The sequence below is a fragment of the Sorex araneus genome, chromosome 3 (genome assembly GCF_027595985.1).
Source record: "Sorex araneus isolate mSorAra2 chromosome 3, mSorAra2.pri, whole genome shotgun sequence".
Taxonomy (NCBI): domain Eukaryota; kingdom Metazoa; phylum Chordata; class Mammalia; order Eulipotyphla; family Soricidae; genus Sorex; species Sorex araneus.
In genome coordinates this window covers 218,814,998-218,883,006 of record NC_073304.1, presented here as the reverse complement: position 1 = coordinate 218,883,006, position 68,009 = coordinate 218,814,998, and the positions used below count along the sequence as shown (strand labels likewise).

General features: G+C 54.9%; 3 protein-coding genes across 4 annotated transcripts; all 3 read left to right on the top strand.

Moving 5' to 3' along the window:
• The first annotated feature begins 12,553 nt into the window (after nt 1-12,553).
• KRT19 (keratin 19) lies at nt 12,554-42,576 on the top strand. Its single transcript, XM_055131910.1, has 7 exons — nt 12,554-12,645; nt 38,186-38,618; nt 41,022-41,104; nt 41,291-41,447; nt 41,717-41,878; nt 42,005-42,130; nt 42,232-42,576. The coding sequence occupies exons 1-7, from the start codon at nt 12,572-12,574 to the stop codon at nt 42,487-42,489; spliced, it is 1,293 nt and encodes a 430-aa protein (XP_054987885.1). The 5' UTR covers nt 12,554-12,571; the 3' UTR covers nt 42,490-42,576.
• Nucleotides 42,577-48,610: 6,034 nt separating this feature from the next.
• Nucleotides 48,611-53,208, top strand: LOC101547956 (keratin, type I cytoskeletal 15). Of its 2 annotated transcripts, XM_055131911.1 has the most exons (9): nt 48,611-48,653; nt 48,693-49,108; nt 50,051-50,133; nt 50,318-50,474; nt 50,886-51,047; nt 51,138-51,263; nt 51,404-51,624; nt 52,355-52,380; nt 52,919-53,208. In XM_055131911.1, the coding sequence occupies exons 1-9, from the start codon at nt 48,611-48,613 to the stop codon at nt 53,008-53,010; spliced, it is 1,326 nt and encodes a 441-aa protein (XP_054987886.1). In that variant the 3' UTR covers nt 53,011-53,208. The 2 variants fall into 2 exon arrangements, with proteins under 2 accessions (XP_054987886.1, XP_004608822.1); XM_004608765.3 differs by having other exon boundaries at nt 48,611-49,108.
• An 8,141-nt stretch (nt 53,209-61,349) lies between these two features.
• On the top strand, nt 61,350-65,438 carry LOC101547683 (keratin, type I cytoskeletal 13). The gene is made up of 8 exons (XM_004608764.3): nt 61,350-61,869; nt 62,964-63,046; nt 63,206-63,362; nt 63,488-63,649; nt 63,740-63,865; nt 63,989-64,209; nt 64,828-64,856; nt 65,129-65,438. The coding sequence occupies exons 1-8, from the start codon at nt 61,396-61,398 to the stop codon at nt 65,188-65,190; spliced, it is 1,314 nt and encodes a 437-aa protein (XP_004608821.2). The 5' UTR covers nt 61,350-61,395; the 3' UTR covers nt 65,191-65,438.
• Nucleotides 65,439-68,009: the final 2,571 nt, after the last annotated feature.

Genomic DNA, 68,009 nt, shown 5'->3' with positions numbered 1-68,009 from the left:
AGAGATAGCACAGCAAGTAGAGTATTTGCCTTGCACGTGGCCGTCCTGGGTTCAATTCCCAGCATCCCATATGGTCCCCTGAGCACCGTCAGGGGTAATTCCTGAGTGCAGAGCCAGGAGTGACCCCTGTGCATCACCAGGTGTGACCCAAAAAAGAAAAAAAAAGAGTGGGGGTGGGGCTGGAGTGGTAGCACAGCGGGTAGGGCGTTTGCCTTGCACGCAGCAAACCCGGGTTTGATTCCCAGCATCCCATATGGTCCCCCAGCACCAACAGGAGTAATTCCTGAGTGCAGAGCCCGGAGTAACCCCTGTGCATTGCCGGGTATGATTCGAAAAGCAAAAACAACAGCAACAGCAACAACAACAACAAAGCAAAAGAGTGGGGGTGAAGAGAGAGTCAATGGAACATTTTTAAAAAGAGTCGGTTAGTGTTCCTATGCGTTTGCTAGCAGTTGTGGCTTGAAATAATGACCTTGCATAAGGTCCTGGAGGTGCCATTGGGCAATTCAGATGAGCACCTTTAGACAGTCCTGTTTTTTTGTGTGTCAATGTGGTCAGCTCCAAGTTGCTTGGGGATATGGCTGTGTGCTGGTGGAGGGGACCCTCCTACAGCAAGCTAGCTCAAGCAGAGGTCCAAGATGCTGAGCAGAGGCATGCAAGGCAGGGCTCAGAGCAGACTCTTGGTCTGCACTGTGCTGTCAAAGCAAGTCACAGCCCTAGTGAGACTCAGAAGCAAGGGGAGGAGATATTTTTTCTTGGGAGGACCTACAAAGTCAGAAGGCAGGCCTAAGGATATAGGCCCACCTTCTCCAAAGCTTACAGACTCGGGGCCTGAGCAATAGCACAGCAAATAGGGCATTTGCCTTGCATGCAGCCATCCAGGGTTCGATCCCCGGCATCCCATTTGGTCCCCTGAGCATTGCCAGGAGTAATTCCTGAGTGCAGAGCCAGGAGTAACCCCTGAGCATTGCTGGGTTTGGCCCAAAAAGCAGTAGCACTGTATCACTGTCATTCCGTTACTCATCGATTTGCTCTTGCTCAAGCAGGCACCAGTAACGTCTCTATTGTGAGACTTGTTGTTACAAGTTTTTGGCATATTGAATACACTATGGGTAGCTTGCCAGGTTCTGCCGTGTAGGCAGGATACTCTTGGTAGCTTGCCAGGGTCTCTGAGAGGGATGGAAGAATTGGACCCGGATTGGTCGTGTGCAAGGCAACACCGTACCCACTGTGCTATAAAGCTTACTGACTAGACACATCCACCACATTGATTTAGTTTTTGATCTTGCCTTTGTTTAATTTTTTATACCCAGTGGTGTTCAGGGTTTACTCCCGGCTCTGGGCTCAGGTATCACTCCTTGCAGTGTTAGGGGACCATATGGAAAGTTGGGGATTAAACCCAGGTGGACATGTGCAAGGTAATTGCCCTCCCTCTGTCCTACTGCTTCCCTCCCCAGTGACCTTACCATCTTGACACACTGTGGTGGGGACATTGACAGCACTGTGGCGGGGGACTGCAATCATCTAGCATCACGCTGCCCAATCCATCTCTGGACCTGGTGGGAGGTACCTGGGAGCCGACTCTGCATGGGCTCTGGGGGTCTCTCTCTCTCCCTGTGGCCCTCTACCAGGGCAGATTTGGGCAGCCACACTGCTCCCAGCTGCCTCAGGACTCCTGAGACCAGGTTCTTAAGTAGGAAGGATGCGGGAGATGCAGTTCTGTTTGGCTCTTCAGAACTGGGAGTTCTGCATGTCAGGTCTTTCTTTTCTTGGTTTTAGGGCCACACCCAGCTGTATTCAGGGCTCTTCTTTTTAAATTTAATTTTATTTTTATAAGGTTGTTCACAATAATTTCACTGTATCACTGTCATCCCATTGCTCATCGATTTGCTCAAGCAGGCACCAGTAACGTCTCCACTGTAAGATTTGTTGTTACTGTTTTTGGCATATTGAATACGCCATGGGTAGCTTGCCAGGCTCTGCCATGGGGGCGAGATACTCTCGGTAGCTTGCCAGGCTCTCCAAGAGGGGCGGAGGAATCGAACTCGGGTGGGCCAATAATTGATTACATTTATTATTCGAACACCAATCCCATCACTATTGCACCTTCCCACCACCATATTTCGAGTGTTTTCATCCCAAATTCCAAATCGTGCCCCCCAAAGCAGAACCGAAACACTTAATTTTGTATTGCTTGTTATGAATATCCCACTAAAAATGGTCCAATAAAATTTTCTTGGAGGAAAGTGTGTGAAGATTGTTGCATTTCATGTGGATCCATTAAGAAGGGCTCTTACTCTGGACTCTGCTCAGGGATCACACCTGCTGGTGCTCAGGGAACCTTATATGGTGCCAGGAATTGAACCTGAGCCAGCTGTGTGCAAGGCCAGTGCCTTACCTGCTACATTTCCTCTCTGGCCTTAGCCCCTCTACTATCTCTCTGGCCTCCCCATGTATCATTTCTGCTGGGAGGAATCTCTTCCTTCTTTGCAATACCTGGAATCAAACCCGGGGCAAAGTATATGCTCCAGCTCATTGAGAAAACTCTTCTGACCCTGGTTATAACTCGACTCAGAGCTATGACAGCTGCATGGAGAATCCAGCCACACCTGCAGAGCTGGGATGCAGTTCCTCTGATGCAGCGTCATTGCAGAGACTTGTTGAAGGGTTTTGAGCCCAGGATAGATCCCACCTCAATGGGGAAGAGGGGTCAGGGTCACACACATGGAAGAGCAACATATGTAGTATCTTGATTGATCCTTGGAAAACAGTTGGCCACAGATTGATCAAATATCATGACTGATTTAAAAAAATTATTAGTGATTCACCGTGAGGTACAGTTACAGACTTACAAACTTTCATGCTTGCATTTCAGTCATACAATGGTCGAATGCCTATCCCTCCACCAGTGCCCATTTTCCATCACCAATGGTCCCAGCATCCCTCCCACCACCCCCACCCTACCCTGCCTCTGTGGCAGGGCATTACCTTTTGCTCTCTCTCTCCTTTTGTTGTGGTTTGCAGTAGAGGTATTAAGTAGCCATCATGTTCGGTCCATAGTCTACTATAGCCCGCATCTCCCATCCCGAATGGCCCCTCCTAGCCACCTTTACTTCATGGTCCCTTATCTATCTGAGCTGCCTTTTTCCCCAGCATGTGAGGCCAGCTTCTAAGCTGTGGAGTAATCCTCCTGGTACTTATCTCTACTGCTCCTGGGTGTTAGTCTCCCATTCTGTTACATTATATTCCACAGAGGAGTGCAATCTTTCTACGTCTATCCCTTTCTTTCTGACTCATTTCACTTAACATGATACTTTCCATGTTGATCCACCTATATCCAGATTTCATGACTTCATCATTTCTAACAAATGCATAGTATTCCACTGTGTAGATGTACCAAAGTTTCTTTAACCAGTCATCTTAATTTTTTTATAGGGGATGTTTGGGCCATACCCGGAAGTGCTCAGGGCTTATTCTTGGCTCTGCACTCAGGAATTAATCCTGGTGGTTCTTGGGGGACCATATGGGAGGCTGGGGATCAAAACTGTATCAGCCGAATGCAAGGCAAAGACCTGACCCTCTGTACTATCGCTTCAGCCCTCGTGACTGATCTTTGGAAAACAATTGGCCATAGATTGACCAAACATTGGGAGAGTAACTATATCAGGGTCAGCATAGGACTCAGAACGACAGAGAAGCCAGGAAAATGTGTGCTTGAACATGTGGATACAGAATCTGGATGGACTCTAATTCCAGGATGACTCTAGTAAGACCCGGAGCATTGAGACTTGAGCTGTGTCTCCCCCACAAGCCATGCCTGGCTCCCTGTTCTTTGCTCCTTTCCCTGCTCCGGTTGTTCCTCAGTCCTGCCACTTTGTGTCTCATTTCTATTGGGGAATTCTCCACCTTGAGTCTGTAGCTTCCCAGAAGAGACCCCAGAACCTCGCTTTCCCAGTTTCCCTGGCAGCCAGGGCGTGGACACGTGGCGTGGCTGCTCGTCACTTGAGACCTGGACTTGGAGGAAAGGAAGTGCTGAGTGGACTCTCTGATGGCAGGAACTGGGCCGGCGCAGTCACATTTTATGCAGGTGACAGTAGAGGTGGTTCTGGAAGGGTATTGAATAGGATCATTGATCTCATGGTTGGCCTTCAGTGCTTGAATTCACTTGCCAGCCAATCTCCCCTGTCCCTACCAGGCTGAGGCTGGGGCTGGGAGGGTGGTTCTGAAAATTCAACCATTCTCATCACTGAGTTGGATCCTACAGTGACCAGCCTCCATCCTTGGATTGCCAAGGGATTTTCCAAATGTCACCGTGTAAGCAACAAAGAATACCTTCATGATTCACATGATTCTCTTCACTGACTCAGGAAATGCCAAAGGTTTTCATTCTATGCCAGAAAAGGGATGAAGGTCAAGTACTTTTTCCTTATAAATCACATGATCCTTTATTATAAATCCTTCATTATAAGTCATTTGATTCTCTCTTTGGATCAGATTCTCAGTTGCGACCAAGAGCAGTTACTCTGACCATTTTATTTATTTATATTTGCCTTTTGGGCCACACCCAGTGATAGGAGGGGGGAAGAGGGGGGGTCATGGGCTGTACTTAGGGAGTTGCTCTTGGTGGTGTTTGAGGTGGACCCGGTGGTGTTGGGATAAAGTCTAGGCCTCCCGCATCTCTCTCTCTCTCTCTCTCTCTCTCTCTCTCTCTCTCTCTCTCTCTTTCTCTCTCTCTCCTTTCTCTCTTCTCTCTCCCTTTTTCTGGCCCACCTCTGGTTATTTCAGCAAGTAAGGGATTTTCAAGAACTTCAGATCACTTAAAGCTAGAGGGAAAAAGAACTAGACTGAACTTGGAACCACCCTCCCTCCTCCTGGAAGATACAGCAGAATGGAGACCTGCGATTTCTGCCAAGACCAGGAAATGAACTGCCAAGTCAGGATGTGGCCTCTGAGTCATTAGCTTGGGTTTCAGAAACGTGCTGTCTTTCACCCAGGCCAGCCAGCTAAAGGCACCATCTCCCTCCTTTCTCAAGGTCTCAGGAGGGACATCTGCATGGGAGAACCTCAAACATGTGGTGCATCCAAATGGCAAATTAGTCTGTTCAATGCAATTTGAGGCTCGATCTGGGAAAGAATATCAACCAAAATGGCAGAGATGAAATACATTCCCATAAGCTTTTAGTATAACTGGGGCTCCCAGCATGGTTTGGCATTTCCAAAGATGCAGTGAGCAGAGAACTGGTATCCAGTGATCCCTGGAAGTCTGGGCAGTTCCCTTCTCCCAGCTCTTAGGTCCTCCCGCAAAAGCCAACAGAGTCCTCTGGGGTGGGCGTGGGGGTTGGTGGTAGTGAGTAGGAGACAGCGCAGCTAGTGACACTGCGTGGGGCCTTCCTCAGACTCCTGCCAGTCTCTTCCTGCATTGCGTTCTGGGTCAGCAATTCTCTTCTGGGCATCCTTACCTAGTAACTTCTGTCATGGGGCTGAGGACGGGGCTGGTCCTGACCTACTATGGGTGTGCGGTGAGGGACCTGAGGCAATGAGTGTGGAAGACGGGCTTGTTCAGAGTTCCAGACCCTCCTGGTGAGTCCCCACGGGCTATCTCAAGCACACGGGAACTTTCCGGACACTTTCCCAGACACTCCAGAGCTTTCCTAGCCACCGTGCTAGCACCTAATCAGGGGCCCTTTCCCACCGGAAGGTCTTCTGGAAGACAATGAATTGGAAAGAGATCTGGAGGCGAGAGGGCTGGCTTGGTAAAGGACGGTCCTGGCTCACTGACTGAAACGCAATCATGAAAGCTTTGTAACTGAATCTCATGGTGATTCAGTTAAAAAAAAATGGTCCTGGGGCTGCCACAGCAGGCCCTGGCTGCCTGTGGTTCCAGCTTTCTAAGCGAGGCCAACTAGGAGTGCCCGGGGGAGGCGGGGGCAGGTTCTCGGGTATTGATATGAGGATCAGGCAGTCTTTTTTTTCCAGCCCTCGATCACTTTTGTGAGTAGCCAATGCTCAGCATTGAAGTTTTCTGTTAAAAAAAAAAGTGATCACTATTTCTGGGAGTGAAAATGGTAACCCCGCTGATCAGGCTCTTGGAGCACTGACTGTCTAGGGCTCTTGGTCTGGGAGAACCCTGTGGGCCCATCAGAACCTTTCTGGGGAGTCCCCTGCCATGTACCCCTTTCTGTGAGGATGTGCTCCCTTTGACTGTGACCTCCCTGTCAGCCTCGCGGGGGCTACGCAGGGCCTGTGTGGACCTTCCTGAGAGTCTCTGGCTTTATTTATCACAACCGTCCAAATGCATAGAGTCGGGAAAGTGAGGCCCGGACAGAGGAGCTGCTCACTCTCACCTTCTCAGACCACCAGAACCTGTCAGGGCATCCATGGAGTGTAGAGAAGAGCCTGTCCCAGCAGCAGAGCCTAGAAACCTCTTCTTGGGGTTACTTTTTGTTATTTCTTCTTGGAATTGGGCCTTAGTTTCCTCATGGGAGGTCCTTAGTACGTATGTGTATGTGTGTGAGCGTGAGTGTGTGTGTGAGTCTGTGAAGGGGTGTGTGTGTGTGTTAATGTGAGTGTGTATGTGTGTGTGAGTGTGTGTGCATGTGTGAGTGTGAGTGTGTGTGTGAGCATGTGTGAGTGTGTGTGTGTGTGTGTGTGCAGGTGTGTGCTGTGTGAATGGAGAGATGGTAGGGGAATGAGTATATGAGGAGACAAAGATTTTCTTAGCTTTGGAAATCAGGGTTATCATCTCTCCGAGTTTTCTCTGCCCTTGGGCCTTGCATCCATCTCTGCTGTCCTTAGCCTCCTTAGCCCCAGGGACAAATGTTCTTCCATCTTGCCCAAACATGAACAAAACCAAATCTTGTCTCTACTTTTACTCCCAGTGGGGCGGACATGATGGGACTTTCCAAGGGAGCGTCTGCCAGGCTTGGTGGAAACCTCCAGAAAGGAGAATTAAAATGAAAAATTCACAGCAGCTAGTTACCTTTGAGGAGCAAAGTGTGTGTGTTTGTGGTGTGTATATGTGTGTATGTATATATGTGTGTTTGTGGTGTGTATATGTGTGTATGTATATATGTGTGTTTATGTGGGGTATTTGTGATGTATATGTATTGTGACGTATATGTATGTATGTATGTGTGTGATATATGTATGTGTAGGTGTATGTATGTGTGCTTACACATGTGTATGTGTGTGGTGTCCATGGTGTGGGGTGTGTGATATATGAGTGATGTGTATGGAATGTGTATGTATATGTATGGGTGTATGTATGTATGTGTGTATGTGTTTGTGTCTATATGCATGTGTGTGTGTGTGTGTGTGTGTTGATGGAGAGCTGCTTCAAGAATCCTCTTCAGGGGGCTGGAGCAATAGCACAGCGGGTAGGGTGTTTGCCTTGCATGCGGCAGACCCGGGTTTGATTCCCAGCATCCCATATGGTCCCCTGAGCACCGCCAGGAGTAATTCCTGAGTGCATGAGCCAGGAGTAACCCCTGTGTATTGCCGGGTGTGACCCAAAAAGCCAAAGAAAAAAAAAAGAATCCTCATCACAGTTCTAACTGGAAAATATACTGAACTGGGATTTCTGGATTATCTATACCTTGTTCCTTGGGTTGTTAATAAATATTAAAATGTTCTACTCAAAAAAGACCCCTAAAACTTGTGATTGAGTCCAGTGGGGACGTGGACCTAAAGAGACAGATTTCTGTATTTCAGGACTTTGATAGCTTATGTTTTCTTGGGGTAGTTGGTGAGTTTTCGAGGTGAGGCTCCAGAACCCAAACGTTGGGACAACTTTGCTGATTGAATGGTGGGAGATGATGGTGGAGCCTCAACAATGCAGGGCTGCAGGGATGTCAGGACCCTCCCAGCCCCACCCCACTCACTCAGCGGGATGGAACCTGGGAACTCTTGAGGAGGAGAGGCACCGCCTGCAGATGGACATGGTTACCTCAGATTTCCCCCCCCCCCGCCCCCTCAACCCCCACTACAAAGGCCAACAGAAAAGGAACGCTCAGAGATTCTCTTTGGTTCTGCAGAAACTGAGGCTGGGGAGGGGAGAGGGGAGAGGAATGGAGATAAAAGGAGGGAAGAAAAGAGGAGGGATGTCCCCTGCCTCCATGGTTCGGCCCAGCCCCCAGTTTCTCTTCCCTGCCAGCAACTCCCCAGGCCAGCCTCACATGGTCCCAGCCAACGCCTGCACCGTCCGTGCACCCCAGGTCTTCCTGGTTCCTTGCACAGCTGCGCCCAAGCTGAGGCTGCCTTCCTTCCTTGCATGTAACATACCACGGCTGGATTTCAGATGTGGAACTGAGAGATTCCCACAGGGATCGCCTCTTGGCCCTGGCAGTCCTAGATTCGCCACCACTCTAACTCCTGACCGCGCTGCGTGTGAGCAAGGCCTTCACAGCGCCAACCCCCTGACGGTCCACTGACTCGCCCAGGTCATGGAGTCAGTGAGTGGCAGGCCCTGTGTCAAGACTGAGGCTGGCCAGGCCCCCATCCCTTTGTAGGTGCCAGCCGGCTGGACGGGCGAGAACTTGCTCCTCTGACTTCTCGCTCGTGAACCGACATGTTCAGAGCTGACCCGGAGGACCCACCGGCTCTTCTGATGTAGGATTCTGGCATCCAGCCCTCTCAGAGGACACGCGTTGCCCCAAAGCTCTCTCTGCCTCTCTACCAGCCCTCACTCCTTCCACCCACAGGGCAGAGCTTCGGGAGTTTTCCTCCACCCCCTTTCCCTCCCCTCCTTGCCTCTCCCCGCCTTCTCTGCTGGGTCACGGCTCAGCTGGGATTCTCAGAAGAAGAGTTTGGAGAGCCAGGAAGGACAGTGGAAACGCACAAGGGTCATCCAGACCCCAGGAGACAGAGTGGTCCTGGTGGGCCTGAGGAGGAAGGAAAATGAGGTCAGCGGTCTGGAAACTGCTCCTGCCCACGCGGGTGACCAACGGGCCTCAGCCCCCTTCCTAGGGATCTATGTGGCCAAGGAGTGTCCCGGGAGCACATGACCTCTGTTCCCACTGACCTCACTTGGGACACACATGGGGACCAGTTTAGGGGTGGCTGAGGGCTGTGTCAGGGAGGAGAGCAGGGGAGGAGGGGTCTCAGAACAGGTATGGGGGTGGGGACCTGGCGTGGGCCAAGGAGAGGGTGAAGGAGATACAGGTGGGACTGGGAAAGGTGGTGGTAATGTGAGGGGTGGAATGGCACCCACAGACCCCCACCCCAGAGGTCAGAGCCAGTCTGGCCTGTTTAAGGAACCATAAGTTTAGGGGTTGGGGAGATAGCATGGCAGGGGTGGGGGGGAGGGTTCATGCTTCACATGTGCAGGACTCTGGCTCCATTCGTGGTACTTCAGGGGGTCCCAAGAGCACCACTGGATATAGCCACTCAAGTATCACTGGGGTGACCCTGGTGGTCCCGAGCACCTCAGGGCCCGAAGAGCACAGCATTCTCGAATGTGGCCCTGAACTGTTCTGATTAGTTGAGTACCACTGGGAGTGGCCTTGGGGCTCCCTGAATACCTTGGAATCCCCCCAGCCCCGAATCTAACCAACTTGGAAATTTTGAGGAGAGAGAGTCCTGAGGGTTGAAGCTGGAGGGAAGCCGGGTCTGGGTCTGGAGGGGTTCTGAAAGCCACACACACTGGTCTCGTATCCACTAGAGGGGGAAAGCTTGGCCCCACCTTTCCAGCCCCCCGCCCCCGGGGGCTGCCCTGAGGATGCTGAGCTTCTGGGAGACCCACACTTCCTGTTTGTGCAGTCAGAGGAGCTGAGTGGAGCCCCCAGTCCAAGACTCTCCCAGAGAGGACTCTCCCACTGGTCCTTCTGGAAGGAAACGGAAGTTCAGAGAGGTTCAGGGACCCACTGACAGGTCTCAACTCGTGGGGGATCACTGTCCCAGAGTTGAGCCCACGGACAAGGGTTTGCACAGCTGGTGGGACCATTCTCAGCCCTTTGTAAGGAATGTGGGATGTGAAGCCTTTTAGGACTTCCTGACTGTAAGCTCCTGGCTAACACCCTTCTCTTCCCAACCTTCATCCCATTACAACTGTGATCTGGGAGACCGTCCTGTTCGGAGAAGGTGTTCAATGAAAAGGTCATCCTGGGATGCCCCTGGTCCAGTACCTGGAGGAGGCTCTTCCAACCTGCTCCAACGTCTTCATCCTTCACAGCGTGGCAGTAGCACCCCCTGCTGGCCACTGTACACACAAGGCAGTGGAGAGTTCCCTAGACTAGGGCTGCTGCCTTTTTTTTAAATAACCAATTCATTTTAATTTTTCATTTAATTTTACTTTTTCAATTCTAATGGAGGCACAGTGGTTCAAATACTTTTAATGAATGTTCCAGATATACAACTTTCCTATTCTATGCCCACAAGTGTCTGCATCCTCCTCACCCCCTTGGCAAACTTAAAAATTTTTTCAGTTATTATAGTTTGGGGCACATGCTTTCAATAACATGTGTTTTTTATGTATGCCAATTATTTTATTAAAATACCATTATATTACACAAAATTTAATCATTTTATTTTGGGTCACATGCTTTCAATAATGTTGATACAGATAGTTTTGTTGATCTCACCACTATCAAAATATCCAAGACTCTTTGATGTCCCTGTGTTTTCTTTTTTTTGGGGGGTGCTTTATACTTGGTGATGCTCAGAGGTTATACCTGGCCCTGCACTCAGGAATCACTCCTAGCGGAGGAGCTCAGAAGACCATATGAGATGCCAGAGATGAATCCAGGTCTATAGTCTACAAGGCAAATACCCTACCCGCTGGACAATTGTTCCAGCCCCAACGTTCCTATGTTAAACCCATTCCACCTCATCATTCTCCCCGATGTCCTCTTACTTAGCGTTCTCAGTTCTGAACTCCACACCCGAGGGTTTGCCCTTGTGTGGTAGTGGCACTTTCCACCTTGTCTGATCTCTGTTTATCATAGATGAGTGAGATTATCTGGCATTTGGTAGGCCAGGTTTCTTGGCCTTTCTCTGCTCACAGCCCCTTTTTGCCGGAAACAGGCTTTACACCACACTGTCAGCACTGTCATTCCGTTGTTCATCGATTTGCTCGAGTGGGCACCAGTAACATCTCCATTGTGAGACTTGTTGTTACTGTTTTTATTTGCGTATTGAATACGCCACGGGTAGCTTGCCAGGTTCTGCCGTGTGGGCGGCATACTCTCGGTAGCTTGCCGGGCTCTCCAAGAGGGGTTGAGGAATCAACCCGGGTTAGTCTCATGCAAGGCAAATGCCCTACCGCTGTGCTATTGCTCCAACCTGGGTTTTACAACCTCAGGTGAATTAGATCTATAAAATCAGCATATTAAACAAACATTTACTGATAAAAATCATAAAACAATCTATTCTAAAACATATTTTAAAAGATTTCCCACCCAAGCCCTACATTCAGGGCTGCAAAACCCCAGTTTAAGAAGCTCAGAGACAGATGGCAACTTAGGGCTGGGAAAGGAGGTTTCTTTCCTCAGACAGAAAGTTTCTATAGCTTTGTTGGCCAGAGAGGGAAAGACACAAGCCCATGACCACACAGCTGGAATCCAGATCTTGGACACCGAGCCCTCCTGAGGCTCTGTCTCTCAATCAATACTATTGTGATCAACACAGGAAGAGAACTTCAGAATGGAGGAGCTGTGGGTGTGAGGACAGTCCCTTTAAATCTCTCCTCTCCGAGAGCCTTGGTCAGGCCTGTGAGTCCCTGTGTGGCCTCCAGGAGGCGCCGTGGCACTGAGTTGGAGACTGAGGACAAAGGGCGCAGCAGCTCAGAACTCTCTGTTCCGGAACTCTGTGTGTGTGTGTGTGTGTGTGTGTGTGTGTGTGTGTGTGTGTGTGTGTGTGTGTGTGTGTGTGTTGCAAGGGCAGGTCCTGTGGCCGGCTCTCTGTCCTGCTGGAGGCTGTGGCTGACTCTCAAGTGGACACCACCACCACCTGCTCCTTGCCAGTCCTCTGACTTGCAGTCTTGCACTCTGCACGCACTCCCCCCCCCCCCCCCCTTCTATATTCTCCTCTGGGTGTCCCTGGAGGGTGTGGAGACACAGTTTCAGAGAGTCCCGAAGATTTCACCCCAGCTCTGCTGCTGCCTGCAGACAGAGCCCATTCTGGCGCTGGGTAAATGGAAGGTACATTGTGCTTCAAGGCAGGGCACTTCTGTGATTTATTTTTTAAATGACTTTTTTTTTTTTGGCTTTTTGGGTCACACCCAGTGACTTTGGGTCACTCAGGGGTTACTTCTGGCTCTGCACTCAGAAATGACTCCTGGCGGTGCTCAGGGGACCATATGGGATGCCGGGGATCAGAACCCAGGTTGGCTGCATGCAAGGCAAACACCCTCTCCGCTGTGCTATGGCTCTGGCCCCAAGGCAGGGGACTTCTGCGTCAGTTCCCTGGTCTGCCCCCCGTGGCCTCAGTCTCTTCATCTTTACGTGGGTGGTTCCCCCTCCCACGCAAGGTTGTTCTAAGAAATGCAAGTTGACTCAGCAGTGAATCCCGGAAGACAGCAGCTCCCTGGAGATTTCTCCGGACCCAGTGCCGAGCGGATTTCACCGAGGCACCTCAGATGGAATGGGATGTCCCCTCTCTGCCCACTCCAGATGAACCCCTGGTGGCCACGAACTTCCAGAAGAAATGCAAGTAAGGAGGGCCTGGGAGCAAGCTCAAGCAGTAGAGCATGTGCTTGGCATGTGGAAGGCCCTGCGTTTGACCCCAGTCCTGTGTGTTCTGCTCCTCCTGCCCAAGACCCCTGGGGATGGCCCTGGTGGCCCCCACGCACCACTGCACTGGGAATTGCTGGGTGTGTCCCCGGCCCTCTGAGCACTGTTGGGTGTGACCCTGTTGAAAATAAGAACAATAAAGAAACCTAATGGGGCTGGGGAGATCGTACAGGGGGCAGGGTGGTTTGCTTTGCACACAGCTCACCTGGGCTGGATCCCCGGCATCCCATAGAGTCCCCCAAACCCATCAGGAGTAATTCCTGAGTACAGAGCCATGAGTGAGTCCAGAACACTGCCAGGCATGGCCCCAGAACCAGAAAGAAAAAGAAAGACAAACAAGGAAGGAAGAAAGATAAAGAAGGAAGAGGGACTGGAGCGATAAGATAGTGCAGAGGGCAGGGCACTTGCCTTGCATGCGCATGACTGGGTTGAATCCTTAGCACCCCATGTGGCTCCCCGAGTCTGCCAGGAGTGATCCCTGCATGCAGAGCCAGGAGTAAGTCCTGAGCAAAACCGGTTGTGGTCCAAACCTCTCCCCCCACTAAAAACAAAAAAGATAAAGAAAGAAAGAAGAAATTAAAATATAATGAAAGAAAGAAAGAAAAGAAACCCTAAGGAGCGAGAGAAGACGATGGGGGACAGCAGTCATGCAGGTAGCAAGTATGAAAGCCTGGGCCCTGACTGTGTGTGTGTGTGTGTGTGTGTGTGTGCACACGCGTGCGCTGCTGAGGAAGGAGGTCCTGACTCTGTGTGTGTGTGCTGGTGAGGAGGCCCTGACTCTGTGTGTGTGTGTGTGTGTGTGTGTGTGTGTGCCAGATCCGGCGGGGTCACAGGCAGGCCGCATGAGTCACTGGGCAGCACCAGGCACTGGCAGGAGGGGCGGTTAGGGAGGTGAGGGCAGGGCTTCACGCCAGCCTGTGCTGCACCCCATCCCCTCCCCACTCCCCACCCCAGCCCCGTCCCGCCTGGTGCACCAGGAGGAGCCTGAGGTGGAGGAGAGCGGTGTCCGGGAACGTCTCACTGTGTGGCCTGTGTGGGTTCAGCCCTGGGGAGAGCTGAGCTGAGGACCTGGGGGTCCTGCCAGCACCTGGCAAGCGGCAGCAGAAAGGTGTGGCTTGGGGGGAACAGGCCCGGGAAGTGAGAGGGGAGCACCACGCACTCAGACTCTGGGGGAGTCTCAGCTCAGCCTACGTTCTGGGGCTTTACATGGGCACAGATGGTGCGTGCGTTCGTGTGTGTGTGTGTGTGTGTGCGCGCGCGTGTGTGCGTGTGTGTGCATGTGTGTGCATGTATGTGCGTGTGTGTGTGTGTGTGTGTGTGTGTGTGTAGGGAGGCGCGATCAAAGCCCCCAGGCATCCCTTGCCCCATTACACATATTCCCTGATGGCAGTACAGACCTAGACCTCCCCCGCTACTGAAGCTCAGACCTGGGTCCCCAGGTCCCCACTCCAGCCCTCCCTGGCCCCTGGCCTTCGTCCTTGCCAGCACCGCCCGCTGGAACCCCGATGCTCAGACGGTTTCCTCCTGGACCCCCGTCGCAGGGCAGGGGGTGCAGCACAGACGGGCCCGTTGGAGAGAAGACCACCTGCCACTGATAGCCCCTGTGGGTCGGCCCTACTCGGACACAGCCGCACAAACCCACTGAGATCTGTGTTGGCGACCCCATTTCAGAGATAAGTCCCCAGGATTCTGCAGGGCCCCGGAGAACAGGGGGTGCCCTGGGGTGGTGCAGCGGCGGAGCACCTGTCTTACAGGCTCTGAGCTCTGTCCCTCGGCGCCTCCACAAAAGCGCACAACCTCAGGCACGCTGCAGCTACGTGCCGCTGCCACCACCACCAGCAGCAGCAGCAGCAGCAGCAGCGTGACAGAGGGAGGGAAAGGGAAGCACACAAACTCCTAAACTCAGGACAAAGGGTTGGGCAGGGAGCTCAGATGGGCGGGCACATGCTGGGAATGTGCCAGGTACAATCCCTGGCCCTGTGTGTCCCCCCCACCCCCCACCACCCAAGTACTGCTGCTGGGTGTGGGCCCTATAAAAAAAAAAAAAAGCACCTGTGAACCCAGCCCGCACTGCAGCTGCCTGGAGGAAGCAGAAAGCCAGGGCCGGTAAATAACCATCTTATGAGGTGCGGCTTGTTTCAGAGGCCAAGCCCACCAGGGCCTCAGTACACGGTCACTGTCAGCACCAATAGTGCTGGTGGCTGGTTTGGTGGTGGCTGGTCCTGGTGGTGGTTGGTCTGTCTGGGTGGAAGCTGGTTTGGTGGTGGCTGGTCTGGGTGGTGGCTGGCCTTCTGGCCCATCTTCCCTGCCCACAGCCTGTGGGGTGGGGGTGGGAGGCTCTCCCTCCCCTCCCCCCCCGCTGCAAGTGCACCTGGCACTTCTCAGGGCACAGCCCAGCAGATGGACGGGTGACCAGGGAACGGATGGCACTTCCTGGGCTGGCTCTGGGCAGAGCTGGGAACTGGGAACTGCTCCCGGGATTCGCTGCTGCCGTCTCTCTGGCTAAGTCCTCCAGCTGCAGACTTGGGCCCCCAGCCTGTCTAAGTTTCCTTGAGTTGCTGGGTGACCAAGTCTTTCCTCCTTTGAGTTTTTATTTTTACTTTTTTTTTTTTTTTTTGGTGATTGGGACTACTCCTGCCTCTGTGCTGGGGGACCCTGTGACACTGGGGTTCGAACTCGGGCCTCCCACTTTATAAAGCAGGAGCTCAACTCACAGAGCTCTCTCTCCTGCCCTCTTGCATTTTCATTTTATTTTACTCCTTTTTATTTTTGAATAGCTTTAGGTAGTGAAATAAGAGAGAGAGTGAGTGAGCGATAACCCTAAGACAGAGAATGTGCTCTGAACTAAAAGGAAGAACATATCTCAGTCTGAGACAGGGGCAAATCTCCAAGATGGAAACTGTGTGTGCCTACCTCTTATTTATTTATTTTTTTAAAAGTCACCTGAGATAAACAGTTACAAAGTTGTTCATGATTGGATTTCAGTCATATAATGTTCCAACACCTGTCCCTTCACTGGTCTACATTTCCCACCACAAATGTCCGAGTTTCTCTCTTTCCACTTCCTCCTCACCCCCACCCCCGTTTTCTGCCTCTACAGCAGGCATTTTTCTTTTTTTTTAAATTTTTTTTTATTGAGTCACCATGTGGAAAGTTACAAAGTTTTCAGGTTTAAGTCTCAGTTATACAATGCACCCATCCCTTCACCAGTGCACATATTCCACCACCAAGAATCACAGTATAGCTCCCCCCCACCCCCCCACCCCCCCACCCCCTAGCCCCCCCATACCCCTAAGCCCCCACCCCCGCCTGTGTAACTGATAAATTTCACTTTACTTTCACTTTACTTTGATTACATTCAATATTTCAACAAAACTCACTATTATTGTTTGGAGTTTCTCCCCCATAAAGTCGGACCTGCTGAAAAGGAAGCATTTGATAATTTGTTTTCCATTGTACAGCAGGCATTTTTCTTCTGCCTACATCTTATTTTATTTTTCATTTATTTCATTTTTATAAAATTGTTCACAATATTTGATTACATTGAATATTCAACACCAGTCCCACCACCGTTGCCTACCTCTTGTTTTTTTTTACCTCTTATTTTTTAAACAAATGTATTACCTTAGTTTTTAGAAGAGGAAATGCATGACGAATACAATATACAATGAGAAAGCATTCATTTTTACTATGTTTTAGAGGCATATAAAAGTAATTTTTTATACTGGCCTTTACTGTCACTTCCTTGTGTGTCTTTCCATCTGAACCAAATACAGGTGTGTCTGTGTGCTTCCTGGGAGCGAGCAGGTAAAGGTGGAATCTATATGTGTAACTCCCAACCATTCATTAAAAAAAATGTTCTGGAGATGTGATCTCGGGGGCCGCACGCATGTGTGGCCTCTCCACAGCTGCACAAGCGTGAATCCAGACCCAGCAAAACCTCTTTCGGCATGGGCAACTCCTCGCAGAATGTCTCCAGCCTGAGAACTAAGCCTCGGCCCTGTGCCCGCCCAGGAGGGGAAAGGTATTTCTCTCTCTCGCCTCTTTCTCTCCGGGGATGAAGGGCGCGGTGGCCGCCATATTAAGACGACCACAGATGGGATTTACGACAAAAACTGCAGCCAAAGGACACAAGGGTGCTCTTGGGAAGGTGGGAGGCACCGGCCCCTCCCACCGCCGAGATGTGATTCCGGGGGCCGCACGCATGTGCGGCCTCTCCATAGCTGCACAAGCGTGAATCCAGACCCAGCAAAACCTCTTTCGGCATGGGCAACTCCTCACAGAATGTCTCCAGCCTGAGAACAAAGCCTCGGCCCCGTGCCTGCCCAGGAGGGGAAAGGTATTTCTCTCTCTCGCCTCTTTCTCTCCGGGGATGAAGGGCGCGGTGTCCGCCATATTAAGATGACCACAGATTGGGTTTTCAAGCCTGCAATGATCGAATATCTGGAAGAAATCTCCCTGGACTTCTTGTTAAAGTACAGAAATTCAAAACCGCGCGGCCGCTACTGCGGCCACGCGACCTTATTTGTCTTCACAGTAGGTCTGAATCTAGTGGGGTACTCCTAACAACAATAGTGAGGTTTGTGTTGAAATATTGAATGTAACCAAAGTAAACAGAATGTAAAATGAAACTTATCAGTTACAAGGTAGGGGGTGGGGGGGCGGGATGGGAGGTGTATTGTGTGGGTTTTTTTTTTTGGTGGTGGTATATGGGCACTGGTGAAGGGATGGTTGTTTCAGCATTGTATAACTGAGACCTAAGCCTGAAAGCATTGTAATCTTCCACACAGTGATTTAATAAAATAAAATTAAAAAAAAATGTTCTGATTTTTCTGGTTCTGCTACCAGCCCAGAGCAGTCTGGTCCTTTCAGGGATCACTGTATTTTTTCCCCTCCCCACTCTTGCTTGGTCTTTTCCCTTCCTTCCTTCCTTCCTTCCTTCCTTCCTTCCTTCCTTCCTTCCTTCCTTCCTTCCTTCCTTCCTTCCTTCCTTCCTTCCTTCCTTCCTTCCTTCCTTCCTTCCTTCCTTCCTTCCTTCCTTCCTTCCTTCCTTCCTTCCTTTTCTTGAGACACATCTGGCGATGTTCAGGGCTTACTCCTGGCTCTGCACTTGGGGACATGTCTGGCAGTGCTCAGGAGATACCCAGGATCAAATTCTGTTGGCCGTGTGCAAGGCAACTACCCTACTCACTGTACTATCTCTGCAGCCCCTCACTTGGTATTTCTGTCGGACTTTCTCAGATTATGGATTATTTGGTGTTTCCAGTCTTTGGCTCTCATGAAGGGTACCAGGTTGAACATCCCAGTGTCTTATGCCATAAGTCTGTCTACAAGGTACACAACCTGTAGTAGAAGTAGAGGGCTCTGGGAGTCATATTGAGCTCTCTCTTCTCTGTCCTTGCTGGTGGTGGATGTTGTAGCGATGCCCCGTGGTCACACTGTGGGCTGTTGTGTTACAGAAATCACACACTTGTGGCATTGGGGATCACTAAAAGTTGTGTCTTTGGAGACAGTGCTGGGGTGTGTGTGGAATTATGGTCTCATTCATATCAAACAATCACCCTGTCACACTCCAGGCCCCTGTATTTAAATGGTTAGTGTTGTTTAGGGTGACTGTTGTGTGGTGCTTAGGGGACCTTTGATGTGGGAATAGAACTCGGGGCTCCTGCATGTAAAGTATATACTTGGTCCTTTTTTGTTTAAATATTTTTTTTTATTGGATCACTGTGAGATAGACCCTTACAAAGCTGTTCATGATTAGGTTCCAGTCATATAGTGTTTCACCCTTCCACCAGGGTGCATTTCTTAGCACCAGTGTCCCCAGGTTCCCTCCCATGACCCCTACTCCATCCTCAGCCTGACTCTTTGCAAGCTCTTTTCTTCTCTGTCTCTCTGTCTTTCTGTCTCTCTGCCTGTTCCTCTCTCTCTCTCCTCCCCCGCCTCCTCTTTTAGGCATTGTGATGTGCAATACAGATAATGAAAGCTTATCAGGAATATCCGTTTACCTACTTTTAGCACTCAGATCTCATCCAGTGTGATCATTCCTAGCTATTATTATCATACTGGTCTCTTCTGTATCTTACCTACCCTCCACCCCCCACACACTTGTGGTTGATTTCAACTACTTGGTCCTTTTGAGTTATGTCCCATATTTAAAATTTGGATAGAGTTGGGAATCACTATTCAGAAGGTTCATAAGGATATTTATTTTTCACTACTGCCAGGAACATATGGAGAGGCAGCCCCCATAACTCCTAACACACAGTAAATCCCATCCTTTGCTTTTGACCACTCTGACATGTTTTTAAAAATGGCTTGATGGAGCCTAGAGAGATAGCACAGGAGGTCAGGCACTTGTCTTGCATGAGGTTGACTGCATATGGTCCCCCAAACACTGCCAGGGGTCTGTGCCACTGAGCACAGAATAGGAATAGCCCCTGATAAGCATTGTGAGTGTGGACTCACCTCAAAAAAATCCCACTTGGGCTGGAAAGACATTACAGGACCAGGCCTTTCATGCAGTTGACCCCAGTTTGATCTCCAGCACCATATATGATCTCTTGAGCCCTGGGAACAATCTCTGAGCACTGCCAGGTGTAGCCCAACCCTTTCCCCATGATTAATAAAAATTAAAAATCTTTTTTTTTTTTGGTTATACTCAGTGATGGCTTAGAGTGCTGTCCCCCACGCCTGGCCGTCTTCCCTGAGGTCCCTTGGAGCAGGTGGGTTTCAGTTTCCCTCCCCTGCCCAAGCAGAGCTCCCAAGGCTGAAGACCTCCGGAGCCTAGCCACAGCCATGCTCAAGGCCCCTCTCCACACGTTCGGATGAGCCTCACGCATGAAGGAACCGGCAGAGGAACCCAGGTGTGTGGGACCCAGGGTTGAGACCTCCAAGCCTGCTCGGATTGGGACTGGGCCTCTCCTGCCCATATTCCCCATTTTCCAGTAGCTAGGCAGTCACACCCAGGGACTGCCCTCGGTGCCGTGTAATCCCACCAACGGCCAACATCCAGAGACTATAAAACCAAGCTCTCGGAAGCACGTGACATCTTATAGCCTAGTTCTTCCTCTGGGAGAACCTGGCAAGCTACCGAGAGTATCCTGCCCAACATGGGAGAGCCTCGCAAACTTCCCATGGCATATTCATATGCCAAAACCAGTAACAATGCTGGGTCTCATTACCCTGACCCTGAAAGAGCCTCCAATGTGGTACCATTGGAAAGGACAAGTAAAGAGAGGCTTCTAAAATCTCAGGGCTAGAATGAATGGAGATGTTACTAAGACCTTTTGAGAAATTCGATGATCAACAGGATGATGATGATGATGATGACTCAGTGATGCTCAGGGGTTACTTCTGGCTCTGCACTCAGGGATTACTCCTGGCAGTGCATGGGTGAACCATATGAGATGCTGGGGATCAAATCCGGGTCGGCCTTATGCAAGGCAAGCGCCCTACCCACTGTGCTATCACTCTGGCCCCAAATCACACCGGGCCCACACCCGGTGATGCACAGGGGTCACTCCTGGCTGTGCACTCAGCAATTACCCCTGGTGGTGCTCAGCAGTCTGAATCTGTTTTCTTCTTATTAGGAGTGAGGTTGAACATTTTCATAGGTCTAACCGTAATTTGTGTCTTCTTTTCCAGGAATGGCATGCTCTGAATCTTAGCTCTTTTTTTTTTTTTCCTTTTTCCTCCTCCGTTGTTGGTTATTTGAAGGAACTTCCTGGTTTGGAGGAAGCTTTCCTCTGTCCTAAGGAAATTGGCCTTTGCTTTCTGATATTGATTGAGAATAGTTTCCACCCTATTGTTCCCACAGGCCCTATTGTGAAAGGCTTGTCAATCTTCTCTGGTTCTAATTATTTGAAACTTGTCTTATCTTCTGGGTCTTATCCTTCTCACCTCCGCAGGGAATTTTACTCCTACAACCTGACTTAGAGATTGCGCCCTCCGCCCTCCACCCTCCACGCAGGAGGGAGACGGATGGTCCATTGCACTAGCCGTGGCACTAGCACAGTGCCAAGGTTCTGCATTTCTGCAGAGCTGTTGGCCAGAAGCCTGGCCAAGTTTTGATGGGGCCCGTCTCTGTGGGTGGGTTCCGGGGAAGCTGCCCTGGGAGACAGGGATTGATCCTCCCTCTTCATTAGAGACAGGTTTTGGTTTTGTTTGGTCTTGAGCCACACCTGATGGTGCTCGGGATTACTCCTGGGGCCTTGTGATGCTCAGGGACCATGAAGTATTGGGGATTGAACCCCAACCTTCTGCATGCAAACATGCAATCCACCCCTTTGAACTCTCTTTGGTTCTTTGTTTGATTTATTTTTTTAAATGTCTTTTTTTTTTTGCTTTTTTTTTTTGGGGGGGGCTGTCACACCTGGAGATGCACAGGGGTTATCCTGGCTCTGGACTCAGGAACCACTCCTGGTGGTGCTCAGGGGACCATAGGGGATGCTGGGAATCGAACCCGGGTCGGCCGCATGCAAGGCAAACGCCCTACCTGCTGTGCTATCGCTCCAGCCCCTCTTTTAAAAATTTCTTTTAGTTTTTTTTTTATCGGTATTTTTATGATGTGCCCTCCCTCCCCAAATAAGGATTTTACAGGTTCGTTGACAGCTTCATAGAAAAGATTTGGTGGGATTGGTACTAGAATATTATAGGTTTAAAACTCAACTATCAATAACTTTGTAAAACACGGTTCTTAAATAAAAATATTTTAAGAAAAGAAAAGATTCGGTTTTCCAAAGCTAGAGTTTTCTTAGCTGTGATTGATGCAAAACCCAGCAAGGCAGTGCAGTTCCCTGGGGGAAGATTTCCATCGTCCCCACGGTTTCTGGTGGAGGCAAGAAGAAGCAATCCATGGCACCCGAGCTGCTTGTTGTGCCCCAGGAGTGAGGGCTGAATCTCAGCTCCCGGAGTCTCCAGTCTTCTGTGGCTGCTCTCTTGAGACCTTGCAAACACTGTAGCTCCGACCCTCTAGTGCCTGCCAGTCAGGGTGCTGGGCACAGGGGGCGCTGGAGTTGACCAGAACAAGGTCACCCAGATGGGGAGCATTAAAGTAGTGAGGTCTAGGGCTGGAGTCATAGCACAGCGGGTTTGCCTTGCACTCGGCCGACCCGGGTTCAATTCCCAGCATCCCATATGGTCCCCCGAGCACCACAAGGGGTAATTCCTGAGTGCATGAGCAAAGAGTAACCCCTGTGCATCCTTGGGTGTGAGCCAAAAAGAAAAAAAAAAAAAGCAGTGAGGTCTAGAAGAAACTCCTGTTTGTCACCCTGTTTTTTCTCTTTTTAAATTTGGGTCACACCTGAGCGTACTCAGGACTTACTCCTAGCTCTGTGCTCAGGAATCACTCCTGGAGGGATCCAGGCAACCATCTGTGGTGCCAGAAATAGAACCCAGATCAGAGGAGTGCAAGGCAAGCTCCCTACCCACTGTACTATCTCTCTGGCCCCCTCTCACCCTATTTGGGTGGTACTGACATGGTCTTTCTGTAGCCCAGGCATGGAAAACATCCAGCCCAAGGAATCCTAGGGTCTGGCCTTGGTGTCTGACAGGATAGACTAGACATGTGTGCCGTGGCCTGGCTCCCTGTATGTATGGCCCCTGAGTGAAGTTAGAAATACCCAGATGACGCTTGTCAGAACATAGAACACCATGTTCTGACAAGAGATTCTCCCCTCCCCGGTCCCCGACCCAAGCATAAAAATCTGTGGTCAGGCTTCTTGTGGCTTATTAGTTTTGTGTCTCTCAGCCCCCTGCCTGGTTCTCCTGGGGGTAAAAGGGGTCTTGTTCATGGGCCAAGGGTCCTCAAACGTTAGCGAACCTCTGAATGCCCTTGGAGAATAAATAAACCTCTGAAGCTCAGCGAGAAAGCAGACCTAGTACAGAGAGCGGTGAGGGGAGGGATTCAGTGATGCTGCGGTGGAATCCAGGGGTCAGCATGGGCAAACCCGCTCCTCTGGCTCGACTGTCCTGAGCGTGGCTGTTATCTTCGAGGCCGCGGGCAGAGAGGCTGATCCAAGGCAGCTGGAGCGTTCGAGCCTGGCATTTGCGGGGAGGCTCAGGGAGGTGGCCCATTGTTTGGTGTTAAAGCGATAAGGCTAGGATTATGGGGGTGGCAGTCGGAAGGAATGAAGGGGGTGCTGGGACATCCAGCTGGAGTGACAGCCCTGTTCCCTGTTCCCAGCTTCTGGGCCATGCCTGACTCACATGGCATGTGTCACCGACTATCTCAAACATCCTGGAAAGCTGCTAGAGGAAAAACAATATATCAGAACCCGGAGGAACCACGCAGGGACTTCAAGCCCCTGCCTGGCTAGCCTGAGGTCATGAGTTCGAGCCCTAGTGTCCCACAGGTGCCGAGCAGCTCCACTTTCCAGAGATCAAGGAAAGTGATCTCTGGCTGCACAGCTTCCGGAGGTGTCATAAAAGTGCATAAGCAAAGTCCACGCGCCTCCCCCAAAGGGTGCAATCCCTGTTCAGCACCTAACTAAAAATGCTGCACGAGTGCCATGTCCAGGAAGTCTCCGCAGCCCCTGAGTGAGGCCAGCAATAACCCAGCCCCCTGAAAGCACCACCACACTTTGCACCTCCACCAAGGAGGCTTGCCCCGAGAGCACTCAGGCCAGCACCACAACTAGCAGAACACAAACTCCAGAAGCAGTGGACCAGGCGAGTACTGAGTACCGCAATCTGGTGTGAGACCCCCTGCCAGCACTTCAGCCAGGTGCATGTGGACACCTGATCATGCATCAACCTCAATGGCAATGAAGTGGGCAGGGGGCATCGAACAACAACCATATTAAAAATATATATATATCCGGGGCTGGAGCAGTAGCACAGCGGGTAGGGTGTTTGCCTTGCACGCGGCCGACCCAGGTTCGATTCCCAGCATCCCATATGGTCCCCTGAGCACCGCCGGGGTGATTCCTGAGTGCAGAGCCAGGGAGTAACCCCTGAACATTGCAGGTGTTACCCAAAAAGCAAATATAGATATATAATGCTGGCCTGACAGGCAAGACCCTTCCTCTCTGGGTGCTGCCAATTCTGAGGCTCCCACTGCCTGGTTTCTCCTGGGGTGCTGGGGTTAGACCGCAGAGCGTGGGGTGTGCACCCTGAGCAGATGGAGAGCAACAGACTCCCCCTGAGAAGAGAGCTCTGCAGACCTCAACAGGCCCGCGAGTGCTGCGTTCACAGGCATGTTGAAAGGGCCAAAGACCTCCGGCCTGATTTTACAGGATCCTTCATCACTGGTGCTTTTTGGGTTTTGTTTTGTTTTTTTTGGGGGGGGTCGCATCTGACATGGCTGGAGGTTGCTCCTGGCAGTGCTCAGGGGACATAGCGGTGCCAGGGATTGAACCTGCACCTCCTGCATGGAGCAGAGCCCTGTGCTCCAGCCTGCTGAGCGATCTTTGTTACTGGAACTTTCCACCCATCTGTCACCTCCATGTTCTTGCTCCTTCCATTCCTACTGGGGCTCAGTCAGGGCACGCTCATGACTGTCATCCTCCAGGAGGTGCTCTGGCCCTCCTGGCTTGAGGGACTCTCCCCGGCCCCCTTCCTCTGACCCTGACCTGTCCCTTGCTCTTGTTGGAACCTGGACTGTTTCCCTGTTTCTCTTCTCCCATGTTTGCCTCTCTCATCCCTGTGCTCAGGGCTTCCCTGGGGCAGGCAGCCTGGAATGAGGGCATCTGCCTGATGTGTGCCCACGGCAGGCCCAGGCTGGGCCCGTCTCCCTTTGCTAACTCCAAATGGGAGGGGTCAGGCGACAGGACCAGTTGGAGCTGTGTGTTTGTTTTTTCATATGAATAATCTTCTCTCTTTGTTAGTGAATAACATTATACCGTGAAATGAAGATTCAGGTGTACAGCATTAAACATCAAAGTCTATATATACGACACAGAGTCTCCGTCTCAAAGTCCTACCTGATCCTTCCCTGTATCACTGACTCCTCATCCCTGATCTGCCACCGTGCTGCCTCCACCCCTCTGGTCACTGCTAATTTGCCTCCTCTTCTAAGAGTTCATTTTGGCTTTGTTCAGTTCACTGGCTTGTTTGGTTTCCCTAGGCACCGCGTTGTTTGCCTTTCTCTGTCTGGCTTTTGGGGCATAATCCTCGGGACCCATCCATGCTGTTGCAAATGGTAGAGCCTCATCTTCCCAGCAGACAGGTAGCTGGGAAGCATGTTGTGTACACACAACACATCTGCTTGGTGCAGTGATCTGCCCAGAGTGAGGGTGCAAGCAGGCTGTTGCCAGGTAATTGTCAGTAACGATGCAATGAATGGGGCTTGAGTGTGTTTCTTCCGTCGTCTGCCTCTGAAGCAAATACTCAGAAATGGGATGACTGGATGATTTGGAATCTCTCACTTTTGTGTCTTTTTTTTAAAGTTATTTATTTTATTGAATCACCATGTGGAAAGTTACAAAGTTCTCAGGCTTATGTCTCAGTTATACAATACTCAAACACCCATCCCTTCACCAGTGCCCATATTCCACCACCAAAACCCCCAGTATACCTCCCCACCCCGACCCCCCAACCCCCGCCTGCGTAACTGATAAATTTCACTTCATTTTCTCGTTACCTTGATTACATTCCATATTCCAACACAAAATTCACTATTGTTGTTGGAGTTTCTCCCCCAAAAAGACAGCCCTACTGCCAAGGAAGCATTTGATAATTAGTTTTCCATTGCTGAGAATGAAAAGATATGAAGTCCAGCTGTTCCAAGTACATAACTCTTTTTTTATTTTCTCCTTCCCGCACCACCAAGTTCGTGCCTGCTTAATAGTCCTCATAATATGGTGGACGCCACGCCGCTTCTCCCCAAAAAGGGAAAAAAAAAACCGAGAAAGAAGGATATTTCCCCTCCTTGGCCGGCGTGGGGCTATGGCTTAGTTCACAGTCTAGAGACATGGCTGCAAGCAGGTTCTGGGACCAAAAGTGGTCTAGTTGGCCTCCGGATCCTGGTCAATCAGAAACAAAGCGGCCGCACAAAAGTGTGGCCACCCGGGTTGAATCTCGGCCGAGCGTGTGCCAGTATCGGCCCCGGCCCGAGACTACCGAAGCGTCCCACTGTTCCAAGTACATAATTTTTTTCTTTTTTCTTTTTTTCTCCTTCCCGCATTCATACCTGCTTAATAGACCTCATAATATGGCGGATGCTACGCCGCTTCTCCTTGAAAAGAGAAAAAAAACGAGAAAGAAGATATTTCCTCTCCTTGGCCGGCGTGGGGCTATGGCTTAGTTCACATTCTAGAGACATGGCTGCTACTTTGATTACCTTCAATATTTCAACAAAAAACTCATTATTATTGTTTGGAGTTTCCCCCCAAAGTTAGACCTGCTAAAAAGGAACCATTTCACATTGCTGACAATTAAGAGATATTAGGTTTTGGATTTCTGTATAAAGTCCAGGGAAAATTCTGCCAGAAATTGCATCCCTGCAAGCTTTTACTTCCCTTTTGTGGTGCTCATAAGATGGAGAAGCCTGGAGAGAGAAACCCTTCCCTGCTGGCGCCGCATGGGGCAGTGGCTCAGTTTACATTCTAGAGGCATTTCTGCGAGCTACTGGTGTCCAAAGTAGTTTAGTTGGCCTCTGGGATCATGCTCCTGCAGCAGCGGAAAGCTCACTTTTGTGTCTTGAAGGCCTTTGTACACTGATTTCCATCCCAGCCATGCCAGCCTATATTCCCCCACCTCAGGGAAGGGGCCCCTTCTCTCCATGCCCTCGCCAGCTCTTGCACTTTAAAAATTTTGTCTCATGGAGACTTGTCATCCTGACAGGTGGCAGGAAACAGCCCATCCAGGTTTTGGTGTGCATTTCCCTGGCCATCAGGGACGATGAGCACATTTTTGTGGGTCTGCTGACCATGTTTATCTTCTTTGCAGAAGCTTCTGTTCAGATTTTCTGTCCACTGTGGTGTGTGTGTGTGTGTGTGTGTGTGTGTGTGTGTGTGTTGGGTCACACCAGGTGATGCTCAGGGGTCACTCCTGGCTCTGCACTCAGGAATTACTCCTGACAGTGCTGAGGGGACCATATGGGATGCTGGGGATTGAACCTGATTGGCCATGTGCAAGGCAAATGCCCTACCTGCTGTACTATCTCTCTGGCCCCATATATGTTTTGTTTTGGGGCCATACCTGGCAGTACTCTGGGCTTTTTTTCCTAACTCAGTACTCAGGGATCATTCCTGGTGGGGCTCTAGGGACTATATGTGGTGGTAGGAATGGAACCCAGGTCGACCATGTTCAAAGCAAGTGCCCTACCTACTGTACTATTTTTCATGTTTAATTGGGCTGTTTTTTTTTTAGTTTTGAGAATTTTTCTATTATGGATAGAACCGCTTTGTTAGATGCAGGCTTTGCAAATATTTCCCCCATTCAGTAGGATGTCTTTTTATTTTGGCGATAGTTTCTCTCCCTGTGCAGAAGCATAGATTGATAGCACCCTATTTGTTGATTTTCGTTGTTTCTCATGCTGTTGGAGCTGAGCTCCCAAAGATGTCTCTGAGATCTATGTCGAGAAACATATTACGTTTGTTCTCTTCTACATATTGTATGGTCTTATAGGTAAGTCCTTGATCTATCTTATATTAATTTCAGTCTTTTGTATGAGGATCGCCAGTTTTCCTAACACCACTGATGAAAGAGACTCTTGGGACTGGAGAAATAGCTCAGCAGTCAGGAGTGCATGCACTGGAACTTGAACTTGGGCCCTTGTACCACATGCTCCTCCCCAGACCCCCACCAGCACCACAAGGTGGCCCTGGAGGCTCCCTGAACACCATTGGTGTAGCCCTGCTGGTGGCCAACACCACAGACCTGAACAACTTTGCATCTTGGCTCTTACCACTGAACCAACTGGCCCTATTGATTTAGTACCTTCAGAAGTAGCCCCTGCATCCCCCGAGCACTGTGTGTTATGTCCCCCAAATATAAAGATTCTCTGTGATCCATTATATGCTTGTTGTCATAAATTAGTTGTCTCTATTTTAATTTTGTTCCATTAATTTCTGTTTTGTTTCAGGGCCACACCTGGGGTGCTCAGGGCTTACCTGAGTGGCTCTGTGCTCAGGAATTACTTACTGTAGAATCAGTAATTCTACAATTACTCATTGTAGAATTCTACTTATTGTAGAAGCATATGGGGTGCCAGGGATCAAATCTGGTTTGGGTGTGTGCAAGGCAATTGCTCTACCTGCTGTACTATTGGTCTGGCCCAATTAATCTTTTTGTTTTTATCTCAGATACCATGCTGTTCTGATTAGCTTTGCTTTGTAGTATAGCTTAAAGGTTGGGTGCATGACACTTCTATTTTTTTTTCCCTCAAGATTATTTTTCCTAGTGAACTTTAAAAGAGGAAAGGGGCTGGAGAGGTCATACAGTGTGGGCAGGGAGTTGCCTTGCACATCCCTCACCCCGGTTCTATCTTGGGCACCACATATGGTCCCCCAGGCCCTGCCTGGAGTGATTCCTAAGCACAAAGCCAGGAGTAAGCCAGGAGCCTGAGCATAGCTGGATGTGGCACCCTTCCAGAAAAAGAAAAAAAAAGAACAAACAACAAATAAAAACAGGGAGATATATTTGCTTAAGCAAAATTTGACAGGAAGCTGGGTAAACCAGTGGGGAGAGAGGAGCTTGGCGTGAAGGAGTGTGTGTACCTGCGTGCCTGTGAGGATGTGAGTGTGACTTGAGTGTGACTGTGTGTGAGTGTGAGAGTGTGTGTGTGCGTGGTCTGTGGCGCATCTGCTCAGCTCAAGCCTCTCTGCAGAGGCCTTTGCAGGCCAGGCTGCAGGTTCCTATCAAGTTGCACCTGTGAGGGTCTGGGGGTCCTGCCTGCTGGGCTCCAGTAGATGCAAATGCTCTTAGTGGCCAAGCCCCGGAGCCGGCCCAGAAGGAGGGGCCTGGCTGGAATGGTAACTTTCAGGTTCCTGCAGCCTCTGTCCCCGAGTCAACCCTTTCCTTCCAGAACCAGGGCCCCCCTGCTCTCTCCTGCTGAAGCTGTTTGTCTGGGTCCCCAGTGCTTAGCTGCGTGTTTACAGGGTCACGACCCCTGTCTTAGGTAGAAGATCTGGGCTCTAATCTCAGAGCAGGCCCGAAGAGGTCAGACCTGCACCCATCCCCCTCACATTCCACCAGTGGGGGCTGCAGCTCTGGGGGAGGGGGCTGGGGAGACTCTTCCTTACTCCTCCATCCCACCGCTGACTCCACACCCACCCGGGGCCGGCTGCTGGTTTGGCTGGGCGGCCTTTCGGGAGGGTGCTTGGTCCCCTTGGTGAGGGTGGGGCTGGTACCCGGGGGGTCCTGTCTGCTGGGGCAGTGAGGCCCCAGAAGTTTGGTCCTCCATTCTGTGTGTTTGTGTGCATGCATGCATGTGTGTTTGTGTGTGTGCATGTGTGTCAAACTCTGTTTCCCCTCCCAATGGGCCATTGATCCAAATGCCCTTGAACACTGGCTCCCGGGAGAGCCTTCAGGTGCTCTTTGTCTGGGTACAGGGCATCTCCCCTGCCAGACTCCAGGCCTGGGGCACCACTGGCATCCCCCCCCTGTTATTTAGGCAGCTCACCTGGGTATGGGTCTCTTGTCACTGTTATTTAATGGATTCTGCTTCTGCTGGAGCCGGGGGTGGGGGTGTGGGGAAGCTGGGTTTAGTATTCTGTCTCCACCTCAGGCTGGCTGCTCCTCTCAACCCAGCGGCTCTGCCCCACTCCTCCTCTCCCAGGAAGAAGCTGTTCTTCCAGAAACTCAGCAAACCCGCCCCTCCCCCAAGGCTGCTGGGCTCTAGGTGCTAGCTTGATGCCAGCAGGGTCCAGGCAAATTGTCTTTGGGACATCTGAGCACCCCGATTCCATTTCGGAGATGACTTGGGTGGGGGGAGGAAGCCCATGATCTGGGTTGAAAGTTTGGCAACACAAAGCCAGCGGTTACTCCCCCGCGTTCCACTCCGGCGGCGGGTTTGGCGGGCTGGGAGGGAAATAGCACCTGCCCCTCCTTTGGCGGCCCTTGACTGGCAGACCTGGGCCCACTGGATGTTTGGTGGAACCTAATGCTGCTCGGATTCCTTCCAGAGCCAATGCAGGAAGCCCTGAGCGACCACTGTCCTTCTGGAGACAAACCTGAGCAGCCCTGAGCCCACTGCCAGGCCAGGCTCAGATCTCAAACCGGAGCAGGAAGCCTCAGTTTCTCCTTCCTGCCTGCTGCAGGCTACTGCTGTTTCCAGAGTGTCCTCTGCGTCCCTTCTCCTTCCCTAGAATGCCCAGTTCCAGCGTCCTCTTGGGCCGTGGTACCAATGGTCTCTTTTCAGGGGTACTGGTGGTCTTCCCTCCATGAAGCCAGCACCCAGGTTCAGGGAGGACGTAAGTGAGAAGGAAGGATGTTGCAGGCCCCTTCTGGAGGGCAGGAGTGTGGCCCCTGGGGCTCGGGGGAGGGGAGGTGGCCCTCTGGCACACACACACATCCAGTCCCTGCTCGGTGACCTGGGACAGGAGGAGTCTCTGAATAGCCGATGCCCAGGTTATGAGGAAGGGGGTTCTCTTTCGGGAAGGGAGAGGAATCAGGGTAGGGGTGGGAAGGGCTCTGTGGGGCTAGAAGAGGGCCTCGGAGGACAGGAACTTGCTAGAGAAAGATCTAGCTGAGCACCCCCTGCTGGTGGGAAGTGGGGCCAGCAGGGGAGGAGGCCAGCCTGGGCACCTCGGTGGGTGCAGAGGTGAGGATGGGACTGGGACATCTTCCATCTCTGTCTTGCCCAGCCCGGAGAGGCCAAGACCCAGAGAGGCTCATGACCAGGCTTGGCCAGAGAGCACAGGGCCAGCTACACACCCCCTTGGGAGGGGAGCAGTTCTCAGGGTCAGTTTAGGGGCTGGGCCTCCCCTCCCCCCACCCTGAGGCTCCCTCCCCAGGGACTGGCTCTGGCTCCCCTCAGGTACCTGTCAGGCTGGTTTTTCTTCCATCTGGGAACTCAGGAGCAGGGGCATCCCAACCCGCCAGCTGCCCGCCCCTTCTCTCCTGTGCTTCTGCCTTTGGGAAGAACCTGGAGGAACTGTTTGAGGCTGTGTGTGTGGGGGCAGTCCTTAACGCCGCCCCCCTCCCCACACACACCCCTGCTGGCTGTGCAAGGCCCCAAGCTGCCCGGGATTCTGTCCCCTGTGGGATGAGATTCAGAACTTCCTCTGCAGGCCCCGTCTGGGACTAGGGCCCAGACATGCCACCAAAGACACGGGTCGGGTTGTTCTGACTCTGTAAACACACAGCCAAGCCTCCCGCATGGGAACGCAGGCAAACAGCATCAGCGGGAGAGAGCTGGGCTGCGGTTCTGGAAGGAGGGGGTTGGCTCAGGGAGGGGAGGCTGCAGGAACCTGAAACTCCTTCCTGGCCTGTCCAGGTCTGAGCGAGGACGCTGGCAGCTCTTTGTTCCAACAGGGCTCTCTCAAGAGATCTCACTGGCCATGCCCACCTCCCTCACCCCAGCGATCTGCTCACACCGCAGAATCCACCCCCCCCCCCCCCCAGCCCCGTTCCTGAACCCTGATGAAAAGCTCTGGCTGAGCTCATAGCTGTCTTCCGGACCCCCTCGCTCTCCCCGGCGGGGTGTCCTGACCTGGCCCTGGGGGGCACCCTTTTCACTTTCTCGACACTTGGCTTGGCTGTGACAGGTGGCATACTCATGGAGAGCTTTTGTTTTCTGCTTTTCCTTCTCCCCTTCCATTTGTGGTCGTTGCTGGCACGACGGCAGGTCCCGGAGGCTGGGGAACTCAGCGAGGGGTGCGCCCACACTTTGTGGGAATGAGGGTCCCCAACTGCAGAGCCGCTGGGATGGCCCTGGGGGTGGCTTCTCTTGGCTCCATGTTTACCAGGCAGGGGCTCAATCCTGAGTTGCCCCCCAGGTGCCCCACTAATTTATTCTTTTTTAATAAAAAATATTTTTAGGGGCTGGAGCTAAAAAATATATATATATTTTTAGGGTAGGGTGTTTGCCTTGCATGTGGCCAAACCGGCTTCGATTCCCAGCATCCTGTATGGTTCCCTGAGCACCACCAGGAGTAATTCCTGAGTGCAAAGTCAGAAGTAAACCCTGTGCATCGCTGGGTGTGACCCAAAAAGCAAAAAAAAAAAAAAAAAAAAAAAAGTATATGTATATTTAAATTGAATCACTGTGAGATAGACCCTTACAAAGCTGCTCGTGAATAGGTTTCAGTCACACAGTGTTCCAACACCTATCCCTCCACCAGTGTACATTTCCCAGCACCAGTGTCCCCGGTTTCCCTCCCATCACCTCCCACCCTCCACCACCCCTCTTGCTTCTATGGCAGGTGCACAAATTTATTCTTGTGACAATTTGAACAGAACAGAGTGAGTGGGTGCCCCTGACAGCTCTCCTTCAGGAAAAGTTCAGCATGCTCAGGGGCCAGCCGGGGGCTTCCTGGAAGATTGATGTGCATGCTCATGCTCACGGGGTCCCGTGCTCCTGGATCCTCATGTGTGGGATTCACATCCATGTGCAGATTCGAGTATGCTCAGACACAGATCATGCCTTGCCAGGCTAGCCCTCACCCATCAGATTATGCTCTTGTAGCTTTTATTTTGCCCAACAACTGGTTCTTTAGGGTTTTCCACGTCACTGTACATATTATTACTCGTTGTTCCATTTCTTATGTCCCTGCCTGGTTTTTTTTTTTTTTTTTTTTTTTTTGCTTTTTGGGTCACACCCGGCAATGCACAGGGATCATTCCTGGCTCATGCACTCAGGAATTACCCCTGGCGGTGCTCAGGGGACCATATGGGATGCTGGGATTCGAACCCGGGTCGGCCGGGTGCAAGGCAAACGCCGTACCCGCTGTGCTATCACTCCAGCCCCTGTCCCTGCCTGGTTGAATCAGCTCTCTCCCTGCTCTGGTTGTTTCTGGCTATGGACGGCTGCGCACAATGCAGGGGTGAGCTCAGCCCTTACCTCCCTCCTGTAGATGTGGCCAGGGAAATCTGAAAGGGTAGGATTGGTGGCTCCCAGGATGTGGTTATGTTCTCACTTATTGTCTTTTGGGCCACCTGGTGATACTGGCTCTGCACTCAGGGATTACTCCCAGTGGTGCTCGGGGACCATATGGGATGCTGAGGATTGAACCTGCATGCAAGGCAAACACCCTACCCTCCTCTGTACTATCTCTCCAGCCAGTGGTGGGGTGTTTTTAAAGCAAGACACTGCAGGTGACCTGCCTGCAAACGGGCACCCACCATGCTCCTCTTGTCTTGGGGTTTGAGGGATTTTGTTGGCTCACAGGTGCCCAATCTCAAACACTGCTATTTATATTGGGGAAGAGAAATTTTTGCCTCTCCTGGCTACACTGAGAGAGCCCCAGTGTACAGCCCCTCTGGGGGCGGGGAGCCGGGTTGTTCACAGGACATGCAGCCTGCTCACACGTATCCACTTCTTGCAGGGGACCTGGCATCTGAGTGTCTGGGGGCTTGTGTTGAGAAATCATGGGCTTCTCCCCTCCCTCATCTTTCCTCTCTTCCCCTCCTGAGCCTTGCATCTCAGCTTCCTTTCCTCAGCCCTTAGCTGCCATTTCTCATACTCTGTTACCCATTTTCTCTCCTTTCCTCTTAAGATAGTTTTTTCCCTTTTTGAGTCACACCCAGCTGATGCTCAGGGTTTGCTCCTGGCTTTGAGCTCAGGTATTACTCTTGGCAGTGCTCAGGGAACCATATGAGATATCAGGGATCAAAACTGGGTCAGTCATATGCAAGGCAAACAGCTACCAGCCGTACTATTGCTCTGGCCCTCTGAAATATCTTTCTTTCTTTCTTTCTTTCTTTCTTTCTTTCTTTCTTTCTTTCTTTCTTTCTTTCTTTCTTTCTTTCTTTCTTTCTTTCTTTCTTTCTTTCTTTCTTTCTTTCTCTCTCTCTCTCTCTCTCTCTCTCTCTCTCTCTCTCTTTCTTTCTTTCTCTTTCTTTTTTTTTTTTTTTTTTGCTTTTTGGGTCACACCCGGCGATGCTCAGGGGTTACTCCTGGGTCTGAACTCAGGAATTACTCCTGGCGGTGCTCAGGGGACCATATGGGATGCTGGGAATTGAACCCGGGTTGACCGCATGCAAGGCAAACGCCCTACCCACTGTGCTATCAATCCAGCCCAAAATATTTCCTAACCGTCATCTTAACATCATTTTAGCAAGGAGCAAAGATTAATATGGCATTCCATCTGCCACGTTTCATCAAAAACTAATCTGTTTCATGTTCTTCTCCCCAAAGGATGTGTTTCTTCAGGCAGGAAAAGCTAAGAGCCACCTACATAGTAATTACCAGCCTTCTATTCCATGTGCGGTTACATTTCCTGCTTTATCCAGCACCTTTCCTGGAATAGGGGGCGGGGTGCCTGGGTGCTGATTGGAGGAGGTGGTGGAGGGCGGGGCCCGGAGCGGCTCTGCAGAGGCTCCCTGGGTCATCCATTTGCGAGACAGGCGTGTTCAAGAGCTTTATGGACATTTCCCTTTCTCTCCTGCACCTTCTGAATTCCATTTTGTTCTTAGACACCAGTTGGTCTTTCCTGCCCACCTCCACTCTGAGCCTTGCTCGAATGACCACCTCACTGTCCAGGGAAATAATTTTCATCCAGGCAGTGAGTTAGGATCTTAGCAGGTGATTCTTGATGATTCTGACTTGAGTCTCCAGCAGACAGGAGGAAGGCAAGGCAAGAGAGATAGTGTTTGTGATGTTAGGGAATTAAAGATGTGGGTTTGAATCCCAAGCCCATTGCTTCTGTATTTGACCTCGGTCCACAGATTAAACTTTTATTTATTTATTTTTAATTTAGGGGGAGTACATCTGGCAGTGCTCAGGGATCACTCCTAGCAGGACTCAGGGACCATCTGTGGTGTCAGGGATCAAACCTGGCCCGTTCCACTGTTCTGTCTGTCTGGTCCTAGAATTAACCTTTAGGAGCCTCAGCTTCCCTATCTGGAAAATGGGCACGAGTCACTGGTTGGTGTTGGCGGTCACACGGTCACCTTTGTTGTCCCAATCACTGTCTTCATGGGCCTCCTCAGACCATGCTGCTCTACCCAGCCTTTCCCTGGGGTCCCCAATCGCTCTGATATATACTCAGGGATAGTGACCCCTTTCCCAACTTCTCCCTTCTGGGAACTGTGGTCTGCATTCGTTCCAGCCGACGAGCAGGCAAGGTGGGTCTGAGGGGAGATGGGGAGCTCATATCCCCCCTGGGCCTCAAGGCTGGAAAGTCCCAGCTCAGTGTGTGTGATGGGAAGCTGCTTTCTCTCTGAGCATTCACTGGCAAGCATCCCGACCAGGAGAGTTGGGAGACGTTGGTTGAACAAAGCATTTTTCATCCTAATACAGTATGCACTAACACTAACACCATTTAATACCAACATAATATTTATTATGTTATTATTGTTGAACACCACATATTCTGAAACATAGAATGTAACCAAAGTAGAGAGAGAGAGTATGGGGGAAACGGTCTGCCACACAGGCAGGGTAAAGGTTGGAACGGGGGAGGGGGTAGGGGAATACTGGGGATTTTGGTGGCGGAAAATGTGCACCGTGAAGGGATGGGTGTTTGATGATTGTGTGACCGAAGCTGGAACATGAAAGCTTTGTAACTGTATCACACGGTGGATTAAAAAAAAAAAGGGGTGGGGGGGAAATAATAATAAAATAATAAAATAAAATTAACATTCTGAATAAAAAAAGAAAAAGTAATGTGGAGTTCATGCTCAATTCAATTAGTTTAATCAATGGTTGAATAAATAGCAGTGCTCCTGAAAAAAAAAAAAGATAGATAAAGGGGCTGGAGCAATAGTACAGCTGGTAGGGCGTTTGCCTTGCACGCGGCTGATCCGGGTTCGATTCCCAGCATCCCATATGGTCCTCTGAGCACCGCCAGAGGTGATTCCTGAGTGGCGAGGCAGGAGTAACCTCTGTGCATTGCCAGGTGTGACCATAAAGCAAAAAAAAAAAAAAAAGCAGTGCTCCTACATTATAAACAAAAAACCAAAAAACAAAACCACCACATATCCACTTAACAATATTCTGTAATAAAGGACTATTAACACGGTGTGCATTCTTCCCCAGGCACTGTTAATAAGCCCCCTTTCATTTAACCCTTGAAACAACCAATAACCTTGCTGTTATTCCCATCATCTCTCTTATCCATGAGGCATTAGGTTCCCAGGGCCTCTGGGACTCCCCTCGGGAACTTTCCAACCAGCAGGATGCCTGATCCTCTTGTCTTTAACCCCCCTACCTCCTTCCCCCACAGGCTGGGGGTGCTGGGCTGGGCAACATTCTCTCTAGATTGGTCCCTTCTTGCCACTGTCACTGCAGACTCTGTGTGTGCACTGCAAAACTGGCTCCCCACCTGGAGAGCAGGGCTTGGGGGTGTGTGGCCTGGCCCCCAGGTTCTGCCTGAGGGGAGATGTGGGAACCATAAGTTCCTTCTCCGGGCTCTGCAGTTTTTGGTCTTGGATGACTGTTTTCCGGAGTTCTTGATGTTCCGGAAACACAGGTGAATGCCGCACAGTGCATGGTGGGAGGTGACAGGTGCTGCTGGGGACAGAGGGCGGGAGCAGGGGTTCCAGGAACCCAGACCGCAGCCTCTTGACTGAGTTTTGAGGAGCCACGGCCCGGCTGCGGACTCCCGGCTGGCCCTTTGGGAAATGGGCTATGAAGACCCTTCCCACCAGTGGTGAAAAGGCTCTCTGTCCAGTTCTCAGGATTATGGCCCTGGGATGGCAGGGGTGGGGGGTGGGGGGTGGACTCTGAGCAGCTCTGGAGGGGAGGGGGTTCATAGCCACAGTTTTAGGGGTGGAGCTGCAGCTCTCACCTTTGTTTCCTAGTGTATATCCCTGCCAGGCCATCACCATGGCAACTATCATGACTGAGCGACTAAGCTCCCCTTTTCCCCAGGAGGAACGGATCTCCTCCTCAGGCCAAATAGAGTGACTCACCCCACCCGGCCCTGTGGCCACAACCTCTGCAAATGCCCAGCCACACCCTCGCCCTCTTCCAGGCCTTAGGTCTCAGCCTTGATCCCCTCCTGGGGCCCTGGGCCTACTGACTCACTAGTTTAAACAGCCACAGGCTTCAGGCTTCCCCAGGTGACTCAGGGCATCTTCAGGTGGGTTAGAGGTGTCCTGGGGGTAGGGGAGCGGTCCTTGCTGGGGGACTTGGTGGCTGGAAGACAGTTACTGCACTCAGATTTCAGGGGCGGGGGGGGGGGGGGGACAGGTGAATCAGGGCATACAGCTGAGGTTCCACAGGGGAAACCATGACTGGGCGCACCCCCACATCTACCCCCAGAGGTAGATATAGCTCTGAGCAGCTCTGGAGGGGAGGGGGTTCCCGAGGTTCCCGAGGACCCAGGATGGGATAGGAATTCGAGGACAGTGTGGGCAGTGCCCAGTGGTAACAAGAGCAGGTGAAATGACTGAGCAGAAGGCAGCGCAGGGGGCTGGGCCTGGAGAAGGAGAGCGCCCCTCCCCCCTCCACCTTTTCCACTGGCACCAGCCTCTGACCCTTAATGCCATGGACTGGTGTCAAGTGCTAAATGTCTCCAGGGCAAGTGACCAGTTCCTCAGCTCCTCCTCTTCTGCCTGGGGCAGTTACAGCACTGGGCTCAATCTCTGCTGGACAGAAGCATGCTTCAGGGGTTAGAGGCAGAGGGGGGCCTAGGTGGGGGAGTCCAGTGGAGAGGCATCCTCTGTAGGGGCGTCCGGCTTCTGTCTGGGGTTGTTGGGGGGACGGAAGCGATCCAGGCTGCTGCTGGCAGATGACTCCCAGCTGCAAGCTGGCCACTGGGGTGCTGGCTGACCCCTACAGGGTGGGCCAGCTACTCTCAGGAGATTAAGGATTGGCTCATCTTGGGACTGAGGGGGCTTCGGGGTGCAGGTGACAGCCTCGGGAGTGGATTCTGAGAGGTTCCTGTCCCACTGACATGTGGCTGACGTGTGGCAAACAGGTGCGGGTACTTAAGGTGGGGACTTACTTTCCGTCAGGAGAAAGAGGCTCAGAACTTAATACTCCAGGGGGACTCGGGGGTGCGTGGGGCCCAGGGACAGGAATTTTATTCCTGGAAAGTGGCAAAATGTGGGAGTGGGGGAGGCCAGATTGAGTACTGGTCAGAGGGGGCTGCCGAAGTGTGTGTGTGTGCTGGGGTCAAAGATAAGAGGAAGAGTGGAGGGGGGGTGGTGGTGAGGCTGTTTCCTGAGCCGGCTGGGGTGGGGCGTCTGGCGGGGCAGGCGGGCTGGAGCCTCTGGCCCGGGAAGGGGGGGAGTTGGGGGCAGAGCCTGGGAAACCGGCCAATGGGGACCTGGCCCTGAGTTTGCACTCAGGAGCCTGCAGATTCCTCAGGCCGCAGATATCCGGCCCACACCATTCCCCTCCCCTCCCCCCCTGCCCAGGGTATAAAAGGCTCCAGGTGAGGGCCTGGTCACTTTTTCTGCCACCTCAGCTCCAGGTGCCCGAGTCATCCACCCGCATCCGCCCTCGCCATGACTTCCTACAGCCTCCGCCAGTCCTCATCCACCTCCACCTTCGGGGGTCCCGGCCTGATCTATGGGGCACCCAGCATCCATGGGGGCTCCGGTGGCCGTGGCGTGTCCGTGTCCTCTGCCCGCTACGTGTCCTCGTCCTCCTTCGGGGGCGGCTACAGCAGCGGTGGCCGCTCCCTGGTCAGCTCCGACGGGCTGCTGGCGGGCAACGAGAAGGTGACCATGCAGAACCTCAACGACCGCCTGGCCTCCTACCTGGACAAGGTGCGCGCCCTGGAGGCGGCCAACGGCGAGCTGGAGGTGAAGATCCGCGACTGGTACCAGAAGGCGGGTCCCGGGCCGGCCCGCGACTACAGCCACTACTTCAAGACCATCGAGGAGCTGCGCGGCCAGGTGGGCGCGGCCGGGCGGGACCTGTGCACCTGCCGCTCCCGGGCGGAACCGGGTCCGCGGGCGGGACCCGGCCGGTGCACCTGCCGCTCCGGGAAGGAACGCGGCCCGCGGGCGCGTCGGGGCGCGCAGGGCGAGGGCGGGCTCGGGAGGCGGCCGCACGCCCGTTAGGAGGTGGGACGGTCCGCTGGGGCCGGAGGGGGTGGGCGGGAGATGGAGACTGGACGCACCGAGGGGCCGCCGGCAGAGGGTGGGAGCGAGGCAGGGCGGCCGGCAGGGAACCCGGAGGCGCGCGCGGCTGGGTCGTGCGCGGGGGTGGGAAGAAGGGGCGCGGGGCCGCAAGGGAGAGGAGGGGTCCGACGGGGTGGGAGGAGGCGGGACCCGACAGTGGACTGCCCAGAAGTCTGGTCAGGGTCGCCACTGCGGCCTGGAATGCAGGAAGCTGACCTGGGAGGAATCTGATTCTTCCCCCTCCCCCCTCCCCCCTCCCCCCTCCCCCCACTCCCCTACCTAGTTCCGCGCCCTCTTTCCCCACCCTCTGGGCGGCGTCGTGGGGCCCTCCTCGTTCCTGGTCTGGGGTGGGTCCCGCTTCCTGTGCGCAGTGGCTGAAGCCCCTCCTTCCCCCCTCACCGCGGGTGTGGGGGTGGGAACACACGGGGATTTTATAGAAGTGTGTGTGTGGGGGGGGGCGGGGGGTGGCGGCGGCGGGGGAGTAGCATCCTCTGAGGATTGAGGATGCAGATTCCTGGGCTGGAGACCCTAGCTATAGGCTCCAACGGTTAGAAGGAGAGTGAAGTCGGGGGCCTGCTGGGGGGCTTCACCTCCACCCACAGAGAAGAGCTGGGCTTGAAGAAATGTAGCAGGAGCAGGTGTGGGGTATTTAAAGGCCCCACACTGGGGCCTCCCCTGTCCCCATCACGGCCCTGGTAGGGTCGTGGTGGGGGGGGCAGAGCGGAAGTTCTAGAGATGGAGACTACCAAGGTATGCACAAGGTGCGCGGGAGCACACACACGCACACACGCCAACGTTTTGAGAAACAATTCTTAGCCTACTTGGAGGATCCTTTCTGATGCGTTGTTAAAAATGATCCCTGAGCACAGAGCCAGGAATAAGCCCTGAGCACAGCGTCCCCCCCCCCCGCCCCCCTAGAAAAAAAGAAAAAAAAAGAAACAAAAGAAAAAACAAGGCTTCATTAAACATGGGTTCAGTCATTCCCTACAGCAAGGGGAGAATGAGGCGCCTGCTCTTTAGAAAGGTGGAACAACATTATTCAAGGTTTCCTCAATTTTCTCGTTCCCCCCCCCCAAGAAACTGTTATGCAGCCCCAGGTTTATAGATTAATAAAATAGGTAGACAATGCAAACATTGATTTAAAAAATTATAAAGAAATTCATTTAAGGGTCTGGAGAGTCAGTGCAGTGGGCAAGGCGCTTGTCTTACACGTGGCCAACTCAGGTTTGATTCCTGTCCCCCTCCCCCCCCACCCCGCCGGAGTTCCCCAGTCCTGCCAGGAGTGAGCCCTGAGCCCAGAGCCAGGAGCAAGGCTGAGCACAGGTCCAAGTGTGGCCCCCACACAAGCTAGCAGACAAAAATATTAAAGAATAATTTTCAAAAATCTCCACCACCCAAAGACTTGAGAGATAGCGCTGGAGGGAAGGCACTAGCCTAACCTGTATTAGACCTGCTGCCGTGCTGGGTTCAAGCCCTGCCAGGTATGACCCCCTAAGCTCAAACTAACCAACCAGCCAAACAAGCGAAAGTTCCGTGACTCACCATTTAAGCCGATAGGCATGAGGGATGAGGTGTTGAGTGCTCAGCACATACGAGATACTCCACACCGGGGACCCTTTCCTGCATATGTGCTTGGGAGGGGCCCGTGGGGAAGCCCCAGAAGAAGGTCCTTCCACCTTTCTGAAGAGCAGGTGCCTCATTCTCCCCTTGCTGGGGGGCAAATGACTGAACCCAGGTTTAATGAAACTGTTTGTTTTTTGTTTTGGGGCCATACTGGGCAGTGCTCGGGGCTTACTCCTGGCTCTGTGCTCAGGGATCATTTGTAACAACACATCAGAAAGGATCCTCCAAGAACTCAAACCCAGAGGCTACCCAGATCTGTGGGTCTGGACCACCGCTCGCCAGAGGCCGCATGCCTGGAGCCCCGGCAGCGCTCTCCTAGGCACCTCGCGTGGGCAGCCATGGGCAGCACCCCTTAATGCCCCCTCGCCCCCAGCCTTCCTTCCCGCTTCCTCCTGCCGCAACCCCCGACCTTGGGTGGGCTCCAGGCCCCTCTACATGCAGGCTAAGGGGCCAGCTGACTGGGGACCGTGCCTCTTGTTCCAGACCCCTTGGCTCCTCAGAGGAGAGGTGGAGGGCAAGGGCCAGGCTGCTAACCTTGTGCCCTTCTTCTAGATTCTCGGTGCCACCATAGAGAACTCCAAAGTGATCCTGCAGATTGACAATGCCCGCCTGGCTGCTGATGACTTCCGCACCAAGTGAGTGTCTCCCCTGGGTGGGGGTGGGGTGGGGCTGCAGACACCAGGGTGGGGGAGACAGAGCACCCCCAGGCTCCTCCTAAAACAGTCCCTTCCCCTTCGTGGCCTTCTGCACCCTGGGCCAGGGGCTGAGTGCTCAGGAGGGCAGAGGAGAGCGGGGCTGGACCGACCGGTTTCCTCTGACAGGTTTGAGACAGAGCAGGCCCTGCGCCTGAGCGTGGAGGCCGACATCAACGGCCTGCGCCGGGTGCTGGACGAACTGACCCTGGCCAAGACTGACCTGGAGATGCAGATCGAAGGCCTGAAGGAGGAGCTGGCCTACCTGAAGAAGAACCACGAGGAGGTGGGTTGCAAGCCTGGACCTCTGCCCATCTCCTGGAGCTGAGGGCAGCCCTTGATTGGGGTCAGCCTGCGTGTGGGCATGGATCATGGTTTCTAGGGGTCCAGAATGACGAGATCTGAGTTCTCTTCTCCCATGAATGCCCCCAGTATGTGGTGCCTGGTGTGTCCCTGGAAACCAACCCCAGGAACTGGGGATGGGGGGGAAGTGACCTGGACCCAGTCCAGCAGGCTTCGGGCCCTGACGTGCCTGTCTCTGTTGGTTCTTTGCAGGAGCTTAGTGTCCTGCGGGGCCAGGTGGGTGGCCAGGTCAGTGTGGAGGTAGATTCCGCCCCAGGCATCGACCTCGGCAAGATCTTGAGCGAAATGAGAAGCCAGTACGAGACCCTGTCCGAGAAGTACCGGAAGGAGGCCGAGGCCCAGTTCATCACTCGGGTAAGAAGCGGGGAAGCTGGTGACCTCAGGGAGGGGGGTACCCAGAGAGAGCTGGGGGCCACCACACCCCTCCCTAGAGGCCAGCCTCCGAGCTCACCGCCTCTGCCATGCCTTGCATGTTTGCAGACGGAACAGCTGAATCTGGAGATGGTGGGCCACACGGAACAGCTGCAGGCCAGCAAGTCAGAGATCACGGACCTGCGGCGCACGTACCAGAGCCTGGAGATTGAACTACAATCTCAGCTGAGCATGGTAGGTTGGCCCGTGCCCTGTTGGGGGGCACCCTGGAGCCCCTGCCGCCCTGTGCTGCCAGGCCCCGCTGAGTCTCCTCGCCCCTGTCTGCCTCCCCGCAGAAAAACGCCCTGGAAAACACACTGGCCGAAACCGAGGCCCGATACGGGATCCAGCTGTCGCAGATCCAGGCGCTGATCAGCACCATAGAGGCCCAGCTGGGCGATGTGCGCACGGAGATGGAGCGGCAGAACCTGGACTACCAGCAGCTCATGGACACCAAGACGCGGCTGGAGCAGGAGATCGCCACCTACCGCAGCCTGCTGGACGGCCAGGACAGCCTCTACAACAACATCTCCGGCGTGGTCAAGGCCTTCTGAGCCCTCCCGCCGCCCCAGGGCTGACCACTCTCCTGGGGAGGGTCCTGGGAGGGGAGAGACACTCCCCGCCTTCCCTCTTCCCACGTCCCCCAACCGCCAATAAAGTTTTATGACATAAGGGAGGAAGGACTTTGGGTTTGTTCTTTCAGCCTTGGAGATGGGCCAGGCTTTGGCCTTATTGGGGTTTGAATAAAGTCCCAGCACGGTGTGAGGGGGCGGGGGGGGGGGAGTGTGGAGGTGAGGGAGGGCGGGGGATGGGAGCTTCCTTCCTCCAGTGGTGGCTCTGGGGATGCTGGTCAGCAGAGTTCAAACCAGTCTGAGAAATGAGCTTGGCTCCTGTCTCCAGAAGGGCGCAGAGCTGAAGGGCTCTGTGGCCTGTAGAGGTGACAACTGTGGGATCTACAGCTGCTGGCTAACAGGACTAGATTCATTTTGACTGAAAGCAGTGTCATTTGCATCTAGATCAGAAAATGGGCTCGGAGAGGTTATGTAAGATGTCCAATTACATGGCAGAGTCCAGAATCTGGGTTTCCTAATTGTTTTCTTTTTCTTTTCCTCCTTCACCCCTCCTCCTCCTCCTCCTTCACCACCCTGGCCCCCCCTCCTCTCCCCCTCCTTCTTCACAGCTCTGGGCATTGAGATGAAGGGGTTTCCTACCTCTTCGTTTAAAACATTTTGGCTGGGCAATGGAAGGCAGGGCCTCACACACACATGCAAGGCAGCTGCTTTACTGTTGAGCCACATCCCTTGCCCCCCAATTTCCTAATTCTTACCCCTCAGTGGCACCCCCGAACCCGTGTCTCCTATTGACCCTGCCTGTGTCGGTCCTCAGAACATTCCAGGCTTGCTCCCTGCAGAAGCTGAGGACTGGGACCTGTGGGGTGGGGTCTCCTGACACTTCCCCAGGCGAGGCAGGGACCCTAGATTTCCCCCGGGGTTCCGGGATACACAGCCCTGTCTGAGCAGCTGGGAGAGGATGTTCCTGTGTGCCTGTGTGTGCGTGCCTGTACCAACACATCATTGCTTCTCGGGCAGCCCCGTGTCAGTCCTGGACGCCCACCAGCCCATTCCTGGGCCGGGAGCCTGGAAAGGGACCCCGCTGTGACCCAGACCTCCCACGCAGACCCCCAAATTCTCTGGCCTGGGGCCGGGCCAACAAGGGAACACAAGTCACAACTTCCTGGTACGCCTGTGCCCTTAGGTGGGGATGGTCCTGCCCTGTGGTTTGCAGTGTGACTGCCAAGAAGAGAGGCCGATTAGAGGTAAGAAGTGCCACATCCCCCCGGGGAGAGGCCCCAGCAGGGATTACTCAGGCAGACCCAGGAGCCGCATGGCCCTGCCAGGAAGGGGCACCCGGGGAACGCTCAGTGCCCATTTCCTGTTGAAAGGGGAACAGGTGGACACGGTGGCAAGTGTCCAGCTCTGTGCCCAGATGGCTGGGACCCTGGAACACTCCTGCCTACCTGCAGCCATTTTCCTGGGGCACTCAAGGTTCCTTAGCTTTTGTTCTAAGTCACAGGACGGGACCCTACAGCCCATCCCTCTGCCTGCTCTGACCTGGGCCAGGTCCCCCTTGGCCACATTTCCTGCTGTTCTGCTTCGGTTTCTGGCATCCTCAGCTCCTCTTGCCTCCTGGAACTGAAAACCAGAGGCCTGGCCATGGCCCAGATAGGGACTTCCCAGAGAGACCTGTCCCTTGCTCATGAAAGGTTCTGTTGTCACAGCTGAAACTCTCCCGTGCCTGGAGGCCCCTGGAATGTGGCTGAGGGGTGGGGCTGGGGTGTAGAGAGGTGGGGTGGGTGACTGTTCCCAGAGAGAAAAAAAAAGTTCCTTTGTGTATAAGTATGTGTGAGTATGCATGCCTGTGTGCTTGTGTGCGTGTAAATGTTTGTGCATACATGTGTCTATACATACCTGTGTACTGGGTATTACTGCGAATGTGAATGTATATATATCACTGTGTGCATATGAAGGTATGTGTGTGCACATTCATGTGTATGTGTCAATATGTGTATGTGTATTATGTGTTAGGGTGTGATTATGTGTATGTGCGTATGTATCTGTATGAGTGTACGTATGAATGTGCATATGTGTGTGAAAGTGTGTGGAGTGTTTAAGGGTGTGCATGTATGTTGCCCATAAGCCCCCTCTGACTGGCGCCAGATAATCTCGTCACTGGCCTCCATCCAGATCACATATCCTTCTTTCCCAGAAGGGAGCATAACATGATGCTCGCCAGAGCCATGCCACCAGACCCACCAAACAGCGCCAGGCTGTTTCTCTCAGGGTGCCCCAAAGGGGGGCGGGTGAGAGCCCTCTCCGCCCCTAGGGACCTAGCCCCAGCAGCCGATAACCTCCAGAACTCAACTGCCGCCATGCTCAAGGCCGCTCCCCACACGCTCGGGCTGAGCCCCGTACACGAGTGAAGCTATTCCTGGACTGTGCTGCCCCATTCTTGGCCGTGTGACACATCATAAGACACACCCTACCCATACTCCAAGAGTACCACACCACATTTGATGGTGTTCAAATAGTAGGCAAGCAATCATAGAGGGCAATATACATACATATATATATTTACAGATATATATACAAAAGTTCACAAGGCTCAACCTTGAACAACATGTTAGTGATATCTTATAGAAGGTCTTAATGGCCCCTGCCAAAATAGAACAATCTTCACACGCTTTCCTCTATGGATACTTTTTTCTAGCATTTTCAGCGGTTTTTCATAACAAACAATACAAAATAAATTATTTTGGTTCTGCTTTGGGACAGGGATTGGGGTTTAGGATGGTAACATCCCAAATATGGTGGTGGGAAGGTGTAATAGTGGTGGGATTGGTGTTGGAATATCAAATGTAATCAAATATTGTGAACTACTTTATAAAAATGTAAAAAATGAGTTTTCATGTATGTGTTGTATGTGCATGTACATGTGATTACATATGTGTATGTGTGAGTGCATATAGGTGAGCATACATGTATGTGTTGTGGGTGTATGTGTGCATGTACATGTGTGAGTGCATTTGCGTGAGTGTGTGTGTGTGTGTGTGTGTGTGTGTGTGTGTAGGGGTGAGAGTGCATGTGGGCTCAGGGGAGGGTGCTCTCCTGACTGACTCTGGTCTCTGAAAGTAGGGGTGCTCTTGAGAAAGCTTCCATGATGAATAGAGGAGAGAGTGAGAGATGGAGGAGGACCTTGCAGGTGGCACTTCCCCTGGCCCTCACAGACACGACCCTTTGTGGGGTATTTCCCATCTGTTGCCTTCCTCATCCCGCATTAGACCAGACGGGAGTTGCTTCCACCTTCCCAGTGAGTGTCCTGAGGCTTGGAGAGAGGCAGCGCCATCACCCCAGCACCCCCCACACCTGATACACAGAGGGCAGAGTGAGACAGCCCAGTCTCTGGGCTCTCTGGGCTGCAGACATGACCTCTGTTCCTGATGACTCCCTGGGGCCAGGGCAGGGGGGCTGCTGGCGTCATGGAGACCCCTGCCCACGGGCAACGGGGTGCTCACTGGCCCCAGAGCTGGGACTGACCATAAGGCACGTTTCTGTGCCTTTTGGAATCGGAGTCACGTCTGGCTTACCATCCTAACTGCGCTGCAGCAAGCAGCCCAGCTCTTCCCATGGATACCTGAGGAAGGAGGGCCAGCTCTAGGGACAGTCTGTCTGTCTGCAGGGAGCCTGGGTAGACACTCACGCAGCCTGGCAAGTGGCTGGAGCCAAAACGCTGGATCTCTGCCCTCACCCAGAGGTGCCCCCTGGGCCAAGTGAGCCAGCGCCAGGGCCCTGCCCAGCTCCCGGCCCCCACCCCGCCATCCCAGGAGCTGTTCAGATTGAAACTGGAGTTGGCCCTGGGGTACTGCCCATAACCCCAAGGGCCAGAGAGTAGCTGGAGCCACTTACAGCTGAAGAAGAGTCGGGGAGCAGAAGGGGGCTGGCGGGGGGCCAGCCTTCCCTCACCTGGGGGGACGGCGGGTGATTGCTCGTTAATTGCTGGGGCCGTAATGTCTGCAGAGGCCCTAATGAGCTGTGGCTGATCTGACTTTGATTATTTTTCTTTCGGAGGAAAGACAATATCCTCCCAGCCCTGAGACAATACCGCTCTGTCCGGATGGAGCCCCGGGAAGGGGCTGGCTGTGGAACTGGACTCGGAGCACAGCCCGGCCCACCCAGGCCCTGCAGGCCCGGCCCATCTCCCTCTCTCCTGGTCCCCCATTTGAGCTGAGTTTCCGGGATCTGCTGGAGCCTCTTCTTTTATATTTTTTGGGGGTTATTTCGCCCCTCTCGGAGAGCTCGGCAAGCAACCGAGAGTATCGTGCCTGCACGGCAGAGCCTGGCAAACTACCCTTGGCGTATTGGATATGCCAAAAACAGTAACAATAAGTCTCACAATGAGAGCCGTTACTGGTGCCTGCTTGAACAAATCGATGAGCAATGGGAGACAGTGACAGTGACAGTATTTTGGGCCACACCTGGCAATGCACCGGGGTTACTCCTGGCTTTGCATTCAGAAATTACTCCTAGCAGTGCTTAGGGGACCATATGGGATGCTGGGAACCGAACCCGGGTACACCCCACCTGACCCGGTACTGTCGCTCCAGCCCCGAACCCTATTCTAAGCCGTGTCATCCTGCACAAAGTATGTCCCTTCTCTGAGCCCAATTTCATCCTTCTGAAGGAAGGTGGGGGACAGTGTCATCTTCTGTGTGGCAAGGGACAGGGGAAGCGACGGTGCTGCCCACGGCCTCCTGTGTGGCGGAAGAGAGGGATTACTGCTATTACCGTTATTACTGTTATTCCCGTTATGGAACAACATGGACCAGGTGGGCCCCAGGGTGCTGCTGCGATGAGAGGCGAGGTGCAAGGCCACAGGACAACGGTCTCCAGTTTGCCTTGCCCGAGGTCGATCCGGGTTTGATTCTGAGTGGAATAATGGCCACTGGGACCCAGGCCTTGTCCCATGTCAGCCCCGGGCATCCTCCTGACTCCAACCCGTCCTGTTCCGTCCCTGCCTCCGGCTCTCATCGAGCCTGTGGTTGGGACAAGAGGGCGATTTGACCCCCCAGTAGTTCTCCCGCCCCCCCCTTCTCCCTGCCCTGGCAGGGGCTGGGGGGGTGCCTTGGGCTCCGCATCCCGAGGTGCCTTCCAGCCCGCCCAGCCTCCCAGCTCCTCCCTCCACACAAGTGCTCAGGCACGTAGGGCCTCTGGGTGCCCTCCCTCCGCAGCCTCGCAAGTGCCTGACAGGACCCCGGGGGGGGGGGAGTTTAATCTGGCCCCGCTGTGTAGGGACATGCTCTCCCTGGAACCCGCTCCGGTCTTATCTGCAGAGCGTTGCCCCAACGTGTCCCAGAAGCGAGCAAAGGTTCAGGGACGTGCGCGGTTGGCAGGTGGCGGGCTTTTATCCATCAGCCCCCCTCCCCCGTCAGCCCCAGCCTGCTGGCTTTGGGGAGCAGGCCAACACTGGGGGCTGGGGAGGGTGGGGGCGCCAGAGGACAGTCCATGCACTGCATCATGAACTGGTGGACACTGATCTCCCTGGTCCTCTCAGACTCCAGACCCCCCTCTCCTGTCCTCAGCCTGACCCCAGGTGCCTCTGCTGACCCCAATCGGGCTTGGGTGGGGTCTAGGAGCTGAGCGCACACAACTGCCAGCGCCAGTGGACCCCCAGATCGAGAGAGGGAAGCTGCTGCCTGACGGTGGGGAGCCGGCTGTGCAGCAGGGACGTCCAGCCGAGGGCCCAGCTGGCCCCCAGCAGCGGTAGCCCTGGGTACAGCGAGCGGCACTGCTCAGGCGTGCAGGGTTGAACCTGAAACCCAAGTGTTAAAACCATGGCCCGGGGCAGAACACAGTTCCCTCTGAATCACCTCTTTTGTTGCAGTGAAAAAAAAAAAATAGAAAAACTCCTGGGCAGCCGCTTGGAGGTGTGCTGGCAGCTGTGTTTGTCAGGAGTGCGGAGGGCTTGGCTCTCCTTTGGGGGAGGAGACAGGCCCCACACCACCCTCCGAGGGGTATATAAGGAGCCCCAGGGGGGTGACGGCGCAGCTCTTGGGGGTTTCTGCCCAGCCTGCAGCGTCCGCCAGCTTCTCTGTGCTTCCCGGGATCCTCCTGCCTGGCCATGAGTACCACATTCCTGCAGAGTTCCTGCTCCACCTTCGGGGGTGCCTGTAGCCGAGGGGGTACCCTCCGGGCTGGGGGAGGCGGCTTCGGTGGTGGCAGCGCCTATGGGGGAGGTGGGAGCCGAAGCATCTCAGCTTCGTCTTCTCGCTTTGTGTCCTCGGGGGCCGGTGGGGGCTACGGCGGTGGCGGCATGAGCTGCAGCTTCGGAGGCGGGGCCAGCAGCGGCTTTGGGGGCGGCTTCGGAGGGGGCTTCGGTGGGGGTTTTGGCGGCGACTTCGGCGGCGGCGATGGCGGCCTCCTCTCCGGGAACGAGAAGGTGACCATGCAGAACCTCAACGACCGCCTGGCCTCCTACCTGGACAAGGTGCGCGCCCTGGAGGAGGCCAACACGGAGCTGGAGGTGAAGATCCGCGACTGGTACTCAAAGCAGAGCCCCAGCAGCCCCGAGCGCGACTACAGCCCCTACTACAAGACCATCGAGGAGCTGCGGGACAAGGCGAGTCGCGGGAGAGGGTTCGGCACGGGTGCCGCGGCGGCACGTGGGTGCAGCAGTCACGTTAGGGCTGGCGGCTCCAGGGAACTCCTTCTGCCCCAGCAGACAGTTTGCTGTGGAACCCGCCCGCCTGGGTGCAGGGATGCTTTCCACACGCAGGTGACGGTGCTGGGGCCCCTGGGAGCCGGAGGATTTTCTGCAGGTGGGATGGTGGGGGGCGGGGGAGGACGCTGCTCTCACAGGTCGCTCCTGGAGCCTGGATGCTCGCATCTCTGACTGCCCCTCTGAGGACCGACCGCCTTGGCGCCAAAGTCACTGCAGGGACTTGAGGCTTGGAACTCACGAGGGGCGCGGCCATCCGCCTCCCTACCCGTGTAATTCAGAGCCCAAGGGCCAGAGGGTCCCCTGGCTGAGGTCCATGATGGTGTTCAGGAAGCTGGTGACCACAGGCGGTGCACAGGGGAGGCTGGTGAAGTTGTCAGAGCCTGCTGCACTCCCTCCCGCTTCCCCTGCATGCCGCCCCCGCCCCCTTCAGCTGGTGCTGGTACCTAAACCCAGGGAGGTAACAATGGAGGGGGGCAAATCCCCCCCCTTTTCTAGAAACAGCATCACTCCGCGCCCCCTGGGAATCTTGAAGTGAGCAAACAGAAAATGTTCCCCAAATGCACTCAAGGAAGGCAATGAATGACCCAGCACCCTCACGGTTGCGGTGTCCCCGCAGGGGGCAGCATTTGCCCACTGTGGGGAACACCCGGGCAGACCCTGTAGGGGGCATTTGCTGGGCGGAAGGACTCCCCACGGGCCCCCTCCAGCTTCCATGGTTGGTGGCAATGGGAGTGGGGCCCTGAAGGGTCCGAGCAGGGTTCAGAATGGCGAGAGCAGCAGGGGAGAGGGGAGAAATTCCTTTGGCATCAACCCCCTGCCCCTCCCGACTGTCTCTTACAGATCCTGGCAGCCACTATCGACAACTCTCGGGTCATCCTGGAAATTGACAACGCCCGGCTGGCGGCTGATGACTTCAGGCTCAAGTGCGTCCAGACCCCTGTCCCTGCCACACCCCAACCTTTTCTCAGCCTTCCTGGTGCCTCCTCCCACTCAAGCAGCTGGGGAACCCCTCACCCGTCCTTCCTGACGAGGGCTCTCTCTCTCTCTCTCTCTCTCTCTCTCCCCCCTCCCTCTCTCTCACTCTTTCTCTCTCTCCCTCACTCCCAGGTATGAGAACGAGCTGGCCCTGCGCCAGAGCGTGGAGGCCGACACTAACGGCCTGCGCCGGGTGCTGGACGAACTGACCCTGGCCAGGGCTGACCTGGAGATGCAGATCGAGGGCCTGAATGAGGAGCTGGCCTACCTGAAGAAGAACCATGAGGAGGTGGGGCCCAGGGCTGGGGGCAGGAGGCCACTAACCCTTTCTGGTACTTAGCCTGAGGGCTGCTCAGTAGGTCAGAAATGCAGCCCCCCCCCCGCCCCATCCCCGATACACCAAGACAGGGGTGCATGCAGAGAGGAAGGGGCACCATCCTTGATGACTAGGCCTGGATGTCCGTGCTCCTGATCTGCTTCATGCGCTCACGGGAGGGTCTAACGGCCCTGAGGTCCCCCTCACTCCCTATGCCCCTATAAAGATCGAGAGGGGAAAGAGGCACCGTGTGATCAGCCCCCCTTGTGTGTGGTGGGAAACGGAGGCCCAGGGAGCGGGGAGGCCACCAGCGAGTCGAGCACGGGTCTGTACGGACACGTGGGACCCCAGACTCTGTCTCTGAATGGGCCCCGCTTCCCGCAGGAGATGAAGGAGTTCAGCAGCCAGGTGGCCGGCCAGGTCAATGTGGAGATGGACGCAGCTCCGGGCGTGGACCTGACCCGCGTGCTGGCCGAGATGAGGGAGCAGTATGAGGCCATCGCCGAGAAGAACCGTCGTGATGCGGAGGCCTGGTTCTTCACCCAGGTGGGCACCTGCCTCCCGCCTGCTCCCCTCACCCCCTCTGTCTCCCAGGAGGCCCAGGGCGGCTCACTTCCCTGCCTGTGTGACCCACAGACCGAGGAGCTGAACAAGGAGGTGGCCTCCAACACAGAGATGATCCAGAGCAGCAAGACGGAGATCACGGAGCTCAGACGCACGCTCCAGGGCCTGGAGATCGAGCTGCAGTCCCAGCTCAGCATGGTAAAGCCACCGGGGTGCGCCAGCCTCTCCCGTCCCCGGTGGGGGAATCCCAGGCTCCTCCCAGGAGGCCAGCTCCCTGGCGTCATCCCTTCCTTTCCCCCATCTCCGGCTCCACGCTGTGCTTTATGGCCCTCCTGCAGAAAGCCGGCCTGGAGAGCTCGCTGGCCGAGACCGAGTGCCGCTACGCCACGCAGCTGCAGCAGATCCAGGGGCTCATCAGCAGCATCGAGGCGCAGCTGAGCGAGCTCCGCAGCGAGATGGAGTGTCAGAACCAGGAGTACAAGATGCTGCTGGACATCAAGTCACGGCTGGAGCAGGAGATCGCCACCTACCGCAGCCTGCTGGAGGGCCAGGACTCCAGGTGTGTGCATGTGTGTGTGTACATGTGTGTACATGTGTGTACGTGCGTGCCTGTGTGTATGTGTGTGTAATGTGTGCATGTGTGTGCTGTGTGTGTAATGTATGCATGTGTGTATGTGTGTGTGCATGTGTGTACATGCATGTCTGTGTGTATGTATGTGTAATGTGTGCATGTGTGTACATGTGTGCTTGTGTGTATGTGTGTGTAATGTGTGCATGTGTATGTATGTGTATGTCCATGTGTGTACATGCGTGCCTGTGTGTATGTGTGTATGTGATGTGTGCATGTGTGTGTATGTGTATTTGTGTGTGTGTGTGTGTGTGCAAAAACGTGTTAGAGAGGAGTGTGATGGGGTGAGAGGCAGAGCTTGGCCCCCTACTCCTGCTTTCCTTCCCTGTAGCCAATAGTAGGGCATTAAAAATCAGAATCCATATACTTGGGAGGGGAGAGCTTAGCTGTAAGCAGGGTTCTCTTTTGGGAGATGGAATTCTTTACTTTGATTTTTTTTTTTTGGTTGGTTTTGGGGTCACACCCTGGCTGAGGGCTTACTCCTTTGAGCTCAGGAATCACTTTTGGCAGGCATGGTGTGTGTGTGGGGGGACTATATTGGGTGCTGGGGATGGAATCCAGGTTGGCCACATGCAAGGAAGGTGCCATGCCCCCTGTACTATTGCTCTGGCCACGGGACATGGGGTTTCTGTCCACGGCTTACACTCCCTGTCTCTTTCAGGATGGCCGGCATTGCTACCAGAGAAGGTAAGAAGGCCTAACCTGTCTCCTGCGGGGGGTGAGGGTGGGCTGGGAGAGGGAAGCTGTTGGAGTCAAGTATGTCCTTGGGAAAGGGAACCAAGGAGGCTGAGGCCAGGGCTGCAGGGGGCCACGTCCATCCAGTCCCGACCTACCTCCTGGGGGCCCCTCCCGTCCCAGTAGAGGTGGGGTTGGAGGTGCATTGAGAACCTTCCAACTAAGCAGTGTTAATCCAGCAGAGCTGCCCCCAGGTCTCACCTTCCTGCTCTTCTGCTGAGAGGCCCAGGTCCACGCCCTGTGGCTCACGTGCTGCTTACACCAGGACAGAAGTTACTCACTCCCCGGGATCCCCACCTCAGCCCTGCCCCTCCCCCTGATATCATCCAATCCCAGGCCTCTGTGCAGGTCTGGTGGCCGGCTTGACCCACCACTTTGGTCTCCGAGCATCTGTCCAGTTCTCCCGGAACTTACCCCCGGAGCTGGCCACCTGGGCGAGAGGCAGGGATGTGTCCCCACTCCAAGACATGTGCTGTTTTCTTTCCGACAGCTTCCCTGGGAGGCGGTGGCGGCAAAGTCCGCATCAACGTGGAGGAGTCTGTGGATGGGAAGGTGGTATCTTCCCGCAAGAGGGAAATCTGAGTGTCCTGTCCAGGAGAGCCGTTGGTCTCCACCCCTGCTCCCTGCCCAGGCCCAGCTGAGGACTGGCCATAGGGGCCGGGCAAGCCTGTTCTAACGCCTGCCTTCAGAACGCTCACCTCCAGGGCACCCCTGGGTTACTTGGGTACTTTGCATGCTCCCCTCTGCTCCCTACTTTCTTGAGAGCAAGAAGCAGCAGGAAGCCCTGCTGCCTGTCCGTGCAATAAAGAATTTTCCTTTGGCAAAGTTCTCTTGTCCAGTTTTTCTCTTCCTGGGAGCCTCAGAGGGGCCCCAGGGTCCCAAGCCTGCATCTTCCTTCACTTTGGTCACACGGCTGAACAATCAGAATCCGGTCTTCATGGTGCTGCGGGGATGGTGCATGGCTTACCCCATGAAGGGATGGTGGAAGCAGCAGGGGGTGGCGGGGGTGTCAGGAGGTGGGAGCAGAATGGGGCACCTGGCTCAGAGCTTGACCCCTGCACTAATTACTGGCTGACTGTGGGTAGCATTGGTCACGGGTGGTTGGCACGGCACCAGGCACACCCCCGTGGGTCTCGTCTCATCCTCACCCCAGTGCGTGCTTGGGGTTATTAGCTCATCTGAGAGACGAGGAAGTCAGGGCAAGCTGCCAGAAAGACAGAAGCAGCAGGGCAGGTCCGGGCCCCAGGTCTGTCTGACTCCAAAACCAGTATCTGTTCCGGGACCCCAGCCCCTCCCAGCTCCTTGCCAGAAGGTTCCTGCTGCCTTCTGGGTCTCACAAAAAGTCCCCCTGCCTGTCCTCTTTGCCCCATCCCAGCCAGGCATGTCCTACCCTCCAGGGTGGCCGAGGCTGTTCCCATCTCTGTCCACTTCAAAACTGGGCCCCTTCCTCAACACCAGGCAAGTGGCCCCAGAGAGAAAGACCCACCTCCAGGAAGTCCTCCTGACTTCCTTACTCTTCAGAGCAAAGCAATGCTAATCCCTATTGCCCTCCTGGGGTCACCTCTCTGGCCTGGGGATGGTTTCTCTAGAACCATCTAGAGAATCCTGCACAGGGCGAGGATTGGGGGACAGGGATGAAGATAAGGAGGACTCTGGGTGTCATGGCTGGGCTGGAGGGAGCGGGGGAACCAGTTTTTATACTTTTTGTCCTGCTGGGAAGAGCAGGTTGGGGGGTACCTCTATGCTCCTGAGCTCTGATTATTTGTGCAGAGAGACCAGCTCCCCCACAACAACGGGGGACCCAGCAGTTCTCTCTGGTGGAATTTCTGGCTGGAGAGAAGCGGGTGCTTGCCCTTTCTGGGGCGGCTGTAACCCCACTGTGATTCCTGGGCACAGACTGAGGCGGGCAGAGGGCTCCTGCACTGTAGTTCCCACCGCTTGCCAGGGTCCAGGAGGGGCACTGGTGACGGTAGGGGCAGCCTTCAGCAACTGTGTTCGGAAGAGGAAGCTGAGACCCAGCAAGTTCAGGAACTGGAATTTTGTTTTTGTGTTGACAGTGCTGGGGGAACCAAACCCCGAGCTTCATGCATTCGAGGCAAGCGCTCTGCTGCTCCGTCACAGCCTCGGCCCTTAGTCCAGTGACTCGAATGAAGACACAAACGGAGACCCAGAGAAACTGGCCTGGGACCCGTGTCTGGTGCGAGGTCCTTGTTTTTCTGATGCCATCAGGAGGGTGGCGGCTGCTGATGGAACCGTCTTAAGAGGGTGTGAGGATCTGAAGCCCCTGTTTGGGAGGGGCTCAGGAGTTCGGGGGGCTACTTCCTCTGCGGGCTGCTACATCTCTCTCTGGGGGTGCTCGGGAACTCTGGGGCGCTGGGGATGGAACTCAGAGGGCTGGTGTGTGTGTGCTTCAGGAGGTTCGGTTCAATACCCGGTACTGATGGTCCTTTAAGGACCCCAGAAATGCCCCCCTACCCCCGCACCCAAGCATGTACTCCAAGCCTTTGAGCTGTTTCTCTAGTCTCTGAAATTTCTTTCTTTTTTGTCTACACCTGGTGGTGCTCAGGGACTCTGTTTCATCCGTGCTTTGAGGTGATTCCCCACAGTGCCCCGGGGTCCATGTCGTATTGGGGATTGGACCCGGGCTTCTAGCATGCAGAGCCCTTTGAGCTATCTCCTTAACCCCGAACCCCCACTTCCTGCTGCGGGCAGCCCATGGAGTATCAGAATCAGGTCCATGAAAACTAAGTCCTTACATCGGACCTTGGTCGCGCAGGGGGTGGGTTAAGCTTGAGTTGGACTGAAGCACCCGTTGCTGTGGCCCGACAGGCCAACCCCTTCCTGAGACTTCGGACCCCGAGGTCGCAGCTCCTGTCTTACCCAATATCTAGCCTCAGGGTCTCGCCCAATGTCTGACCTCACGAGGTCTCTGGTCTTATAAGTCACTCCAAAAGGTTTTTCTTAGCCTTTAGTTTGCAAAGATTTCTACCTCTGCCAAGGTGCAGAGGGCAAGGGAAGGGCTTGACCTTAGCCCACCCCCTACCCCCATTCCTTCCTGGCATGCCCTCTCTAGGGCTGAGAAAGAATGGATTTCTCTCTTCCAGGGGTCAGTCCTGTTCTACATTTGGGGGGGAGGGTGCTGGGGAGAGGTCCCTGGAACTGGCCAAGTCCTGTCCCCTGCCTGACCCTCGAGACGCTGAGGCCCAAGAGAGCCTACGCCAGGCCCAACCCTTAAATAAACCCAGTCATGCCTCCTGCCTGCGGGGCTGGGGCTGGCCTGGCCCTCCAGCCAGCTGAGAGGCAGTGCTGGCGCTGGGGATTAGGGCCCTGGGCGTGTGCCCGGTGCAGCACTGGGTCCTGCCGGCTGCTGGCTCCCCAAGGACTCGGCTGGCCCAGATCCGCTCTTGGGGTTCAGTTCCTGACTGTAAATGAAGGAATCCAGGGTCCAGGCGACCTCAGTCTCCCTGAACCTGGCCACTCAGAGGGGGCCCGGGCTGAGAGTTGGGTGGCAGCAGGGCTCTGTCCTCTGCCTGCCCTGAGTTGGGGAGCTCCAGGCTTGCATTGCCTATGCCTGAGCTAACCTCTCCGTGGCAGGTTTCTGCCTCAGATGCTGCTCTAAACCCCTTGTGTGCCTGGGGCTGGGGGGCTTTCCTGGGGTCACCTGTCCCCTCCATGGGGCACTTGCCACTGGGGCCTTTCCTCTCGGCCCTTCCTTCACCCCTAAAGCCAGAGACAAAGTGTTCCCCAAACAGCTTCCCCTTCACCCTCTCACCCACTCCTCCAGTTGCAGGTAAACCGAGATGTGAGGCTGGGTGCGAGAACAGGGCAGGGCTGCGGGGTGCCCTGGTCCGGCTGGCCCTGGGAGGGCCCAGCAGGAGGCCGGAAGGGTCACAGGATGGGTCAGGGAGCAACAATGGGCCTGGATTTCCTCCTTTGTCAGAGGGAAGACCTGGCCGCTTAGGTTCCCGTGAGTCAGGCATTCCCAAAGACTAGCTGATGCTGGTGTTTTGGTGGTGGCCACGGAGGCCCAAGAGTCCGAGAGACTGTCCCAGGGTCACAGATGAGGCCATGGCAGGTCAAGGGGTGAAACCCAGGCCCAGCTGGTCCAGTGTCCTTGCTGACCAAGTGGGGTCTGGGAGTGTCAGGATTCTGATAAGCTCGGTGCTATCAGAGCAGCTGGGAGAGGCACCGGGCAGGTCTGGGGAAGGTTCCTGAATACCAACCTCTCCTCTGCACCCCATACTTTTGGGGGCCATGTGGGATTAGGGGTGTCCAGAGGGCCAGGTCTGCTGTTGTAGAGACCCTATGCCCATCAGAGTCCCCTCGGGTGGGGGAGTCCCTGGAGACTCTCTGGGGAAGGTCAGGCTTTGGGCGCTGGGTGTCCAGGGGAGAGGGAAGGAGGAAGAAGACTGGTCCTGATGCAATTAAGGGTCCCCAGATCAGGGCAGGGGCAGGCTCCGGGCCTCAGCCCTGTAGACAGAGACTCTGGTGAGTGTGGACAAAGCTTAGCTAAGCTGAGAGGTATTCCTGAGGGAAGGTCTGGAGCCATTTCATTGTGGGGGTCCATGAAGAATCGGGGGGACACTTGGATATCTGTGCATTTTCCTCTTGGTTCCCACTGTGCTGGGCCTTGGTATTCTGGGCCTCAGTTTCCCCCATATGTGAAATGAGGGGTGTGAATGGGAACATTCCTCTGACAACCCTGACTTCGTCATACTGAGTTGAATGAATACCCCGGGGAGCCCCAGAGCTCTGGGGCTCACAGCAGGGATAATGGCAGACAGGCTGACCCCGCAAGCCACAGTGGGCAGCAGGGCTATCTGCTGCCAACCTGGAGTGACAGAAGCCTACAGGCTTACAGACTCTGGTGGCACCGACACCAGCCAAAGAGGGATTTTTTTCCAGGAGGTGGTTTGGGGCACAGACCCAGGAGCCCGGAGTTTGAATCTTAGTTCAAACACAGCGGAGTTCTGGCAATGCAATGAGTCTGGGCCTCAGTTTTCTCATCTGAAAATTGAGTATGAAAAGCCCAGGAGCCTGCTTTGAGGACCAACTGTTTTATGGCATTCAAAGTGCTCTAGAGTGCTGGCTGGTGCTATTCTCATTACTCCCGGAAGCCCAGGAGATCCCACTGTGTGTGTGGAGAGGCTGCTGGGACTGTGTGTGGAATGTGTCTGAGAGGGCCTGAGACTAGGTTGACATCTTAGTCACTGAGATAGTTGGAGAAAGTTTCAGAATGAGAAGGGAGGAGCCTAGACGTGGACCCCCCCCCCCCCACCCCAGCTCTATTCCTCACAGGGCCCAGGATTGTGGAGAAAACTTTTCAGGGGCAACCTCCGAGCCCCAGCCACCTCAGGCCTCCCTGAACCCCAGCTGCCTCCTCTGTTAATAAAACCCTCTCCTGGGGGCCAGGGGATGTGACAGAGATGTGGTAGAGTTGTGAGACCATGAGTTGGATCCTCAGCACTGTCCGACATGCCAGGGGCCGTTCTGATCCCAGAGTCACTGGGTTCAGTGCCACCACTGAACCCTCGTGCCACCACGAGGTGGGCCACAACCTAGTGTGTGTGAGTCCCACCTCTGGTGTGCACCCTGAGTCAAAGCAGCAATGGGAAGGAAAGGGGGCCCCCCACTCCGCCCCAGCTGTTGTACACGCTCTGACTAGTTCCCACTCTCCTCTCCTCCCTGGACCTGATCCTGGGGGAAGTAGTTTGGGGTAAGGAAGCTCAGAATTCAACTCTCCTCTGTCTGACCATTAGGACAGGCTGGGAGAGGGAAAGGGATGACAATGGGTGCGGGCTCAGTGTCTGCAGAAGAGCCTGGGATATGGCCACAGACCCATGGCCATGACATTCCCTGCAAGTGTGAGAAGGAGAGTTTGATCCCCAGCACCACCTCACAGACTGAGTGCAATCCCTGTGGCACAAGTGTACAATCTCGAGTGCAACCCCCAGCATGCACAACCCCTGGGAAGCAACCCCCAGCACATGTGACCCCTAGGGAGCACTCCTCAGATGTGTGACCCCTGGGACCACCCCCAGCATGTGAGATCCCTGGGACCACCCCATAGCATGTAAGAGCCTTGGGGAGCACCCCCAGCATGTGAGAACTATGGGAAACACCCCAGCATGTGAGGGCCTTGGGGAGCATCCCAGCATGTAGGAGTGATGGGGAGCCCCCCAGCATGTGAGAGCCACAGGGAGCCCCCCCCAGCATGTGAGAGCCATGAGGAGCACCCCAGCATGTAAGAACCATGAGGAGGACCCCAGCATGTAAGAGCCCTGGGAAGCACCTCAGCACGTGAGAGCCTTGGGGAGCACCCCAGCATGTAAGAACCATGAGGAGGACCCCAGCATGTAAGAGCCCTGGGAGCACCTTAGCACGAGAGAGCCTTGGGGAGCACCCCAGCATGTGAGGGCCTTGGGGAGCAACCCTGCATATGAGAGTCTTGAGGTGCACCCCAGTATATAAGAGACTTGAAGGGGCACCCCCTGCATGTGCGACCCCCTAGGGAGCACCCCTAGCATGTGTAAACCCTGGGGAGCACTCCCACCAGCCCAAGGGCCCTGAGCCTTGGGGTGGGTCAGTGGACAGCGCTTGAGTCAAGGATCCCTGTGACAGGCGTCTGCTCAGGAGGGGAGGGTGGTGAGGGTGGGGTGCTGGCCCTGCACGGGGAGGCGTGCCCCGGCCACCCCGTGTTTGTGCTCCCAGGCTTTGGAGGATCTGCGCATTGTTCCTCCTGGGCGTTGGCCCAACCTGCTCTTCAGTTCAGGGAGGACAGGCTGCAAGCCTGGCAGGTTCCATTCATCACCTGCTTGTCAGTTTGATCCTCCACGAAACACGAGGGCCTGCTTTGGGCTGAATCACAGCTTTCCAGGGGGGAGTGCTGAGCCATCAGAGTGGGCCCAGCCCGACAGCACCCGGGCTCTGCCTGCTGCTGACAGGCACAGCGGAGACTCAGGCCTGCCCCTTCCCCACGGGATCAAAGGCCTAGAAAGCCCCGACTCAGGGCCCTGCTCTGGCTGCTGACTCAGCAAGGGGGATCCAGTGTCACCTGGGCCTGTGCTTCAGCCCTGTCGCACACCCTCACCTGGCCTCAGGGGAACCCTCAAGGCAGCTGGGGCTCAGGGGTTGCTCCTAAAAAGTTTTCTGGGCCCTGTGAGGAATAGAGCTGGTGTGTGTGTGTGGCGGGGGGGTGTTAGGGGTCCACCTCTAGGCTCCTCCCTTCTCATTCTGGAACCTTCTCCAACTACCTTAGTCTCGATAGGTCACCTTTTCCCAACTGGAAGCATGAGACTCCTTGGGCAGGTGACCAAGCAATCCCTGAGTTTCACATCCAGGCTAAGTCACCTCCTCGTAGTGGCCTCCTGGTCAAGCTGTCACAAGCTGACCCGGGCATCACATAGTTGGGGGTTAGTAAGGGCACCTGGATGGGACTGTGCCTCTTGTGAGACTGTCCGTTTACTCTCAGGTCTGATCCCTCCCGCCTTCCCACAACCAACCCTACACACAGACACACAGAGAGGCACGGTCCAGGGTTTCCTAACCCCACCAGCATTTGGGGGCTGTCTGGTGGGCTGGCTTGGTGGGACAAGAAGCACCTTTCCTGGTCATTAGATGCTGCCATCACCCTGTTGTCCCCACACACAGTTGATGAGTCCCCCGGGAGCCCCCGGGAGCTGCAACTGTGGGGCTGAGAAACTCTTAGCTGCTCTACAGGGACAGCAACTGAGATTTCTGAGGTCAGGGGTGCAGGGGGCCAGTCATCCCCCTGGAAAAGGCCTGGGAGCTTGGGGTGCTGCCGGGGAAGTTTCTGGTGGCCCATGCTTAGAACTTCATTCTGAGCTGAGAAGCCATTCAAATGCTCACGTGTTTCTATTTCACAGGGTGAAAAGCAGACAGACCTGGGTGCAGGGAGGTGGCCCAGTGGGCTTCGTATGCTGGAGGCCGTGTTCGATCCTCAGCACCACGTGGTTCCCCGAGCACTATCTGGAATAAGCCCTGAGCACCACTGGGGATGGCCCAGGCCCCATCAGACCACCTCCTCCAAATCCCAGACTTTGCTCAAATGGGAGCAGAGTGGGAGTCAACCCGACTTTGACCTGAAGGCAGGGAGGGCTTCCTCATGTACAGGGGACAAGGGGGTAAGCAGAGGGACCCATCTCTGGGCTGCGACAGATGATTTGAGAGGCAGAATAAGAAGCTCCGAGCAGGGCCCCGAGAGCATCCTGGTCAAGTTGTCAAATGTGTGGAGGGCTTCCCTGTTCCCTACCTCTGCTTCCCCAGCTGTGTTGAGGTGCCTCTAGGTCCCTGTTGCTGTCACTTCATCCGATGGTCTGGGGGCCACTTTACTGCACAGCCCAAACCCTTTCGAGGGAGTTGATTTCATAGGACCGAGCAGCTAGTCCTTCAGAGTGGCTGGAGGGTGGCGAAGTAGAGGAACTGCTAAGAGTACAGGACATTGCCATTGAGTTTTAGAAACAGAAAGAAGGGTGGCCCAGGGTAGCGGTGACCTCGCCGAGCTCAGGCAGCCACACAGCCACCCTCCCTTCAGGCCTGGGCCCCAAGTGCCCCATCTCCCACAGGGCAGGGCTGAGAGCTATGGGTGTGAGCTCCCTACCCAGAGAGGTGAAATAGAATTCAGGTGTCAAAAGGGTAGTCGCCGGCAGAACACGGTTCCCTCTGAATCATCCCTTTTGTTAGGATTAAGAAAAAAAAAAATCAACCCCCCACCCCGCACCCTGCCAAGGCTCAATCCACCGGGGAGAGTGCAGGGAACCGGGCTTGTGGGAAACAAATGCCGTTGGCAGCAGTCAGAGGGTGGGGAAGGGAGGAGAGAAGCCGGACCCACTGTCCAGCCCCACTCGGGGTGTATAAAAGGCGGCCACTGCAGGGTAGAGCCACCGACCTCGGCCAGGCTCAGCTCCGCTCTCGCTCTTGTCCTCGCCTCTCCTCTCACTCTCCGCCATGAGTTGCCGTATGCAGAGCTCCTCCGCCAGCTATGGAGGTGGTTTCGGGGGTGGCTCTTGCCAGCTGGGAGGAGGCCGCGGTGTCTCGTCCTGCTCCTCCCGCTTCGTGTCCGGGGGCTCCTCCGGGGGCTTCGGGGGCGGCATGAGCTGCGGCTTCGGAGGTGGGGCCGGTGGCAGCTTCGGTGGCGGCTTCGGAGGCGGCTTCGGTGGTGGCTTCGGCGGTGGCTTCGGTGGCGGCTTTGGCGGCGACTTTGGAGGGAGCGACGGCGGCCTCCTCTCCGGCAATGAGAAGATCACCATGCAGAACCTCAACGACCGCCTGGCCTCCTACCTGGACAAGGTGCGCGCCCTGGAGGCGGCCAACGCCGAGCTGGAGGTGAAGATCCGAGACTGGCACCTTAAGCAGAGCCCCAGCAGCCCCGAGCGCGACTACAGCCCCTACTACAAGACCATCGAGGAGCTTCGGGAAAAGGTGAACCACCGGGGGGTGCAGAGGGATGCTTCGGTGCTGGCCAAGCCGCAGAAGAGGTGTGGGACCCCAGACTCCCAGGGAAGAGGCAGTACGGGACACAGCGGCCACCTCTCATGCATGGGGGGAGGCTCGAGATTTTTAGCATCTCTGCTTGGATTTTTAGCATCTCTGTTTGTTCACGCCACATTGCTGCAAAGGCATTTCTTCCAGTCTTCGTTTTCATTGTCCTTATTACTCACCTCTCCCCCCTCCTTTTTTTAAAATGCTTTCCAAACAGTTATGTTATTTATGACTGGAGTTCTGTAATCCTAACCCTGCAGTTATTTGCAAACCCTGACAGCCCTTAAGAGCCTAGAAGAATGAGTAGAATCAACAGAAAAAGGATAACATGTTTGTTCACTGGCCTGGGAATCCAAGTGCACTTTGGAGGGGCCCCTTTTAAATGGCTGTTCTCGTTGGCTCCCCCAGCAGATTGGGGAGACAAGTGGGGGCTGGTGGCTGGGGCCGAGATCCTCTCCATCAAGACCTGTCCATCAGGCTGTCGGGCCTGCGTGTAGGAACGGAAACCCTCCTGCCCGGGCTGACTCCTGGCTGCGTGGGGCTGGCTTTGCAGTGCTTTGACACATAAAAGTTTAGACAAAGGATTAGAAATGGAATAAAGATTCTTTGGCTTTCCCTCTACGGCTGAGATGGGAGGTCAGCCCTGGAGAGACGATGTGCTCTACAGAGCCAGCAGGGAGATTCTGTTCAGACCTGGAAGCCACCTGTAACTGTGGGCCACACGGTGTGGTCTACACGGCATGCTCGTGAGGGCCGCTTCAGGCAGGACTCACTTGAGATGTTCCTGGCGGGTCTTCCCTGACAGGCCCGGCCTGCCCTTCCCTAGGCCGGCCAGTCTGAGTAGGCAGGAGTGACAGGACTCCTGGGAAAGACGTGGCCTGCATAGACTCCTGCAGAGGGACAGTGGCCACGGGGCTGGGGCCTTGTCCCAGCTCACAGGTACAGGGAAGAGGCAGTAGGGCCTTGCCCGGGTTTTCTCTGTCCTCTCAAAGCTCATCACCCTCCAGAAGTCACTTAGCTTCTGTCTCTTACAGATCCTGGCGGCCACCATCGACAATAACCGGGTCATCCTAGAGATTGACAACGCCCGGCTGGCCGCCGACGACTTCAGGCTTAAGTGAGTTGCTTTTCCTCCTTCCCCTCCTCACTCGGCCTCTATCTGGACAGAGGACCACGTCAACAATGGACTTGGAGCCTCTGAGTCTGGGGCAGGGCTGGGGGATGCATGTCATAGATGTCTGGGGTTTTAATTTCAATGAAAACAATAATCCTTTAGGTATGAGAATGAACTGACCCTGCGCCAGAGCGTGGAGGCCGACATCAACGGCCTGCGCCGGGTGCTGGACGAGCTGACCCTGTCCAAGACTGACCTGGAGATGCAGATCGAGAGCCTGAACGAGGAGCTGGCCTACCTGAAGAAGAACCACGAGGAGGTGAGAACAGGGACCAGCCACGGCTGACTCCCCTCTGGGGAGACGAGGGAGTCCTCTGCCCTGGCTGGACTGAACCCTCTGCGATGAGGGGCTGCATCACCCATATTGCCTCCCGATCCCCGCAGGAGATGAAGGAGTTCAGCAACCAGGTGGTCGGCCAGGTCAACGTGGAGATGGACGCCACCCCAGGCATTGACCTCACCCGAGTGCTGGCCGAGATGAGGGAGCAGTATGAGGCCATGGCGGAGAAGAACAGGCGCGACGCTGAGGAATGGTTCCACCAGAAGGTACCAGTCCTGCTCCTCATATAGGAGGCGGCGGGACAAGGGGCCGTCCCGCCGGGCCCCTCGCTCACCGTGCTCCCCCCTGAATTCCAGAGCGCAGAGCTGAACAAGGAGGTGAGCTCCAGCACAGAGATGATCCAGACCAGCAAGACGGAGATCACGGAGCTCAGACGCACACTCCAGGGCCTGGAGATCGAGCTGCAGTCCCAGCTTAGCATGGTACCCCTACTATCCCCCCATTCCCCCGCACACTGACCGCCCCCTGCCACTCCCACAGCGGTCAGCCCCTCCAGACCTCTCCAGCCCCGGCTCCGTCCTCACCTCCCTCTTCCCCTCCCGCAGAAAGCTGGCCTGGAGAGCTCAGTGGCCGAGACCGAGTGCCGCTACGCCCTGCAACTGCAGCAGATCCAGGGGCTCATCAGCAGCATCGAGGCGCAGCTGAGCGAGCTCCGCAGCGAGATGGAGTGTCAGAACCAGGAGTACAAGATGCTGCTGGACATCAAGACGCGGCTGGAGCAGGAGATCGCCACCTACCGCAGCCTGCTGGAGGGCCAGGACTCCAAGTAGGACTCGGCCACTCCCTCCCTCCTTCCTTCTCTCTCTCTCTCTCTGGCTCTCTTCCCCCTTTGATAAAGCCGTAAGGGCCCTGGGATGTCACCCACAGCAGTCAGGGCTTGGGAGCTGAGCCCCCCTCGGTGTGGGACTGACTCTGGGGGTGGGGGGATTTGCTGATACTGGAGTGCTCCTCACTCACCCCCCTGTGCTCCTGCTCGGACATGTCCTGAGAGCATGCCCGTCCACGGCAGGCTGTCACTCTGGCTGGAGCGTGGACGGTGGGGAAGCTCAGCCGTCGGAAGGAGCAGCTTTGCCGTCAGGGCTGCCAAGGGCTCTCGTGTCCATGTCCCACAGAATGTTTGCCAGGACTGTCCATCCTGGGGGGCTCAGGGCAGGGGTCGTGACTCGAGTCAGAGGGAGGGAAAAAAACTGGCAAATGCCCTAAATCTTGGGGTCATCACTGATATCTCTTCCAAGGCCTCGTAGACAGACTGAAGTATAGATAGACAGGCCTGGCAGGCACTTGGTATTGTTCTCCCCTGCCCCTGCCTCCTCCCGCCCCCCCTTCCCCCCACAGTGAGGCTCTGAGGACCCCCTCCTCATGCTGCCTCTCTCTTCTCTCCCAGGATGTCTGGCTTCACTTCCGCCACTGGAGGTAAGTGTGTGTGGGCCTGGGTGAGGGTGCAGGAAGTCCATGCTGGGCTCCCACGTGAAGGGAGGAGGAGACTGGGGGTGCCCGTGGGGATCTGCTCCCCTTCTGCCCCCAGAGCTGCTGGGCGGCTGCAGAGAGAGCCCCTTTGGGGTCCATCACACGAGATGGGGGGGGACATAGCTTAGCCCAACCTCACCAACGAGAGGGGCTTGAGGGGGTCCCTCCTGGACGACCCTTCTCCAGCCTGAGGCTCTTGTGCTTCCTTCTCTCCCCAGGAAACGCCAGCGCCGGGGGCTCCAACATGCGCCGCACTTCCGAGACCCCACGCAGGTCTTAAGCCTGCCTGAACCCCGCCCCGTCTCCCGCACCCCGGGAGTGAGCTGACTATTCCAGCAGGTGGCCATCGGGGGCAGAAGCACCAGACTGGTCCTTCTGCTCTGCGGCGACTCCCCAACCACTGTCCCCAGTATGGGAGGGGTCCTGCTCTGCTCCCCGGGGCGCCTTGCTCCGTTCCCTGACCCACCTCTGGCCTCTCAGCTTCTCCCCCGAACCCTTCAATAAAGATTCCTGCCTTTTGCAAACGAACTTCCGACTCTGACCTGGTTCTTGAGGGTGGAGGCTGCTACCAGAACTCCTGATTTGGGGCTGTGGGCGAGGAGGGTGCCGGGGGGCTGAGTGGTTTACCCCAACAAGGCCTGGGCCAAGGAGATCCCAGCTGGGAAGGATGCAGGACACGTGCCCTAAGGACGCACATGGGCACCCAGGGGTAGTAGGGTGATGGTGCAATTAAGGACCTGTGTGGGGAGATGGGGGGGCCTCTCCCCAACGAAGCCATCCCACACCCTAGGGGGCACTGTGATAAGGTGACCGTGGGGCTCAAGCAGAGCCAGGGGACGGGGAGGTGAGGACAGAGAATTCTGAGGGGAAGAAAGGGGTTCAGGACCATGAACCCCAGCCCTCACTGGGTCTCCCTGGGCCCTACAAACAGCATCTCCTCCCAGACCCATGGCTGGCTCTTCCCAGGGCACCCCCAGTTCCCCACTCTGAGATCCAATGAGTCCCTCACCTGGCACCTGCGTTGGCCTTGGTGCCCTTCTGACCCCAAACCCACCCTCTGGAGACCCCAGCTCACACCTGCAGCCTCATCTGGGTCCCTGGGCGGGGGGCTCACTTTCCCTCACACCCCAATCATGGGGAGGGCACCTTATCCGTGACCCTCATTCAGACACCCTGAGTTCCCCTTCTCCACGGAGGCTTGTATCTGCCCATTGTCAGCCACTGACACCCCCTTGGCCCTCCGATCTGAGCCTCTGCAGGACTCTCCCTTCTCCTACATAGGAGGGTGGGTCACCCCCGGGTCCTCTCGGTCCCCCTTTCCCTGTGAGTTGTCTGTCACATCACATGGCAGGGGCATCTTCTCCACCTCCAGGTGCCCACCTTACTGGGTGCTGCCACGGCCTCCCCGTGTGCCCCTGGCCTCAGAATTGTGTCTCCTGTGCTGGGGTTGTTCTCCAGCGAGGTGACCCACACCTGGGAGCTGAGCTGTCTTCCTAGTCTTGGAGACCTGATAAGAGCCAGCTGGCCCAATGGGAGGAGAGTCCAGATAACCGATGGCTGCTTGGGTCCTGCTTCCGTGCCAGCCTCCCCCGCCCTCGCACCCATTCAGACGGCTCAGCTGACAGTGCTTCCGGTTCAAGCCTTGGTGCTGCTTGCCTGTGCTGCATGGTGCCAACAGTTGGCTGTCTGTGCTCCGAGGTATGGTGATGTGCCAGCCCCAGGGGAGCAAGCCTCTCAGCTCTGGGAGGGACCCTGTGAGCCCTGCCTGGGGGGAAAGGCTGAGTGAGCACCTAAGAGAGCACCAGAACCAGAGAATCTGAGTCCCACGGCCAACCTGGAGCATGGGTGGGACCCCAGCTAACCCTGGGAGACCACTCTGAAGGCTGTGGTACTCTCACCGTCCCCCCTTGCAGAAACAGAGGGAAGCGGCATAGGTCACCTCTCCGGTGACCCCGCAACAGGGCTGAAGGCCACCTCAGTGTCACAGGACCTCCTTTTTCTCTGGGTCATTAGAACCCACAGTTTGGTGTTTTGGGGTGGGGCGTCACACCTGGTGGTGCTCAGGGGCCATTCCTGACTCTGTGATCAGGAGGAATCCCTGGTGGTGCTTGGGGACCATAATGGGATGTGGGGATTGAAACTGGGCTCGCAGTGAGCCTCTGCAAGGCTAGTGCCTTTCCTCCAGCGGGTCTCCGTTCCAGGCTCCCACTGAGACCCACACCCCTCATTTCTGGCCCCAGGCCACTGCCTGCTGACCGTCTCCTCTCAGGGACGCAGCAGACGGCTGGGCACACGGGAGCTCCTGGAGCTAGAGCTGAAGGCAGGGATGTGATTCTGTCCTGACTTGGTGACGCACCCCCCCACCCCCCCACACACTCAGCACCTCTCAGCCCCTGCAATGTTCCTGCCCCTCATTCAAACTTCCTTCTCCTGCACCCATGCCTGCTGAGGGCCCTGGAGAGTTGGCTGAGTCCGCCAGGATCTCAGCCACGGTCCACCCGGCTGGCTTCACCTCTGCTTTCCAGGGTCCACCCAGGCCAGAATGGGGCTCCAGAGCTCAGGTGCCAGAGAAGCCAACTCCCACGGTGCAGCCTCCCCCTGGATGCTTTAATTGTGTCTGTGTATCTGCTGCATTAGCCCCCACTTACGGGGCCCTGGGGATCAGGCCCAGAGCTCAGGCGCTAACAACGGTGGTGCCGGGAGGAGCAAACGAGCTCAACCTCTGACTCTGCTCAGAGATTGTTTTGCTGTTTTCCATTTTCTTATCTTCCCACCACTCACAGTGCTCTGTCCCCCCTCACCCCCGTGCTCATATTCGTCAGAGCAACTGGTAACTGGGCAACTGCTGGAGACCAGTGGGCAGTGGGCATAGGTACCCCACTGGTCCCTTGGTCAAGCGACTGAAAGGCCCCCCTCCATCCCCCCCCCCCCACTGCCTGGCACTGCCCATGAATTGTGAAAGCCAAGTGCTTAGAGTTGACCCCGGCCCTCTGAGTTCACTCACAGCCGGTGCATGAGTGAACACACAGGCATGCAGGAACTGTGAGCTGGAGGGAGAAGCCTGGGGGCCCTGGCTGGCGCCCCCACTTTTCCCACCGG

Coding starts and splice junctions, on each gene's coding strand:
- KRT19 (XM_055131910.1), top strand. CDS start 12,572: ATGGAATGGGATGTCCCCTCTCTGCCCACTCCAGATGAACCCCTGGTG. Junction 38,619..41,021: donor TCGAGGAGCTGCGCGGCCAG/GTGGGCGCGGCC, acceptor CCCTTCTTCTAG/ATTCTCGGTGCCACCATAGA. Junction 41,879..42,004: donor AGGCCCAGTTCATCACTCGG/GTAAGAAGCGGG, acceptor GCATGTTTGCAG/ACGGAACAGCTGAATCTGGA.
- LOC101547956 (XM_004608765.3), top strand. CDS start 48,611: ATGAGTACCACATTCCTGCAGAGTTCCTGCTCCACCTTCGGGGGTGCC. Junction 50,475..50,885: donor TGAAGAAGAACCATGAGGAG/GTGGGGCCCAGG, acceptor CGCTTCCCGCAG/GAGATGAAGGAGTTCAGCAG. Junction 51,048..51,137: donor AGGCCTGGTTCTTCACCCAG/GTGGGCACCTGC, acceptor TGTGACCCACAG/ACCGAGGAGCTGAACAAGGA.
- LOC101547683 (XM_004608764.3), top strand. CDS start 61,396: ATGAGTTGCCGTATGCAGAGCTCCTCCGCCAGCTATGGAGGTGGTTTC. Junction 63,363..63,487: donor TGAAGAAGAACCACGAGGAG/GTGAGAACAGGG, acceptor CGATCCCCGCAG/GAGATGAAGGAGTTCAGCAA. Junction 64,210..64,827: donor CTGGAGGGCCAGGACTCCAA/GTAGGACTCGGC, acceptor CTTCTCTCCCAG/GATGTCTGGCTTCACTTCCG.